The following is a 72,089-nucleotide window of genomic DNA, read 5'->3' as shown; positions in this document are numbered from 1 at the left end:
GGCTAAAACACAAATAGCTTTTAAGGCTGCTTTCCATCTTCCCAAGACCCAGTGGGAAAGAAAGGGGAGGTTCTCTAGCAAAGAGGGGAGTTAAGGGTTAGAGTTGTCCAGCTCCCCAAGCCAGGTACCTTTCCCGCTAATAGGGGAGAACTGTGATGCCATCTTACAGGCAGAGGAAACCTTGGAAAACTGGGTCCTCACAGTCTGTTTAGGGAAAACACAGTACTTCCAACCTCCCACTCCAGCGGGACAACAGCAATATCTCAGACTAGATGAGGAACCCTCTACCTCAGACCCTCCCAGGGAGACAGCATTTGGGTTCCTACAATTTCATGGGATAACTGGGTCCTGGCCCGTTGGAAAATGCCTAGACATTCCACGGGTAGGCTTATCAGGCAAAAGTCACCTGCCAGTCCTTTTAAAATGTGTAACGAAAAGCAATCTACACTTTTATATTTTAAATGTATTGTTGGGGCTTCATTTCATACTGCAATATTGTAAAATTGCTTGAGGTAACTTTAAATCCAAGGCAGTGGCTTTCAAACTCCTTTGACAGATACAAAAATATATATAAAATAATTTTTAGCATAGACCACTATATACACACATGCACAAAGCTAATATAAAAGTTTTTTGGAATATTATAGACCCTTATTAAGTACAGTACACTCTAATATTATCTATTCCATTTTGTTTCATGTCTTATAAGTGTTTGTTGCAATCACCACAATTATTTCATAGTTCACTAATGGATCAGAATCTCAGTTTGAGAAACACTATTTTAAAAGTATAGGTTCCTCCACAAAAGACCCTAAATAGCAAAAGCAATCCTAAGAAAAAAAGAACAATGCTGGAGGTATCACACTCCCTGACTTCAGCTTGTAATACAAGGCGATATAATTATTGTAATTATAACAGTAATTATAACAGTATGGTATTATTATTAACAGTATGGCAGAAAAACAGACACATAGAAAAGTGGAATAGAATTAAGGACCCAGAAACAAACCCACATAAATATGGACAGGTAATTTGTGACAAAGAAGTCAAAAACATACAATGGAGAAAAGATAGCCTCTTCAATAAATGGTGCTAGGAGAATTGGGAAGTCGCATGAAAAAGAGTGTAACTGGACTGCTATCTGTTACCATGTACCAAAATAACCCCAAATGGATCAAAGACCTAAACATAAGACCTGAAACAATAAACTGCATAGAAGAAAACATAAGTACTAAACTTACAGACCTTGCGTTCAAAGAGGATTTTATGAATTTGACTTCAAAGTCAGGGGAAGTAAAGGCGGAAATAAATGAAGGGGATTATATCGAACAAAAAAGCTTCTTCACTACAAAAGAAACTATGGTCAAAATAAAGAGACAACCAACAGAATGAGAGAAGATTTTGCAAACAATGTCTCTGATAAGGGGCTAATAACCAAAGTATATAAGGAACTCCTAAAACTCAACAACTAAAAAACAAACAACCCAATCAAAAAATTGGCAGAGGACCTGAATAGACATTTCGCCAAAGATGACATACAGATGGCCAATAGACATATGAAAAAATGTTCTACATCACTAATCATCAGAGAAATGGAAATAAAAACCACAACGAGATATCACCTCACACCAGTTAGAATAGCTATCATCAATAATAGTAATAATCATCAATATACATCAATAATAGTATCATCGAATAGTAATAAGAATTGGAGAGGCTATGGATGAAAAGGAACCCTCATACACTGTTGGTGGGAATGCAGATTGGTGCAGCCACTGTGGAGGGCAGTGTGGAGGTTCCTCAGAAAATTAAGAATAGAATTACAATAGAACCCAGCAATCCCTCTCCAGAGTATCTACCCAAAAAAATCTGAAAACATTTATCCGTAAAGATATATGTGCTCTGATGTTCATTGTAGCTTTGTTTATGGTGGCCAAGACGTGGAAAAAACTAAACTATTCTTCAATAGATGATCAGACAAAGAAAATGTGATGTATATACACAATGCAATACTATTCGGCTGTAAGAAAAGATGAAATAGTACCATTTGCGACGACATGGATGAATTTTGAGATTATAATGCTAAGTGAAATAAGTCAGACAGAAAAAGTTGAGAACCATATGATTTCACTGATATGTGGTATAATGAACTGAAAACAACAAAAGAATAAGACAAACAAATGAAGAAACAAAAACTCATAGACACAGCAATAGTTTAGTCATTACCAGAGGGTAAGGGGGGAGGGAGGTGGTAGATGAGGATAAAGGAAATCCAACATATGGTGATGGAAGGAGAACTGACTCTGGGTGGTGAAGACACAAAGTGATTTATAGATGATGTAATACAGAAATGTACACCTGAAATCTATGCAACTTTACTAACAATTGTCACCCAATAAATTTTAATTAAAAAAAGGATATATATATATGAAATACTCTAGTTTTTAGTCTGGTATCCAAATTTTGAAAAGGCGCATTACAATGCATTACCAGAAAGCAGTGACCCAATCCCTCTTCTGGGTGGATACCCAAATAAATATGAAAACATGTATCTGTAAAGATATATGTGCTCTGATGTTCGTTGCAGTTTTATTTGCGGGTGCCAAAACACGGAAACATCCAAAGTATACTTCAATAGATGTTTGGATAAAGAAGATGTGGTATATATAAACAATAGAATACTAACTAGTCTGCCTTAAGAAAAGATGAAATAGTGCCATTTGCCACAAAATGGATGGTCTTGAGATTATTATGCTAAGCGAAATAAGTCAGACAGTAACAATTGAGAACCGTATGATTTCACTTATATGTGAGATATAAAACTGAAAGCAACAAAGGAACAATACAAACAGACAAAGAAACAAAAACTCATAGACACAGACAATAGTTTAGTGGTCACCAGAGGGGGTGTAGTAAGGGGGGTAGGGGGTGGTAGATGAGGGTAAAGGGGATCAAATACATGGTGAAGGAAGGAGAACTGACTCTGGGTGATGAACACACCATGTGATATATAGATGATGTAATACAGAATTGTACACCTGAAATCTATGTAATGTTACTAACCATTGTCACCTCAATAAATTTTAGTTAAAAAAAAAAGAAAAGAAAGGAAAACAGTATTTGCTGAAGGAACCTCAGTCTCCCAGAGAGCTTTGATTCTAAGACAGGTGCAGGGAAAATACAAGATGGTCTTGATATGTGTTGCATGAGAAAGTAAGAAAATGTTAAAAAAAAAAATGATGGAGACATGTCAAAAGGACCCAGAAGCCAGTTGAGAGTGACACCCTCTGTCTAAACCTTTGACAATATGAACACCAAAATAAATATGGATTACTGACTATAATTAACAAAATAAAATAGAAAACCATGAGCCTATCTGAATATAAATGAATGAATAAATGAAAAATTTGATGAATATACAACCACCCCCACACACACGCAGAGTGACAATTAATTATGCGAACTTGTTGCAACGATGTTGCTAACCATTTTTGATATCAGAAGGATTATTCATTATGAATTTGTACCAGCTGGACAAACAGTTGACCATCTTTAGTATTTGCAAGTGCTGAAAAGACTGTATGAAAATGTTAGACGACCTGAAATTTTTGTCAACAATTCATGGCTCTTGCATCACGACAATGCACCAGATCACATGGCACTGTCTCTGAGGGAGATTTTAGCCAGTAAACAAATAACTGTATTGAAACACCCTTCCTGCTCACCTGTTTGGCCCCCAATGACTTCTTTCTTTACCCGAAGATAAAGGAAATATTGAAAGGAAGACATTTTGATGACATTCAGGACATTAAGGGTAAAACGATGAAAGCTCTGATGGCTATTCCAGAAAAAGAGTTCCACAATTGCTTTGAAGGGTGGACTAGGTGCTGGCATGAGTGCATATCTTTCTAAGGGGAGTACTTTGAAGGTGACCATAGTGATATTCAACAATGAGGTATGTAGCATTTTTCTTAGGATGAGTTCGTGAATTTAAATGTGCGACCTACTGTATGTGTGTGTGTGTGTATGTGTATTTTCTCAAAGCACCACTATACAAAGTAGTAAATAACAAAGAAAAAAAGAGAACTTTAGATTATAAAAGTCTGGCAGACAACACCTTAATCAAATGCTTACATTGAATGTCAGTAGTAATGGGGTTCATGAAAGTCATGCGTGATGAAATAAAGTCATCCTCACTTGTGTGCTAATCCTGCCAAAGTCATATAACCTAAAACTAAGCATGAGGAAACGTCAAACAAATCCATATTTAAAGACATAACTGAGTTTATTTCTGCTTTGTTTGTTCATTTATTGGGTTTAGATTTCAAATACATGTGAAATCCTATGATATTTGTCTTAAATTTTTATTATTTTATAACTTGTTTTAAATTTTAGGTGCGCAAATCCTCTCTCATTTTTCTCTTCAAAACTTTTTTGGGTCAGCTTCAGCATTTTTGTGTTTTGGATTAATGTTGGTAATGTTGATCTTAAAAAAATAGACAGCCAGGTATTTCTCCTGCAAAATGAGTTTACTCAGGAACAACAAAGAATCACAATTTGGGTCATGCAGTCTAATGGCAAACCATATTGTGGGGACAGAGCCCCAAAAAGCAGTTTCCAGGCTCTCGGCCTCACATAGAAAGGTGCTGGCTCAGGTAGTAAATGGCCATCGACTGTGATCAAATGGCCATCAGCGGTGGCTTGTTGGCCGTCAGCTGTAACCAGTGAGCCATTGGCCACTAATATAACTGCCGTGGCTAGGCTAGCAGAAAAAGGGGGGAGCTAGCAAGAAGATGGTGGCTGAGTCTGCAAGCTGCACAGTGAGGGTTGAGAATTGTGTTGCTCCTGGTTCCTGTGTCTCCAACCCAGCCGCCAGCGAGAGTATAGTGGTGTGACTCCCCTACCTATGGCTCCGTGGGTGTTCCTTTTTGGCCTCACCATGTCCTGCGTTCTTATGTGGGAAGCGGGACCAGAGACCCTGTCGGGTGCCCCACATGACACATGTGCAAGTCCAGGGAAACAAAGAACAGGAATATTCTATTATGGAAGTGAGAAGGGCTGTTGCAAACACAGTCCATTGGAGGAAATGAAAACTTCAAAATATAGTGACTTCTCATTGGCTGAGTTATGGTAGTCTCCCATTGCCTGAGCTATTACTGTACAAGGAGGAATCTTTTGTTCCACATATTGAGGTAGTAAGGTAATATCGCTTCCTGTTGGAGATTCAAGATACTTTTTTTCTGTTGGGGTCAGTACTGGTAGTGTGTTGAGTGACACACGTGTGAGAATTCTCGCTTCAAGCCTCCTGACTCCATTTTAAATGAGGTTTTCTTTATTAACATTCACAGTAATTAATTTGTCAACTTTTCTTTTTAAGATATTCAATTTTTCATGGAGTTTGCTTGGAGAATTTATGTCTTTAAAATATTGAAAAGCGTTCTAGAGCATTTTCTGTATCTCCATTTATTTTGTACCTTTCTAATATCCTTCAATTAAATTTTGTATTCTCACCAAATCTCTCTTTGTAGATGTATTACTCTGAGTTTTTTTAAAATATATTTTGTTGCTATTTTAAATGGATTTCTTTGAAATAATATATTCACTAATTGATTTTTATTACTACTATATAGGAAACTCATCAATTTTATGTTTATACTGAAGCAAGTTATTTTTCTGAAATCGTGCATTACTTCTATTTTGTTTAACACACTATTTTCTTGGATTTGTTAAATAGAATAACACTTTGAAAAAGGTTATTTCTTCCACTATTTATACCTGTGTATTTTTGGTTTTTGTCTTATTGCATTGGCATGTGTCATAGTGGCATATGCCATCTCCTTGAAGATTTTTTAATTTAAAATAGGAGAATCCTTAGTACCCCTTATCCTTAGCTTTGAATCTTAACAGCATTTCTGAAACTCAACATATGGCATATATATTCCTCTACTCTGAAACAGTTTACATAATACAAGATACATCTGTTTCTGAAGGTTTGGAAGAACTTGCCAGTAATAACTTGAATTTTCATGCATGGTTTTGAGAGAGTTTATCTGTGCTCTTTATTTTCCATGATGCATACATTTCTTATTCTTTATGACACAAATTGTATCCTTTTCTAAAAAAAAAAAATGGTTTTTGATAAATTTCAAATTTATTGTTGTAAAGTTATACCTAGTACTTAAAAAAAAAAAATATATTTGGAAATAGTTACGTCTCCCTTATAATTCCCAAACTGTTCTATGAGGAAATCCTTGAGAAGAAGTGACCACCAGTCAACCCATCGGCTAGACCCAGGCAATTGAAGAGTCCTCATCCCCTCCCTTGTGCTTTGAATGTACGTTCTGCTCACAATTCCTACAGTGGGAGCCATTGTCAAGGTCTCAGCCTTGAGAGAGCAATGTGTTCTTGAGACCATCTAGACAATAAATATGGCGGAACCCAGTTAAGGCTTCTCAATAAACTTTTACGATTCTGGCAGGTGGATATGGAGATCTTCTCATCTAGCAGCCACCCAAGACAAACCTTGCATGCAAGTTCCTTTGCTTAGTAAACTTGCCACCTACAAACCTGAAGTGGTCTGCTTCTTTCCTTGGCCTCTCCTGGCCTTTTGTGTATGGGAGCCAAGTTGCAAACCAACAATTATTTGTTTTATGTCTTTTTTTTTTTTTTCATCAAATTTGCTGAAGGTTTATCTACATTATCTAGTAGCCAGCTTGCATTCTAGGCCAGGACCATGTTCTCTGTTTCTCTCTCCCCTATTTTCTCTCCATAACCCACTCACTGTTTACCCAACTCACCTTCCTTTTTGTCTCATCCTTATTTTTTTCCTTGTTTCTATGTCGGAATATGAGACTTAATTGGACCCAATAACTCCCTAAATATGCCCCTAGCCTCACTTTAAAACATTTCTAGCAGCCTTTATGGTTAAATATATAGTAGTAGTGTGATAGTAATAAGTGTAAAATTTCCTTTGTGATTTATAGAACTTTTTTAAAAAAAAAGTTGCGAGTTTTTTTAATTGTTCCAAGTGAATCACAATAATTCAATTTTTAGTGTAATTATCCTCCAAATAGATATTTAAAACCTGCTTCTTCCGTTATTTTCTCTCTTATCTCTTCCTACTGATTATCTTCATTTGTTTCAGAGAAATGGCTTCTTGTATTTCAGGGACACTAGTTAATATTGTTCTATTGGATTTGAAGCCACAAAATAGTTTACTTAGGACTTAGGACTGGCTTTGCTAGCACTACCACAATAATTTTTTGTTCTTATTAATTCCAGATGTCTTGTTTTGTTCCAAATATTGAAATAACAACTTATTTAGGAGAAATAATAAATGTTAGATAAAATGCCATTGAAAAATCCCACCTTTAAAACACTTGTTAAACTTCATCTGAAACACCCATATCTATAGACAAATGGAGAAATCATCTTTCTTCCTCCATTATTGTTCGTTAAGTGAGAAGTCTTCAAAACATGCTGTACATTTTTCTGTTTCAACTTTTAAATCTTGTGTGATGAAGAAAAGATATGGTTTATTATTTATAAATTATTATAGTGATGTAGTATTTGAGACTCAACATTTAAAGGCTTTTAATAATGAAATGTAGTATTCACCTCCTAAAATTGTGACATTACACACATTTTAGTAAAGGGCAATTTGTGGTGTGTGTGTTTTTTAAACATTCTAAGAGCAAAGGAGACCATTTAATATGATAATGAAATGTTCTTCAAAGTAGACTTTACACACTTAAATATGTGTAGATGTTGAAATAACATTCCAGTATTATTTCAAGTTTTAAGTATCTTAGAAAAGAACTATTAATTTTACAATCTCACATAAAATAACACCTTTTGTAAAAAGCTCTTTTTCTTTTTAGGTAAAGCAATTTCTTAAAAAAAAAAATGTTTTGGGGCATTGAACCTTAAGGTTGCTTCATATGTATCAGCATATTGATTCCTTACAACATTTTAAAATTCCTTCTCACCACCATTTCATAATACAGTTCTAACATGTTCTCTACTAAATACTAAAATAAAGAAAAGGATATTTAAAAAATAAGGCCAAATGTGTTAGCCAACGGCATTCTTTTGGGAATCATAGTTAATTTATTTGCTTTTTTCTTGATTAATAATGCTTAGCTCTGTAACGGCTTTTCATGTCAAATGAGATGGTAACCTAACCTTCCTCGCAGGCTGTGCTGGTATTTTCAGTTGGAGATCATGGAGCCACACACTGGTTGCCAGAACTTTTCCGCTCTGGACTCTCTGAGGAGATCCAATGTTTCTTGCTATTCCACATGACCCTAACACCAAAAATGAAAATAATAACTAATTGGTAATTTCCATATTATTGTAAAAAGTAAGATTAGTAATCAGGAGTGAATGGATAAAGAGAAGGATTTCCTGAATAAGAATGAGAAGACAGGCAACTGATTACCAACCTAGTTCTTTCTGATATTTGGAAATGTAGTAAGTCCACAATTCTTAGAATTTTCTCTTGGTCATCATCAGAATTATACCCTCAGCTTGAGAAATTCTGAGATCTGTGTCAGATCTCCTTTGGGGAGGTAAGCAATAAACAGTACATTTGAGATAGAAATATATGGAGAGCTGTTCAAAATTTTGCTAGCAGAAGAACTGGTTATATTGACAAAATAGAAAAACTTATAAAATGTAACACAGACAACATAATTCTAGAACATTTCAGAACCACTCTAGCCACATTGTAATGGCAAATATGAAGGGTAACTTCTATTGAATCAAGTACCCAAAGGAATTATTTCCTGGTCTTGTTTCTGCATCATTTCACTCTTTTTTAAAGACTGAACAATGTTGCCTTAGCAACTGAAGAAAAATATATTTTAGATACATCTGTTGTTTATCCTGCATCATTTCAAAATACAATTTGGTTGAGCTGGCATACAAAATTATCCTTAATTTAATGAATATACACAGTTTTCCCAGACTTGCTATAAAAAGATCTACTTAAATTAGCTTTCGACACTCTAGATTGTTAGATGTGGAAAATAAATATCCACTGTTAATGGAATATATTAACATTATAACTGTCTGATTAAAATTTAGATGTTTATATAATGAAATCTGACCCACAAAGACAGCAAAACCACACTTATTTCCCACATGCAGCCAACAATATCAATAAAACATTTAAGGGAATGTATTAGGATATATTTAGTTACTTTAATTATGTAGAAGCTTCATGCCACGTAATTCAATGACCCAATTAATATAATAGCTCTGTTCTTCTTTAGGGCTAAGTAGACCTAATCATGTAAAATCAATTTAAAATTATAGGTGCACTTCACTCTAAGTGAATCTGATTATAAGAAAACTTGGTCTAATCTAATATGTTTATCTTACAGGGGAAAGAGAGAGCAGCACTGTGGTGTGCCAGGCACTATATCAGGGCCTTACCTAAATGAAATCACTGCCTCACTGTCCCTGGAGATATGAATTATGTGTATGTTACTTCCCCCTTTACAAAAAGGAAACAGAGGCCCAAAAAGATGACATAATTTTCTCAAGCTTATAAATCTATCAAATGGCATTGCTTGCTTTTTAACCCTGGGCCCTCTGCCTCACCTTCATTCTTTCCAGCAGGCTGTACTCTCTTCTTCCATCTATTTTGACAAGCTTGGTTTTTTAGGTGAATCATCTACTTCATTTAGATCAACTGTAATTTCAGATATATTTTATTCTAATACATTACACTACTATTTGTTTTCCATTTGTTTCACTTGTTTGATGTTTTCTTTCCCCTCTTGACTTCATTTTTTAAGACTTTTTACTATTCTAATCTTTTGCCTTTGTTAAGCTTGGAAGCTATATATACTTTTTACTGTTCCTTTAATTATTACTTTAGATATTGCAACATTAGTCCTTTACTTATCAAAGTTTAATATATTTTGGTACTTTTTTCCATTTCCAGAAAATGAATCTGTTTCTATTGTTTGTTATTTCTGCGGGTTCACAATCAAGATGTCTTGTCTGTTCATAGACCTAATTATTTTTCATTGCACACCAGATATTGTTTTTGAAAAATTATTTATAGAAAAACTTGAGGACTAGATTGGTACTATCCTTCTCCAAAGACGGCCTTTGTTTGCTTCTGCTTGACATCCATAGTTACTAGACCACCTGGGAGTCTCTTTAATACAATTTTAATGAGTGAGTAATTCAAAGTTGGTATGCAATTCCTGTGAGGCCCTGTAAATACCTAGTTTTTAACCCTTTAGCTCCTCACCATGCATGAGAGTTTAGAAAAAAAATCTCTTCTCTGTTTTGGACTCACATTTGTCTCCCTTGCCCCAGGAACCTACTCAGCATTTCAGCCTCCCTATTACCCTACTGACACTGAAATAATTAAAATCCAAGAGAAAACGGTCTCAAATGCCTGATTCACATCTCTGGATTTCCATTGTTTCCTAAACCTTGGCCCCCCAAATTCTGCATGCTCTTGCTAGCACTCTCCATTTTTATAAGCTTAAGTACATAATTTTTAAAAATGTTTTTTTCTAGTTATCCTCACTGGAAGAGTCTGTCTGAGTTAGCTAGTCCATGAGTACAGAAAACCTCTTTTGCAATTCAAATATGATTACAAGTTTAAAGACATACAATTTTTTTCAATTGCTTAGAACAATTAGTAAACAAATAGGTATTCCCATATAATTACAATTTAGATACCTTTTCTCTGAAATTGTATGTTTCTAATAGGATAAAAAAGAACATACCAAATAATTGGCCAACTTCAGAAAATACTATTCCAAACAGATTCTGGTTCTGAAATGTATGTGAGCATTTAAAAATATGGTTTCACAAGAAAGTTGGTTAGGGCAAAGAGTTTAAAGATGATATATATATATATCACAGCCAATTAGTGGTGTGGAGCTTGAAGTGGGAAGAAAGGACAGATTATCGAGGCTTTGGTAAGAAGTTTGGATTTCATTCTCAAGGAGCGAAAAACCTTGACAGATTTTAAGCGGCACTGACAAGATCTAACACATACTTAAAAATAAAAAAAATAAAATTATTATGTCTGCTGTATGGAGGATTCATGGCAGAGGGGGATGAAGGAGGCAAGGTTAGATGATAGAGATGAGTTAGTGAGAATCACAGAAGTCCTGGTGAGAGAGGACAGTGGTTTAGATTAGGTGGGAGTGGTTGTGGATAAGAATGAACATATTTGAGATACTTTTTATGAGGAAATATGTTAGGTCATTTTATTACTTTCATACTTCTCTTTGGAATACTTTTCCCAATTCTTGGATGGCAATATTCTTCCTACTATTTAACACCTTATAAATGTATTTCCAAATTTGAAAGGCTGAAGTAGTTAGTTAACCCTCATTCTGAATGTGCACAGCATTTTATTTATACTGTATTATAGCACTGTCTGTGCCATTTGTTTACTCTTGGTTATATTTGTGTTCTTTGCTATGGAGAAGCTGTCAAGGGCATCGTTTATAGCTTCATAGTTGCAACTGGTAGTGTTTTGCAGAATGGTCAACACAAAATAGGTGCTCAATAAATGTCATCTAAAGGAGAACTTGTTTGTGTATTTATAAGTATTTTACAATTTTTACTACTGTCCCTTTGAATAGTCTGTTGATGAGGCTTATCTTTCCTTGGAATAATGAGATATTTTAAATAAGCAATGCTTTGCAAATTTATATTTAGAAATGTGCTTGTCTTATGTTACATTTTTAGAGGAAATTAAATACTGAAATAGATATATTGTTAAATTAAAAGTGAGCATTAAAATGTATCTAATTGCAGTGATGAGGAAGCTAGACAGATTTAGTTTGGTTTTAAAATGCAGGTTCCATTCAGAGCCAGAGCTATTCTGTGGGAAAATTGAATGAAAGAATTGTAAACAACCATGGAAAACCGTGTATTTGTCTCCAAAATCAAGATAAAGGTTTTATGCCCAGTGTTTATGTTCACTCTAGAGTAACTAGAAAGACTGTTTTGTTTTTTGTTTTGTTTTTTGCAGTAGCTTAATTTAGGATATTTTTAACTCAGATTTTATTTTGTATTTTACTGAATTGTAAAATATACACATATATATATACATATATATGTATATACATATATATGTATATATAATAAGAACATACCAAATAATTAGACAACTTCAGAAAATACTATTCCAAACAGATTCTGGTTCTGAAATGTACATGAGCAGTATATATAAATGTATATGCACAGAACTTTGTAGCTTATAATAAAATGTACTCACATATTGTTATATATATCATATTATATAAAACATATTGTATATGCATATGTGAGTAGTTTTATTTGCTTCCTTTCTTCTTTTCTTCCCCTCAGTTGGATCTTACTATTTGCAGTTTTGAAAAGTACATCCTATGTTTATTTTTTTTCTAATGAAAGAGTGTAACTTCTGTTCTTTATTGAAAGTGATCAATAATGGATCCAATCAGAATTATCGATTGGGATATAAAAATTTAAACTACAAATACAGCTTTTACTCCTTATTCTAGGAAGCTATCTGTTCTGAAAGCTGATCTGCCTTGAATAATGCTTTATTGCAAGTAAGACAATCTTAGCAAGTGACCTCAGAAGCATGGCAGTGTGAAGGGTCCCCTCAATTTCTCCCCTTGAAGTTACAACAAGTTAAACAGCTATAATTTAACAAAGAATTCCCTGTGCAACACCCAAACACATCTGAGATATCTGTGCAGTGAAGCATCTGAAGGTGGGTGAGTCAGAGTGAACAGGGGAGGAGGGAAGGAAGAAGAGCAGAGACATGTGCTGTGGACACAGCCCAGAGCTCACTTCAGTCTCAGGAGAGGGGAAGATTCAGGCTGCAGTTTCACTCTCTGTGACCCAGCGTTCCTGCCTGGGTGACCAGCGTATAATATGGCTGAACCCAGCAATCAGGGCAGAGACCTTGGGGCAGAGACAGAACACAGAATGTGACAGCTGTGGTCTAACAGCTGCCATCGCACGGCAGAAAACAACACCACGGAGCCTGGATGCCTGCTCCACTATCTCAGAGCTAGCAGTGAGGTTCAGGTTACAAAGCAGAATATCTACAGCCCTGAGAACTGGAGAGACAGTTCCTGAACAGTAGATGCACACTGCTGCTAATCCTGGTAGCAGGTGAGGCAGCTGAAGGCGGCAGTAACCATTACTGGAAGGAAAACAAAGTGACAAACACACCAGTAGCCTTGATCAGCCCACTCCAGCCCCACCCTTCATGGCTGATACCCACCTGGGACAGCTCAAGCAGAGCAGCACTACATCTGGCCACAGGGGCAGCAATGGGATTTCAGGGGCTCAGAACTCCATTGCCCACCATACTCTCCCATGAAGGTGATGCCCTGAGGCCAAGGTGATTTGGTCACAGAGGAGACACTACCTTCCAGGAAATGGAAGGGATCTCCCACTGCCCAGCAGAGATCCAAAAAGCCAGCAGGAACAGTACAAGAGAAAATTAAATGCTTCAGCACCACCTATGGAAAAACAACAACAACAAAAGACCTCTTATCAACCTGCTGCAGAGTTCACATCCATACTTCTCTAGGCAGAAAAATAATCCATCAAATACTATGAACAAGCAAGGTAACAAGGAAGCTCAGAAAGAAAATGAAAAATTACCAGAAAACAAACTTAAGGACATGGAAATATGTGACTTAAATGACAGAGCATTCAAGACTGCAATTCTGAAAAAACTCAACAAGATGCAAGAGAACTCAGGCAGTTTAATGAACTCAGAAATAAAATAAATGAACAAAATGAATATTTTACCAGTGAGATTGAAATTTTAAAAAAGAATCAAATAGAAATTCTGGAGATGAAGGACTCAATAAAAGAGATGAAGAATGTAATATCCAACTTAGGAAATAAAGCCGATCAGATGGAGAAAAGAATTAGTGATGTCAAAGTCAGAAATCTGGAAATAATGCAGATAGAAGAAGAGAGAGATTTCAGAGTTAAAAGAAATGAAAGAACTCTACAAGAACTATCTGACTCTACCAGAAATTGTAATATAAAAATAATGGGTATACCAGAAGGAGAAGAAAGGAACAAGGACCCAGAGAGCCTATTCAAACAAATAGTTGGCGAGAACTTCCCAAACCAATGGAAAGAACTGAGTCTTTGAATCCAAGAAGCAAGCAGAACACCTAATCATCTCAATGCAAAATGGCCTTCTCCCAGGCACATTATATTAAAAACTGTCAAAAATTAATGACAAAGAAAGAATCCTCAAGGCAGGCAGGGAAAAGAAGATGGTGACCTATAAAGAAAAGCCCATTAGATTATCATCAGATTTTTCAGCAGAAACTCACATAAGGTAGGAGGGAGTAGAATCAAATATTCAAACTATTAAAAGAGAGAAATTACCAGCCAAGAATAATGTATCCAGCAAAGTCATCCTTTAGATATGAAGGTGTAATAAAGACCTTTCCAGATATACAGAAGCTGAGGGAATTTTCCACCACAAGGCCTGCAATACAGAAAATACTGAAGGAGGTTATTCTACCTGAAAAAAAAGACAAAAGGATACAAAACTATAAGTGACAGACAGACAGAAGCAGGAAATTGCAACCCCTATTCAGAATTGGCCACTATACACTTAAATATAACATAAATGTAAAAGGAGGTAAAAACATGAAAAGAAAATGAGAAGAAGATGATTGCTACTGTAACTCAGAAATAAAATCACAATTTGGGAACAATTTGTGACAATAAAAATGTAAAAAGAGAGGAAGAAAAGGTCTGACTTTCCAAAGGAGACTAGAGATAAGATGCATTCTGAAGAAAAAGGACTACAGTATATATGAAACTTTTTTTACATAAACTTCATGGTAATCTCATACACAAAAAATCCACAGCTGAGACACGTAACATAAAAGTAGAGAAAGAAGAAGAAAAAATCATGGAATAGCACCAAATTAAAATGACAGACAGAAAAACAAGGGCAAAGAAACAATGGACACACCAAGTGAACAGAAAACAAAAGGTAAAATGGCTATAGAAAATCTTCATATATCAATAATCACCTTATGAGTAAATGGTCTGAACTCACCAATAAGAAGACACAGAGTAGCAGATTGCATTAAAAAAAAAAAAAAAGAAAAGAAAGAAAACCTAACCATATGCTGCCTTCAAGAGACACATCTTACCTGAAAATTAGATGTAGCCATACTTATACCTGACAAAATAGACTTCAAATTAAAAAGGTAACAAGAGACAATGACGGATATTTCATAATGATAAAGGGGGCAATACATCAAGAAGACATAACACTTCTCAAAGTATATCCTCCCAATCAGAGATCACCAAAATATATAAAGCAACTCCTAACAGAACTAAAGGGAGAAACTGAAAAAAACACAATTATAGTAGGGGACCTAAGTACCCCATTGACAGTTATGGGTAAATCATCCAAACAAATTATCAATAAGGAAATATCAAAAATGACACATTAGATCAAGTGGACATAATTGGCAATTATAGACCCTTTTATCCCAGAACACCAGGTTATACATTCTTCTCTAGTACACATGGAACATTCTCAAGGATACACCATATGTTGGGAAACAAAACTAGTTTCAACAAATTTCAGAGGACTGAAATCATACCAAGCATATTCTCCGGCGACAATGCTTTGAAATTGGAAGTCAACTATTAAAAGAAAGTTGGGAAAACCACAAGAATGTGGAGATTAAATAACATGCTACTAAAGAAAAATTGGATCAAAGAAGAAAGAAAAAGCGAGATCAAAAGATACATAGAAACAAATGAGAATGAAAATACAACATATCAAAATTTGGGGGATGCTGCGAAAGCAGTAATAAGAGGGAAATTTATATCATTACTGACCTATCTCAAGAAACAAGAAAAATCCCAAATAAACAACCTAACATTACATCTTAAAGAATGAGAAAAAGAAGGTCAAATGAAATTCAAAGTCAGCAGAAAGAAGGAAATAATAAAAATTCGTGCAGACATATGAAATAGAGAACAAAAAGACAATAGAAAAAATAAATGCAACAAAAAGCTGGTTCTTTGAAAAGATTAATAAAATTGACAACCCCCTGGCTATCCTCACTAAGGAAAAAAGAGAAAAACACACATAAACAAAATAAGAAATGAAAGAGAAGTTAGGAGAGATAGAGCTGGAATACTAAGGATCATACAAGAATACTATGAAAGTCTATATGCCACCAAATTCAGTAACCTAGAAGAAATGGACAAGTTCTTAGAAATATACAACCTTCCAAACTAAGTCATGAAGATCAACAGTAAGGAAATTAAAATAATCATCCAAACCTCCCCAAAAGCAAAAGTCCAGAATCAGATAGCTTCACTAGTAAATTCCAAGAAACATCCAAAGATTATTTAAAACCTGTCATTCTCAAACTCGTCCAGGAAGCTGAAGAAGAGGAAATACTTTCTAATTCATTTTATGAGATCAATATTACCCTGATACCAAAACCTGGTAAGGATAACACACACAAAAAAAAGAAAACTACAGACCAATATCTCTGATGAATACAGATGCCAAATCCTAAACAAAATGCTAGCAAATTGAATACAACAATAAATCTAAAAGTTTATACATCACGATCAAGTAGGGCAGGGGTGCAAAAATAGTTCAACATATGCAAATTGATCAATGTGACACACCACATAAACAAAATAAATGATAAAAAACATATGGTCTAATCAATAGATGCAGAAAAAAATTAACAAGATGCAACGCCATTTATGATTAAAACACTTAATAAAATGGGTATAGGTGAAACGTACCTCAACATGATAAAGGCCACATATGACAAACCCTAAGTTAATATCAACTTAATGGTGAAAAACTGAAAGCTTTTCCTCTAAGATCAGAAAAGGACAAGAATGCCCCCTCTCACCACTGTTATTCAACATAGTATTGGAAGTCTTAGCCAGAGCAATCTGGCAAAAGAAAGAAATAAAAGGTATTCTACTGGGACTGAAGAAGTCAAATTGTCACTTTTGCAGGCCACATAATTCTTTATATAGAAAACCCTAAATACTCCACCAAGAAACTGTTAGAAACAGTAAACGAATACAGTAAATTTGCAGGCCATAAAACCAATGTATGAAAATCCATTGTGTTCCTATACATTAACAATGAAATTTCAGAAAAATAAATGAAAAATTTAATTCCTTTTGCAATGCAAGAAAAAGAATAAAACACCTAGTAATTAACTTAACAAAGGAAGTGCAAGACCTATACACTGCAAACTACAAGACCTTATTAAAAGAAATTGAAGAAGTCACAAAGAAATGGAAAGATATTCTGTGTTCATGGATTGGAAAAACCAACAGAGTTAAAATGCCCATATTATCCAAAGCATTATACAGATTTAATACAATCCCTATCAATATCCTAATTGCATTGTTTAAAGAAACAGAACAAAACATCATAAGATTTGTAGGGAATCACAAAAGACCCCAAATAGCCAAAGCAATCCCAAGAAAAAAGAACAAGTCCAGAGGTATCACACTCCCTGACTTCAATTTATACTTCCAAGTGACAATAATCAAAACAGCATGATATTGGTACAAAAACAGACACACAGACCAATAGAAGAGAATTAAGAACACAGAAATAAACCCACATATATATGGACAAATATTTTTTGACAAAGGAGCCAAAAATACAAAATGGAGACAGCCTCTTCAATAAATGGTGCTGGAAAAACTGGAAAGCCATGTGCAAAAGAATGAAACTAGAATGTGGTGTGTCACCATGTACCAGTATTAACTCAGAATGGATCAAAGACCTAAATATAAGACATGAAACAATAAAGAAGAAATTAGAGAAGAGATCAAAAGATACATAGAAACAAATGAGAATGAAAATGCATCCTACCAAAATTTTTGGGATGCAGCGAAAGCAGTTTTCAGAGGGAATTTTATATCATTACAGGCCTATCTCAAGAAACAAGAAAACTCCCAAATAAATAACCTCACGTTACACCTTAAAGAACTAGAAAAAGAAGAACAAATGAAACTCAAGGTCAGCAGAAGAAAGGAAATAACAAAAATCAGAGGAGAACTAAGTGAAATAGAGAACAAAAAGACAATAGAAAAAAATAATGTGACAAAGAGCTAGTTCTTTGAAAAGATTAACAAAATTGACAAACCCTTGGCTAGGCTCACTAAGATAAAAAGAGAGAAGACACTAATAAACAAAATTAGAAATGAAAAAGGGGAAGTTATCATGGATGCCACAGAAATACAAAGGATCATCGAAGAATACTATGAAGGACTATATGCCACAAAATTCAATAACCTAGAAGAAATGGACAAGTTCTTAGAAACATATAGCCTTCCTAGGTTGAACCATGAAGAACTGGAAAATCTAAACAGACCGATCACCAGTAACGAAATTGAATCAGTCATCCAAAACCTTCCGAGAAGCAAAAATCCAGGACCAGATGGCTTCACTAGTGAATTCTATCAAACCTTCAAAGAGGATCTAATACCAATCCTGCTCAAACTCTTCCAAAAAATTGAAGAAGAGACAGTACTCCCTAACTCATTTTATGAGGCCAACATTACCCTGATACCAAAACCTGGTAAGGACAACACAAAAAAAGAAAACTACAGACCAATATCTCTGATGAATACAGATGCAAAAATCCTAAACAAAATTCTAGCAAATCGAATGCAACAATGCATTAAAAAGATTACTCATCACGACCAAGTGGGGTTCATCCCAGGGGCACAAGGATGGTTCAACATCCACAAATCCATCAATGTGATACATCACATAAACAAAATAAAGGACAACAATCATATGATTATATCCATTGATGCAGAAAAAGCGTTTGACAAGATACAACATCCATTTATGATAAAAACGCTTAATAAAATAGGTATAGAAGGAAAATACCATAACATAATAAAGGTCATATATGACAAGCCCTCAGCTAATCTCATAATTAATGGTGAAAAGGTGAAGCCCTTTGCTCTACGTTCAGGAACACGACAGGGCTGTCCCCTATCACCTCTGCTTTTCAACATAATGTTGGGAAAAAAAAAAAGAAACAGCCTAGGAAGACTATAAATTGCATAGAAGAAAGCACTGGTGTTAACTTATGGACCTTGAGTTTAGAGAGGATTTTATGAATTTGACTGCAAAGGCAAGGGAAATAAAAGCAAAAATAAACGAATGGACTGTATCAAACTGAAAATCCTCTGCACAGGAAAATAAACCATCAACAAAACAAAGAGGCAAGCAACTGAATGGGAGGAGATATTTGCAAACGACATCTCTGATAAGGGGCTAATATTTAAAATATATAAAGAACTCAGACAACTCAATAACAAAAAAACAAACAATCCAATTAAAAAATTGGTACAGGACCTGAACAGACACTTCTCCCAAAAAGACATATAAACAGCCAACATGTATATGAAAAGATGCTCAACTTCAGTAGCTATTAGGAATATGCAAATCAAAACCACAATGAGTTAACACCTCACACCTGTTAGAATGGCTGTTATCAACAAGACAAATAATAACAAGTGTTGGACAGGCTGTGGAGAAAAAGGAACCCTCATACACTGTTGGTGGGAATGTAAATTGGTGCAGCCACTATGAAAACAGTATGGAGATTCCTCAAAAAATTAAGAATAGAATTACCATATGACCCAGCAACCCCTCTTCTGGTATCTACCGAAAATATCTGAAAACATTTATCTATAAAGATATATGTACCCTTTTGTTCATTGCAGCATTATTCACTATGGCCAAGATATGGAAACAACCAAAGTATCCCTTGATAAGTGATTGGATAAAGAAAATGTGGTACACATATACAATAGAATATTATTTGGCCATAAGAATAGATGAAATACTGCCTTTTGCAACAACATGGATGGATCTTGAGATTACCGTGGTAAGCAAAATAAGTCAGAAAAAGTCAAGAACAATATGATTTCACTCATATGTGAGATAAAAAAGCAACAAGTGAACAAGACAAACAAAAACTCATAGACACAGACAGTTAAATGGTTATCAGGGGGTAAGGGAGAAGGGAATGGTAGACGAGGGTAAAGGGGGTCAAATATATGGTGAGGGAAGGAGAACTGACTCTGGGTGGTGAAAACACAGTGCATTATATAGATGATGTATTATAGAATTGTACACTTGAAACCTGTAAAATTTTACTAACCAATGTTACCCCAATAAATTTAATTTAAAAATTATTTAAAAAGACTAGAGTACAAAGAGAAAAAGAAAATCTTCACTCATTGATTAATCTAAATCTCCAATGAGTTCACCTGCTTGCTTGCTTATTTATTTGCTGTTTTTTATTTATGTGTTTGCTTATTTGTTTTAGCAATTTTGGAGAACTATAAAGACTTTCATAAAGATTTACCCAATGACATTAAGCAAAATAAGCTGTTCCATAAATGCATCTCATGGTCATCTGGTCCTCATGCTCTTTACTTGGTTTCTGGGGTGACTTTTAGTTTATGGTGACAGAGCTTTGTTCTCCTTGAGTCTAATTCTGGTTTATTTCTGCTTCATGCAAGATCTGGATTCATTTTGCTATAGAGACTATGTAGGTACAGTCCACCAGTGAATGATATTTGGATCTGTTCTTATTCTGTGTATGTTTATTGTATGTTTATAGGACTAGGGATATCCCCAGTGACTGCCACCCACTTCTTTGTAACTGGATCAAGGAAATTTTAGTTTGGTCTAAATTGTGCTTTGAAAACACCTTCATTTGATGACTTATTATCATTTTGTGCCTTTATACTGACTTTATCATGGTTATGAAACATTTGAAAGTCAAAATCAGAATTTCTCTTCTGAAAGAGTTCACCTTCCTTGTAGTTAATAAGATGTTATGCTATTTTTATTTCAAAACATTATCACTGGTTAAAATTGTAGTCAAGGTTATAATCATTTTGTCTTTAGGTTGTTATAAAATGATCAGCCTCCTCTGCTAACACTTATTGATAATGATTTTCCCACATTCAGAGTACAGGTTTTCAAGAATCAGCTGAGATCACTACCATGAACAGACACTTGTCAGACTCTATCTGGAAACTGGATTACGATATCCAGAAGACCTTTAGTTTAGAAAGAGATGACTCCATGAAAGCAGCTTGCTAAGCCAAGTCCTGGCTATAAAGATTTAATTATGTAGGGTTGACTGACCTATATAAGGGAAATTTAATTATAGTTAATGTTATATTTTCTTTTTTGGGGGAATCTTATAAAATTTTAATATACACATCCACCAGATTGGTAAAAAATTAAAGTCTAATACTATTGTGTTTGGAAGTGGAACTACTGAATACTTACATACTGTTGGCAGTATTAAAAATTGGACAACTACTTTGGAAAACAATTTGGCCTTATCATGTAAGTTGATGGAGCATTTACCCTACAACTCAGCAAGTCTATTTTTAGGTATATACCCTAAGGAAACTCTCATAATGTGTAATATACAAGGATATGTGCAGTAGAACTGATCATAACAGCAAAATTGGAAATCCACCAAATGGCTCTCAATTGTGAATAGAGAATTAACTTGTGGTATGTTTATACAGTGTAAAGCTATATAGCAGTGAAAATGAGTTAACTAGTTACATTAACGTTGTTAAATCTCAGAAATATAATATTTAGGGAAAAAACAAACTGCAAAAAAATATATACAGTATTACTCCATTTGCATAAAGTTAAGGATCATGCAAAACTATATCATTACAAATCCATAATTTCAAGGTAAACCTATAAAGAGAGCAAGAGAATAAAAAATACAAAATTCAGGATAGAGGTTAGGGAAGGAATGGAAAAAAACATACTGAGAGCTTCAACTACAGGTTTTCTCGTGTTATTGCTATTTGTCACAATTTACATATGTTATAAACTTTATACCTATTCAATATATAATAACAAAAGAACTAAAAAATTAAAGTGAATATACCAACTGTAGGAAATACTCTTTCTATCTTACTGAGAAAACTAATTTTTAAATAACTCTTATCAAGGAGTAGATCCACTTTGAGTCACTAAATTTTAAAAATATTTTTATTAAAATATAGCTAACATACAATATTACATTAGTTTCAGGTGTTATAGTTTCATAGTTATTAAACATTTATATATCTAAAGTAGTGATCACCATGATAAGTTCAGCAACTACCTGACACCGTACCACACTGTCACAATATTTTTGACTGTATTTCCCATGTTGTACATTACATCCCATGACTTATTTGTTTTATACCTGGAAATTTGCACTTCTTATTCCCCTTCACCTTCATCCCCTATTTTAATTTTTCAATTACCGTTGACATTCAGTATTATTTTATATTAATTTCAGGTGTGCAGCATAGTGGTTAGACGTTTATATAATTTAATAAGTGATCCCCCTGACTAATCTATTATTCACCTGGCACTACACAGTTATTATCATGTTACTGACTGTATTCCCTATGCTTTACTTTACATCCCGATGACTATTTTGTAACTATCAATTTTCACTTAATGCCTTCATCCTGCCGCCAATCCCCCATCTATCACCCCAATAAATCTAGTACCCATATGGCACCATACATAGTTATTAAAATATTACAACTAACTATATTACTTATGCTATAACCTACATCCCCATGACTACTTTGTAACAATCAATTTATACTTCTTAATCCTTTCCCCTTTCTCACTCACCCCCAACCACCTTCCCATCTGGCAAGCATCACAATGTTCTCTGTATCTATGACTCTGCTTTTGTTTTGTTTCTTTGTTTGTTGTTTTCTTTAGATTCCACATATAAGTGAAATCACATTGCATCTGTTTTTCACTGTCTGACATACTCCACTCAGCACAACACCCTCCAGGTCCATCTATGCCTCCATAGATGTCAAGAACACATTCCCTTCCCTGGCAGAACAATATTTCATTGTATATATGTACCATCTTCTCTTTATTCATGTCCATTGATGGACATGCAGATTGCCTCCACATCTTGGCCATTGTAAACAATGTTTCAATGAACATATGGATGCAAACATCCCCTTGAACTAGCGTTTTGTGTCTCTTTGTTTGGATAAATACCCAGAAGTGGGATTACTGTGGTTTTTTCCTCTTGTTATAACCTTTCTTTTAAAGTCTATTTTGTCTTGTATAAGTATTGCTACTCCAGATTTTTTATGTTTCCATTTTCATGTAAAAGCTTTTTCTCATCCCTGTATTTTCAGTCTGTGTGTGTCTTTGGATCTGAAATGAGTTCCTTGTAGGAAAGAAATGTAAGGGTCTTGTTTTCTTATACATTCAGCCATCAATCTTTTGATTGGAGCACTTAATTATTGGTAGATATGTAGTTATTGCCATTTTATTTATATATATTGCCATTTTATTTATTTATATATATGTTTATATATATAGCCATTTTATTTATTTATATATATACATATATTTTATTTATATATATAATATATATATATATATAAATATATATATATAATATATATATATATATATATATGTTTTTTTGTTTGTTTATTTTTTTCATCTTAAGTAATTCCCTCGAAGATTCCTTGTATTACTGGTTTGGTGGTGATGAATTTCTTTCACTTTTTCTTGTCTGGAAGCTCTTTATCTGTCCTTCAATTCTAAAAGATAGCTTTCGTGGGTAGAGTAAACTTGGTTATAGGTCCTTGATTTTCATCACTTTGACTATTTCCTGCCAATCCATTCTGGCATGCAGAGTTTCTGTGGAGATTTCAGCTGACAGTCTTATGGGAGCTCCCTTGTAGGTAACTGCTTTTCTCTTGCTACTTGTTTTTTATTATTAGTTTCAGGTGCACAAGACAAAGTAATACTTAGACGTTTATCATTTATATCCCTCACACTGTGTGAATCTCCCTCCCTCCATTCACTATCCCTCTGACATCGCACAGAGCCATTACATTTCCACTGTCTCTATTCTTAGTGCTATACTCCGCTTCTTGTAAGTATATGCATATATATATATATATATATATATATATATATATATATATATATATATATATACACATATACATGTCTCTTGATTGGAGCATTTAATCCATTTACATTTAAAGTGATTATTGATAGGTACATAGTTATTGCCATTTTTAAATTTGTAGTTAGATTGTTTTAATCTTTCTTCTATTTACAGAAGTCCTTTTAGTATTTCTTGCAATGCTGGCTTGGTGGTAATAAATTCCTTTAGCTTATTCTTTTCTGGGAAGCTCTTTATCTCTCCATCAACTTTAAATGATAGCCTTGCTGGATAAAACAATCTAGGTTGTAGGCCTTTGTTTTCCATCACTTTCAGTATCTCCTGCCACTCCGTCCTGGACTTCAATATTTCTTTAGAAAAGTCATTTGATAGTCTTATGGGAGTTCCTTTGTATGCAACCCTCTGTCTTTCTCTTGCTGCTGTTAGGATTCTCTCTTTGTCTTTAACCTTTGCCATTTTAACTATAATGTGTCCTGGTGTGGACCTGTTTGGGTTTATCCTGGTTGGAACTCTCTGCACTTCCTGGGCTTGTATGCTGGTTTCCTTCATCAGGTTAGGGAAGTTTTCGGACATTATTACTTCAAATATATTCTCGATCCCTTGCTTCCTTTCTTCACCTTCTGGTATTTCTATGATGTACATGTTGTTGCGCTTGATGTTATCCCAGAGGTCTCTTAAACCATCTTCATTATTTTTTATTCTTTTTTCTTTCTGTTGTTCTGTTTGGGTGAGCTCTGCTAACTTGTCTTCTAAGTCGCTGATTCGATCCTCTGCTTCATCTAACCTGCTGTTAATTACTTCAAGTGAGTTCTTTATTTCAGTAATTGTGTTCTTTAGTTCTAACTGGTTGTTCATTATGATTTCTCTATACTTCTTTATGTTGTCTCTAAGCTCCTTAAACATTCTTATCATCAGTGTTCTGAACTCTGTCTCTGATAGTTTGGTTACCTCTGTTTCATTTGGTTCCGTTTCTGGAGGCTTCTTCTGTTCTTTTATTTGGGACATGTTTCTTTGTTTCCCCATTCTGGCTGACTCTCTGTGTTTCCTTCGATGTATTAGGTAGATCCCCTAGAGTTCTTAGTTCTTGCTGGATTATCTTATGTAGTATGTGTCCTTTATATTTGACTTGCACTACTTCATTCTTCTCCTCTGCGTGTGCTCCAAAGGTGACTCTTGTGTTGTGTATATTGTCCTGTTAAAGAAGATCTTTAACTGCTTTTCGCTTGTGAGTAGGTGGGGTTAACTCCTAGGTTGTGAGACTGGGCTCTGCCCACCACAGGGTGTTCTGTTGCGTGAGGGTTGACCAGTTAAATGTGGTTTGGCCTCTATGGGCTCTTGTGCCTATAGAGAATTCCCTCTGGGTGTGTCACTTGTGGGTCAAACCCGGTAGTACTCTGGTTTGGTCTGGAGTTGGCCTTTGGGTGTGTTGAATCTTGTGCTTTTTAAGCTGGGCCTTGGTAGGGCAATCACAAAGCAAATCACCAAGCAGAACTACAACAACAACAGCAAAGAAAAAATCAAATATATTCACATGTAAAAACAACCGACAACTCACACTCAACACAGGCAAAGATATCAACGATATAAAGACAAAACAAAACAAAACAAACAAAAAAAACAGGGCCAGTCTTGGCTTAAGCCCACCAAGTAATCTCCAGGTTGTCCTATGCTGTACCAAAGAGTCCTCTGTGTATTGTGCAGGTAGAGCCGGTCACCTGGTGCTCAGAGTGACGTTGGGACTGCAGATTTAGATGCGTGGGGCTGAGGGGTCTGGATGGTAGTTTCTACAAAGTCAGTGCAGTTTCTGCCCTTGCCTGCACATATGCGCACTGAGAGTAGCACCACCAGCCCTGTGTCCAGTTCTCCTGAGTCTTAGGGCACTTCGTGTGTGTGTGTGTGTGTGTGTGTGTGTGTGTGTGTGTGTCTGTGTGTGTGTTTTTGTGTCAGGTGGGAGATTTCTGAGCTGCTGAAAGCCCAGAACTGCATTTGCCAGTTACTGCTGATCCCTGGGAGTACCTCTGCTGTTGTAATTGCCCTGCCCTAGGCAGGCCAGAAAGGGTGGGGACTGGGGATGGATGGGGTCTTCTCTCTCCCAGCCCAGCCGTGTCACACTCTTCCCACAGGCCAGAAAAGGTGGTGGCTGGGGGTGGAGGAGTCTCTTCTCTCCTAGCCCAGCAAAAATCACACTCTTCCCAGCCTCTTCCCTGGGTCAGAGCTGCACGCCAGTCTTCCCAGAGCCTGAGCACTAAGGCTCCTCTGTAATCTGACACTACTCCTCAGTTCAGGGGCCAGTTTAAGTCTCTGGAAGGGTGGGGGTAGGGGCCCAGGTATGGAATTTGTGTCCTTTGTCTGGCCTAGGGCCCAACTGGAGGTCTCAGCTGAGGTTATTGCCTCAAATGCTGGATATGCTGCCCCCTCAGTGGGAGAGATCAGCTGTGGGACACAGGGAAAGAGCCCACCTCCTGGCTTTTGTGTTCTCTGTTCAGTCCTGGGATCCCTTGCATCTCTGCAGCTGCGATGGGACCGCGTTTCCACAGCTGCAGATGCGGGCCGTATCTCCACAGCCAAAGGTGCGGGCCGCGTCTCCACTCCGCTCCCTTCCCTCTTCCCCTGCTTGCCCAATTTGCCCACCTTCAAGTAAACCTTGCACGAGTCTCTTAGCTGTTCTGCGTGATGAGCAGAGAGTTCTTTGATGGGTTATAGATGTCCCGTTCGTGATAAGATCCGGAGAAGAACTCAAAAAGTGTGCCCTGCTGCCGCCATTTCTATGACGTCACTCGCTCTCTTGCTACTTTTAAGATTCTGTCTTTGTCTTTAACCTTTGGTATTTTAATTATGATTGTGTCTTTGTTTGGGCCTCTTTGTGTTCATCATGTTTGGGACTCTGTAGTTCCAGGACTTGAATATTCATTTCCTTCACCAGGTTAAGGAAGTTTTCCATCATTATTTCTTCAAATAGGTTTTCAATTCCTTACTCCTTCTCTTATCTTTCTGGTACCCCTATAATGTGCATGTTGGTACATTTGATGTTGTCCCAGAGGCCCCTTAAACTATCCTTATTAATTTTTTTTTCTTTTAGCTATTCTGATTGGGTATTTTTTGCTACCTTATCTTCCAAACCATTGATTTGATCCTATGCTTCAAGTAATTGACTGTTGATTCCTTCTAATGTATTATGCTTTTCAGTTATTGTATTCTTTATTTCTGACTGGTTCTTTTTTGTGTTTTCTATTACCATTTTTATGTTTCCCGTTTCTTTGTTGACATTCTCCTTGAGATCATTGAGCATCCTTATAACTAGTGTTTTGAACTCTGAATCTGGTAGATTGCTTTTCTCCATTTTGTTTAGTTCTCTCTCTCATTCTCTCTCTCTCTCTTTCTTTCTTTCTTTCTTTTTTTTTTTTTTTTTTTTTGAGCTTTCTTCTATTCTTTTATTTGGGACAAATTTCTTTTCTCCCCATTTTGGCTGTCTCCCTGTATTTGTTTCTATGTATTAAGTAGGACTGCTATAACTGCCTGTCTTACAAAGTGGCCTTATGTAGTAGGTGCCCTGTGGGGCCCAGTGGCATGGACTCCCTGATCATCAGTGCTGGATGCTCCAGGTGTGTCCCTTGTGTGTATTGTGTGTGCCCTGCTATTGTAGTTCAACTTTGGTTGCTGTTGGCATGTCAGTGGGAAGGACTGACCCTCGGATTGATTGGTTGTGAGACTGCTGTGACTATAGCAGAGGAGCTGTTGTGCAGAAGCTGACCCTGTGGAGCAGGATTTGCTTTAACAGGGCTCTTGTGCTTGCCTAGCCTTCTCTTTGGGTGTGTCATCCTTGGAGGTGGCCCAGTGCTGCTCCATCTTGGTCAGAAACTTACCACTAGGCAGGTCAGTCCTGGGCCCTCCAGGGAGGGGTCCCACTGCAGGCTAAGTTCAGCTGCAGTTGTTCCCTGCCTGGAACCACCTGGCATGAGCCACAAATCAATCCACAGGTGGCGACCACCTGCACTGGTCTTGGAGGTGTCTCAAGAGACCAAGCTCAAGCCTAGTGTCGTGCAGGGCGTCTGGCGGGGTCTCTGGTCCCACTCCCCACACAAAAGCGCAGGGTATGGCTAGGCCAAAAAGGAACACCCACGGAGCCATAAGTAGGGGAGTCATATCTTTATACTTTCGCTGGTGGCTGGGTTGAAGACACAGGAACCAGGAGCAACACAATTCTCAATCCTCACTGTGCCGCTTGCAGACTCAGCCACCATCTTCTTGCTAGCTCCCCCTTTTTCTTTTTGCTACTAGCCTAGCCACGGCAGTTATATTCATGGCTAATGGCTCACTGGTTACAGCTGACGGCCAACTAGCCACAGCTGCTGGCCATTTGATCACAGTGGATGGCCATTTACTACCTGAGCCAGCACCTTTCTATGTGAGGCCGAGAGCCTGGAAACTGCTTTTTGGGGCTCTGTCCCCACACCTAGGCTAGCTGCTGCTAGTGCCAAACTTGGGCTGCTTAGCAATAGATATGTAACATGCCAAAGGCAGATGCTCCTTGTTTGGGTTTTGTTAACGTTTGAGAGATTTTAGGGAAGTCTGCAACATGAGCTAAGACAGGTTGTTTGTATTGAAAAGACACTGTAGGTGTCTTGGGTGGTGCCTAAAGTAGGGTGGGGCAGAGTCTCAGGGAATCACCAGGGTGGGGTGGATGACCTGTTTAGCCAAGTTGATGGAGACTCAGATATGGTGGCCACCTGTGTCTGCACTCTGGGAGTGGGGAGGGCTCAACAAAGAAACAATGACTTCTTAATATATTTTATAATCTAATGGTCATCATCAGAACTTAAAAATGGTTAATATATAGTAATAGTAAGTAGTGACTGTATATTGATTAGCTTTGTCTTCAAAACTAATTAGAGAAATAGTCAAACATTATAAAAATATTTTTCATGGTAATATAGTTCTTTGCATATTTCAATAAAATCTATTCTTTTTTCCACCAGAATTTAATTGGATAAACCAAAATTTGTAACCAGGACCATTCCAGAATTGTTACATTTAAAAGGAAATTCATTACAGAAAGTAGATTAGAATTTACCAGGGGAAAGTAGAATGGGGAGTTATTGCTTACTGGATAAAATTTTTGTTTTGCGTGATGAAAAGCTTTTGGAACTAGGTAGTGCTAATGGTTGTACAAAATTGTGAATGTATTAAAGGCACTGAATTGTACTTTTAAAAATGGTTAAATGGCAATTTTTTTTGTAAATTATATTTTACAACAATAAAAAATTTAGAAACATATCACTAAATTAAGAGTAATAAGGTTATTATGAGGAACAGGACTTTGTTCCACTTTTGGAAACAATGCCTCACAGTCCTTCCAAGCAACTGGTCTGATATTTACCGTCAAATGACAAAAATGATACAATTTAGTAATGACTTTGATGTCCTTTATTCAAGAGTAAACAATCCATTGATTGTGGGAGTGCCGTGCCTTACATGCAGTGGAGCACACTTCCGTAGGGATTTTGGGCAGGAGCGACTTTTATAGAATACCAGAAGCAGCAATGCAGAAATAAGGCATGACTGACTAGGAGATGGGGGATTTACTGGTAAGGCTAGCAGGTCCTGTTTTCTAGGGTAAGGTGAGCTAGCTAAAGCTGAGTTCCAGGATTGTGCTTGATGTATGTCAGATTTCCTAGACAGTGAGGTATATTCTGTAAATGCAGGCTGACCTCTTGTGATGTGTTCCAGACCACTGAGGCAGCCTCCATTTTGTGGGTCCCAATATACCAGCTTCCTTTATCACTACTATAGTATTTATGGGCTCCTAAGCCTTAGAGGTGGAAAACTGTTGAACCTGGGAACTCTCAGAGAAAGAGATACACACCTACAGGCAGTGCCTGGCAAAGAAAAATCGGATAGTATTTCTGACACTAGAGAAGGAACAACACATATGACTAGAGTCTTTAGAAAGGTTGCAAACAGAAGTTTACTCTCTAACCAAAATATGTTATTATTTTGTTTTGTTAAACATACAATAAAATATACAGGGGTGTGCCAAAAAATGTACTTTTTAAGAGCTGTTATCTATGTATTACTTTTCGAAGTTGAATTGAATTATAGTGGCAATGTGTAGTATGTAATTGACTCAAAAGATGGCATTAATCAAATGAATGCTAGTGTCACCAAGAGACAGGCAGGACAGTTAAAGAAAATGGCACACATCAAAACTACAACTAAATTATAGAACAACTATCATTGAGACCTAAAGACTAGCTGAACAGAAGTTTTATAACTAAGGACATGCAAAAGAAGCCACATCGAGACTGTTTCAAAAACATGGGGAACGAAAAACCCAGAGTCAGTAGCAAATTCCTGTGAGAACAACCTGGAGGCCACTCACTGGGAAGATAGACCTGAATAATAATTCATCAAAGACAAAGGTTCAGGTCCCAATGGTGCTGATTGCTGGTCCCAAGTGGCTACTGGATGTGACTTGGTAAGGAGTTGAAGACAACAAAAACAACTGCATTGTGTACAGCAAAGTTTTGCCTTGGAATGGAAGAAGAGAAAACAGCAGAAGAGTTGGCTATAACTAATGTTTGAGGTATATTTTCAAACATTTAACAAGGAAACGTCGCATTTTGTTAGGATTCTCTACTTAGCAAATGATAGGAATTTCTGGAATGCTGTTATGAAGTCCGTTGTCTTGATATTTCTGACTCAGTGAGTATGTGGGACTATGAAACATTCTTTCTTACTGTGTGAAATCTGCCTTTTAGTTAATTTCTGTTTCTATCTGTTATTAATGAGTGAATTAGAGTTATTCTAAAAGTATAATGTAAACCTACCTTTGAATAACTTAGACTAAAAGTAAACATTTTACTCTGTGTAAAATAATCCTGTACAATCAAGCTAAAATGAAAAAAAAAAAAAGAAGAATCATAGGCCAAAACACTGTAAGATAAATCTGCTAGCAAAAAGGTGGCAATATGTACTATGCCATCTTCAAATGTTATCATCAAATGTTATCATTAGATACTATGTCTAAACAGCAGAGAAGTGGTGGTTAAGATGTACATTATTTAATGCTACAAAATACATGTCTGCAAGTTCATTCTTCAGGAATGTGTGAATATTGTCTTAAGATGTAGTTTTCAGTGATTGTAAAATTACTATTATGAAGAGCTATGTCAACGAGGAACTGCAGTCATTTTTTTTAAATGAAGTTTTGTTTTGTTTTTTGTTTGTTTTTTTTTTTTTTTGAGCCAGAGGAAGTTTTGTTAATGAATAAACAGAAATTAACAGTCAGACATTCCAGATTAATTTACTTTCTTTCCACATCTTTTCTAGACTTTAGTTGATTTAACTCTTGATCATTCATTTTATAATCAGCAGTCTGGGATAAAATGTAACATAATTAAAACATCTTGGATTGGGTGACATTTCTCAAATAAATTCCAAACAGAACTGGTTATCAAATCACAACTGTAGTATGAATAAATCTGTACAATGTTGTTCATTATTTGAAAAAAAAAAGAAAATGGCAGAAGCATGGTTGTCGTTTGAGGAGCACAAGACCCTTTTGAAGTGGTATTTGAAATTTGAGAATGTTGTGGAAGTATGACAGTGGAGGGGTGAGTATGCAAGAGAACCTCCAACTGGCCTAACAATTGCATGCATTCGTGATAAGTTTGAGATGTGTGGTACTGTCTGTTATGTGCACAAGGGAAAATCCGGGAGGCCTTTCACGGCAACAAATCTTGCTGCTTCTGCTGTGGTGTTGGAACAGTTTACAGCTCACCACAGAAGTCTACCAAACAGTGTTCACCATAATCAGAAGTGTCTGGACGCTGATGATAACCACTTTGAGCACCTCTTGTAATTGCAGAAGTCAAACGTGACTTGTATTCATCTTTTATTATCGGTATATATTGAATATTACAATTTTAATACAGTTTTTTCTTTTCTTAAAATGTGTAAACATTTTTTGGCACCCTCTGTATTAAGCATCACTTCTTGTTGCATTCAAAAAAAGGTAAATCAGAACATTAAATTAATTATACTGAATCAGAAAGTTATGGAACAGATGCACTTGGTCAAACATAGGCCTTTGATGCAGGATTCTGACCACAGGGAAATTAAGAAAAAGAAAAGTGAAAGTGAGATTTCACAATTAGTTTACCCTCTGATTTGGAGTATCTATCAGGTTACTGAAAGATTTGAATTTCTAAAATGTATTACAAGAGATAATCCATGACCCACAGGGCAATCCTAAACCTTTGACAGTGGAAGAAATAAGCTGAATTACTGTTATTTTGTTATCAAAGGCAGGAAGATTGGTTCTTCATCAAAAGAAATCCAAACACTTTTCAATCAGAATTTTGTCCATTTTTGCATATTTTCAGTAATAAACATAATCTTCAAATATTATATAGTGGCCATTCTAAATATAGGATCTCTTGCATAATGCCTTTTTATTGCAAATAAAACAAAACAATACAAATAAACCGTTCTTTACAGTGAACAAATTACTACCTTTTTTACTCTAGAAAATGCTTCAAATCTGTAGAAACCTGGTTTACTTCATACCTGTGAAAGTAAATTGGTAATGCATACTTTATAAACACCTAATTCACCCTTTTTGGATTTCCATAAAACCTGCAAAAATGTAACTTTGTTCCAGAATTTTTATTTTTTATTTTTTTAATTTTTTTGTAGCTGGCATCATTGTATTTGTCTTTCTTTCTTTCTTTTTTTTTTGGATTTAAATTAACTGGGGTGGCAAGTTTTATATGAGGTGAGAGTTTGGCTTTAGTCTTATTCATGACTTTGATCTTGCATTCTTCCTTTTAAAACAGTATAGTTCATTTGGAATCTGCATCAAGATTTATATAAATAATTTTTCTTTGATTTCAATTTCAGATTTTCTTTTCTTTTTTTGTGACATAAGGTAGGGGTTTTAATTTAATGCAACTTTTATTTCTTTTTCTATCAAAGAAGCAATTCAGTCTTTGTTGTTCTGTTTTTCGGGTGGGAGCCAACATTTTCTGTTAAGAAAGAGTCAGCATTTTTAATCAATTTACTTTTATACACATATAGCTTAAAACTGGAAAAAATCATACTGAGAATAGGAAAAATTTGAGTTGTTACAATTTTTATCAGATAGTTTACCTACCTTGTATTGAATTTGATTTTTTAAGTTGAAATGCTGAATATAAAATGATTCAGATAGTATGAAACTTAGCAGATTAAAAAGACATGGAATTGAAAATATGCCAAATCATAAGAATTAATATCTATTTGTTTCAATTCTCTTTTGCTAAAGTATTCTTTTCATAATCTCCTAATCACAATATTATTCTGCAATAATCTCATTTTTAGCAGATGCCATTTTTAAAGCTGTCTTGGAAATGATTTATACTTGAGAGTTCTTACCAATTTAAATCCATGGTCAACTCTCACACTGGAAGAGGCAATTTAGAGGTAAATGACTTTACACTGACCTTGGGCTACTTTAGGCTTCCATTGGGGTTTAACTCCACCCACAAGGACCTCACTTGCTGGGCTCTGTCTTTAAAGCTGAAGGTAAAACTGACACACTTCTGGTTCCCCCAGTTTACTTCTGCATAATACATATTTTGTTGTTATCACTCTTAGAAATTTTGTTAAACAAAAACCTTCGAGAGCGAAATTTGTCATAAAAGAAAGAATTTATTGAACCATTTGCTAGCCAGAGAAAGGATTGACATTCTTTCAAGTTTTCTTTATTTATTTAACAAAACTTATTTGGTACTTATCATGTAGTAGATGTAGGAAAGGAAAAACAATTTTTCTTCTACCCTCTAAGCCTTGGTTGAAACACAGATGGAATAAAAGACAGATTAACAAGACAAAAACAAACAGAAGTGTAATAACACATATACCCCAGGTATACACAGGAGATACTCAGGAAAACTGAATAAAACTCTCTGAAATGGCCCAAGTCACCATCTTAAATACCATCTCCAGCTAAAGACAGAAGAATGATATTGAGAATGATATTGGGGCGCGGTGACAGTTAAGGGAATATATCCAGAAAAACACAGTAAATAAGTGTAAGGTTTTATGCTGATTTAAGTCTGAGCCCTCCCTATTGATAAAGAGTTTCTTGTGATTCAGAACATCCTTTTCTTCTTGGTACAGAAAAGTGGACACAAATGGAGATTTCCTCTATAAATGGAAATATACCTTATAAACGGCTAACTTCTACTGTTTTCAGAGCTTCTCATGTGTCTGTTGTTTATTAAAAATAATCAGCTTAAAAGTAATCCTTATACCAAAGAGATGTATTTTGATGTGGCATAGCTACCCTTCACAGGGGTTTTAAAACATGATAACTAATTAATTATTTATGTAAACATTGTAATGTGTTGAGGTAGGTTTCTTTATTAGTCCTATTTCACATACTGAAGCACAGAGAGATTAATCCACTTGCCCAAGAAGCAGAGCCAAAATCAATTCCAGAGTATGGCTGAACAGTGAATGTACTTCTTCCCACTGTAGCATGCTGTCCTCTGTGGGTCCAAATGAATTTCAATTTCTTAAGAAATTGGGCTTCTGTGGAGGTTGAAGAAATATTAATTCCTAATCATCCATCTCATGAATACATTTAAAAGTATTTTCTTAATTATTAAACTCATGTAGTACAGCATAGTGTTGGTTCAGTGCTACACAGAGCATTCTACCCATTTTACCACTTTGACTCTCAAATCCTATTCAATATAGCTGTTTGGGTTTGGATGATATTTTATGAACCTTCATTGCTGGGTTCTGAACATCACTTGTCACTTGATACCATTGGTCCAGTGATCTTATACTCATGGAAGATTATGCGCAAACCTCAGGCCTAACAAAGCTAGTTTAACTTAGTTTAATTAGAGGCTGGTCTAGTTACCCGAGTTTAGGTCCACATCCTAGATAACAGCTCTCTTCCGCTCCTCACATAAAAGAGAAATGATCACTCTGGAGACCTGACAGACCAGACCACAGAATGGTTTCCACGAGGAGGTTAGAAGGGGGCACCTCAAATCAAGTTTTTATAAGTTAGTGCAGTATCAGGAAGCAAATAACAAATCAAGACCAACAAACAGAATAACAAGACAAAAATTTAAGTTGGAAAAAATGGGAGGGGGGAGAAATGTGGGAAACAGGAAACTTTAACAAAAAGAAATAAAATATTGCTTGTCTAAAATGTTTCCAAAATAGCTACTTTAGTAAAGGATGTCAGAATGAAGGTCAATGATATAAAAAGATATTAGTTTATATGAGAGAATGGACAACAGGGAGACTTCTCTGGGAGAGTTTGTGTTATTGTTATTGTTTACTAAATTATAGGTGTTGGGGGAAATATAGAAAACTAAACAAAAATTATCCACAATTCCACTGCTCCAAATAACTTCCAAAATTTTTTTACTTTTGTTCCCAAGTTCTTTCATACATTTTACAAAATATTTTTCCTTGAGTGTAAAATGCCTTTGATTATAAGAGATATATTAATTTAATAATACATTTTCAGAAAAAAAAAATGACCACTTTAAATGAAAAGATGTATTGGATGAGGATATGTAGTAGTCGTGGTCTTAATACATATATGAATCCTGTCCTGTTCAATTAACATTTATAGAATAACATTTTTTCATGATACTACAAACTCACAGTGGGCTGTATTTTAACAGCTGTTCATAATTCCACCTTTTGGATTTACTGTATTTATTTAACCTTCTACATTGTCAGCATACTGTTTGATTCCATTTATAAATAACTCTTCAATGGATATATTTCTACATGAATCATTTTTCTGTTTCTGATTATTCTCTCAAAATGAATTCATGGAAGTAGACTAATTAGGTTGAACAGAGAAAATATTAGTGAAATTGGTATCCGTTGCCAAATAGCTTTCCAGAAGAATTTGTAACAGAGTTTTATAACAATGTCTAATGGGAGATTTTCTTTTAAATGTCAATTTGTTTCTCAAATTGTGCAGGGACCTTGCTAGTGAGACATGATGTGATGAAGATGCTGAAACTTCCTTTCGTAGCAGAAAGTGAGTATACTCAGAAGAGCTAAATCCTAGTTTTACCTCTTCTCTTTGATCTTGAACATTATTTAACATTTTTTCAACCTGTAATATGGAAATAATATTTTTTTCTGCTTAGTTTAGTACAGAGTACTGTACTAATCAAATATTTGAAGGGTTTTTGGAAAATGGAAAGTACTATAATTATTTATTCAGGATAGTGACAGTAATCCAAACCTTGGGAATTGGGGACTTTGACATTAGATCATCAGATACGTTTGGTTTATTTTGCATTGTGTCAGGAGAAAGTAGATCTACATTGCATGAGAACTTTGGGCTTATTCCATTTTCTTACGTAATGCAGAATTTGTTTACTTTTATTTCTCATTTTGCGCTATTTTAGCAATACCACCATATGGCAACTGGCTTAGTTTTGTACTGGGAAATCAAACCATGTAATAATTGTGGGAAATGGATGATGAGGTTATCCAACTGCCAGGAATGTAAAAAAAATTTTTGAAAAAAAAAGAATTATAGCCATTATTTGTGAAAGCCAATGATAAGAAAGAAAAGATGAGAAGGAAGGGTCCAAGTGGTGGTGGGGTTGAGAATCGGGAGGATGAAAACAAGTGAGTACCCAGGTGACATGTAAGGGGCAGCCAGAATACAATAGGGAAAAGAGACTTCTTGCTGAAGAAGGGGACAGAACGTTAAGTTGCAAAGAAGTTTTACTGTTTGAAGTCCGCAGACGAAGCAAGGAAATGTGGTAGAGAGCATCTGGAGATTTTAATAGAAGACCCAACACAACAGAAATAATAGAGATAGTGTAGATGGAGCCTATGCAGACAAGCTAAATCAATAGAATAGACACAGAAGCTGAATTGGGACAAATATGCAAATATATGATTTTGGGAAGGGGCACATATCATAAAAGTCAAAAGACTGGATACTTAATCGCTGAACTTTGAGAGAAAAACAGGAGATAGCTTTAATGTCAGAAAACTAAGGCAAGAAAATGGCTGACTGTAAAGAAGAAAATTTATTTTCTGTATGAGACAGGATCAGGGGATTTTTAAGTTACTGCTAAGGAAAGAGATTACTAGAAGCTAGCCAGAGTTTTCATTAATGCATTCTGTGCATAGTCAAAAGCTATACACCATTGAGGATGTAAGATATATGTCATGGAGGTGGAATCAGGAGGAGAGGAACAGATTTATGAGTGCATAGGTCACCCTGTGGGAGTTTATAGTGACATATTTCAGAAAGAACAGGAAACAGTGAGAGGAAGTGTCTCTCTGTGTTTAATTACGACCTACCAGGAAAACTTGGTCCAGGGAGACAAAGGAGGAGAGAGTGACCGTGTAAATTTAGCATCATAATCCTGAATGGGGACAGCTCAATGGGTCCTGGGTATTAGGCAAAGCAGCTTAAAAAATTCGTTATGAGTGGTGGGTCCTGTACAAAGAAGTAAAAGAGAAACATTTAATCAAAGGCAAGTAAAAAAGCCTGGCGGGAACCTCTGAGAGGTGTGACAGTCATTAAGCTATTGTCTATCAGTTCCAAACCCCTTCTCTACACTCAACTTGTGGTGCTGGGGCTGAGGCTGCAGAGGACATTTTTGCTTTGCCAGCTGCTCCCTGCTGGGCTCTGGCAATGGGACTCAGAAGGACATGCGAGGCTGGAGGAAGGAGAAGGGAGGTTCTCCCTCTGTGGGCTTGTCTCTATTTCCTGTTACCATGGGCATCATGCCAGCAGTGTTTTTCAGCCCAGCAGAGGCAGCTCCTTCCAGGAACAGTGTCTGAATCCAGTTTGCAGTTTTCTCCTTCCTTGCAGAACGGGCCTCAACGCACCCCTTCAGAGATGCCAACACCTGTCTGCCAGCACTCCCTTTGCAGAAGTCCGAGTCTCACTTTCATTGATCTCACTTTCACTCCAAGCCTCTAGGCTGTAATAATGCCCACCTTTACGTTTGTTTCCCTACCCCAGGTGTGGACACTGTCACCAGAGCTATTACTCTTCCACTGTACCTCTGTGTGTGCTCTTTTCACGCTCTCCTAGCTAGCTTTCCACTGAGTTAATTCTTAAGCATCTAATGAGTTAATTTTGGCAAAAGAGATACAGCGGTTCATTATTAAAGGTTCTTTGTAATGTAAGGTTATTAAATATATTAGGGACTCTTAGCTCCACTGATTACAATAAATGCTGCAGACTTAACATGCCAGAAACAGACCCTTTCAACAAGTCATTTTACTTAAAAAAGAACTTTAAATTGAAAAGACAACTTTAAAATGAAAAGACAGCATAAGGAAATTGAACCTAAATGAATGAGGAAATAATAGAAACTCAAGATACTTTAAGTAAAAATAAGACAGGCAAAGAAAGAACATCATGAATATTGAATATTATGTCAGGACGAAGTAAGTATTGACATGAATTTAATAAAAACTAGCAAGTCAAACATCTTTGGTCACCTTTCCCCCAAATAACAATATATGCACAATTTGTAACCACACAGACCAAAAGTGAAAAAAACAACAGAATAAAGCAATGTCATAGATATTACATAAATTATCCATCAAGTTAATATGAGGAACTCTTTGCTGATGTCCTTGTGAAGAAAACAGAATGAGATGAAATGAATACTTGTATAGTCAGGTGGGTATGTGCTGGTTAAACGACCATGGCCAAAGTTATTGATTAAAGGATCAATGGCAGTAAGCTGTGAAGCCTCCGGCATTGTTCCACAGGCCTGCCCTTGGTTTTGTCCTATTTCACATTTCATTTTAAGTCAATGATGTCAATTCCTTTCTGCCAAATACCGCTGGAAGCAGGCAGCATACCTGTAATTGAAAAAGTTGGGTTTATTACTTGTTGCAGTTTTGGCAGAATGCTTACTATGGGGAATTCTATCACAGGATTTGGGTTTTGGCTGAGTAATTGGGTGTGGGGGGGTGGGATTCTGCGAAAGTGGGGTTTTGCTCTGGATTGAATTTTGTCAGGAAGCAGGGATAATCCTATGATTGGAACCTCAATTAACTTTATCTATAGAGAGAGCAGACTAGAACTAGGATAAAGCCATAATTGGTTACTCATATTTACCAAGAGAGGAGGAAGTTTGGTATTTTGTGATTGCAAAATCAGTGGATTCTTTGTTCCATACTCTCCCAGTGACCGTGTCTGGTGTTGCTGTTCTGTGAGATAGTTTATATTCATTACGAAGACATGCCTCAATTCTAAGCATCAGACCAGGATGTCAGGGGCACTTTCCTCTTTCTGAATCATTTATTTAGGTGAGTACATGGAAGGCAACTGAATCGTATTTATAGACAACAACAAGTAGAACAAAGATACTCAATCACAATTAAAAATGAAAAGAAAAAAAGACAATGTGAACTCAAGAGATAAGACATATGTTAGAGATCATACAATATGACTCGTATGTTATAGATGAGGAGACAAAAGCCTAGAGAAATTAAGGACATAGTCAAATGTAAGAGCAAACACAAATTAGAAATTAGAGACTTAATTTTCTTAGAGTGTTTACTTAAAAAAAGAACTTGTATGTTCTTTCTGTTTATAAAATACATGTGAATATTTTTAAAAGCTAAATAAGCCTCTTGCCAGCCTTATGACCCAGGATTCTTTCTCAAGGACATGGGAGTCATCTCTTTGAAATGAAATGAAGGACGATGTAACCCTATTTCCCAGTTTCGGTGGGTGGGTAGGAGCCTAACTTATACAGCACGTGCCTCACACCAAGTTACAAAACTACTTCCTGTCATACCTATGTGAGAAGTTTGTTATTCCTCTGGATAAACTCAATTACCTAACATAGGTGCTCATATCAATTACCTGGTGAACTTAGGATGAACTGCACTAGACAAGGGTGCTATCAAGTCCTCTTTCTTGAAGACGAGTTCAGGTTCATTTTAAAATAATTTCTTATTTTTCAATTACAAGTAATATAAAATATATTAGCTTCAAGTGTACAATACACATATAGCGATTAGTCATTTATATAGCTTATGAAGTGATCACTCCAATAATTCTAGTACCCATCTGACACCAGACATAGTTATTACAATATTATTCACTATATTCCCTATGCTGTACTTTATATCCCCCAACTACTGTGTAACCACCAATTTGTATTTAATCCCTTCTACCTCTTCACTCATCTCCGCAACCCCCTTCCAATCTGGCAACTATCAAAATATTCTCTGTATCTATGAGTTTGTTTCTGTTTTGTTTGTTTATTTTGGGTTTTAGATTCCACATATAAGTGAAATCACATGGTATTTGTCTTTGTCTGTCTGACTTATTTTATTCAGAATAATATCTTTTAGGTCCATCAATGTTGTTGCAGATGACAAAAATTCATTCTTTTTTATGGTTGAGTAATATTCCATTACACACTCACTCACTCACACACACACACACACACACACACACTACTTCTTCTTTATCCATTCATTTATTTATGGACACTTAGGTTTCTTCCATATCTTTGCTATTTTAAATAACACTGCAATCAACATATAGATGCATATGTCTTTTTGAACTAGTGTTTTGGGTTTCTTTGGATAAATATCCAAAAATGGAATTACTGGGTCCTTCCTTATCACTTATTGTAGCCTTTGTTATAAAGTCTATTTTGTCTAATATAAGTATTGCTACCCCAGCTTTTTATTTTGTTTCCATTTTCATGAAATATATTTTTTTAAACCAGCATATAAACTTGAAATGTATTTTCCTTGGATTTTTTTTCTCTCTTTCTAATTTTTCAATTACAGTTGACATTCAACATTATTTTATATTAATTTCAGGTGTACAACATAGTAGTTGGACATGTATATAATTTAAAAAGTGATCCCCATGACTAGTTTAGTATCCACCTGGTACAATACAATGGTTATTATCGTGTTATGGACTGTATTCCCTATGCATTACTTTACATCTCCATGAATATTTTGGAACTACCAATCTGTACTTAATCCCTTTATCTTTTTCACCCTGCCCCCAAATCCCCTCCCATCTATCACCCTGATAAATCTAGTACCAATCTGACACCATACATACAATATTACAATATTGTTGACTATATTCCTTATACTATACATTATATTCCCATGACTACTTCATAACAATCAATTTGTACTTCTTAATCCCTTTTCCTTTTTCATCCACCCCTCTAACCCCATTCCCAGCTGGCAACCATCACAATGTTTTATATATTTATGAGTTTGTTTTTGTATCTTTGCTTTGTTCTTTAGATTCTACATATAAGTGAAATCATATTGCACCTGTCTTTCTCAGTCTGATGTATTCCACTCAACACAATACCTCCCAAGTCCATCCATGCCACTGCTGATGGCAAGACCCATTTCCTTCCATGGCCAAGAATTATTCCATTGTATATATGTACCACAGTACTCCACTGTATATATGTCTATCAAGAAGAGTTCCTCTTTATCCAGTCATCCATCAAAGGACATCGAGTCTGCCTCCACACCTAGGCAGACTATGTTGCAATGAACATACGGATGCACACATCCTCTTGAGGTAGCGTTTTGCATTTTTTCAGATAAATACCCAGAAGAGGAATTACTGGGTCCTTCTTTGTCTCCTGATATAGCCTATGTTTTAAAGTCTATTTTGTATGGTGTAAGTATTGTTACTCCAGCTTTTATTGTTGTTGTTTCTATTTTCATGAAATATCTTTTTCCTTCCCTACTTCAGTCTGGTGTGTCTTTTGATCTGAAGTGAGTCTCTTGAAGGCAGCATATGAAAGGGTCTTGTTTTCTTATTCATTTAGCCACTCTATGTCTTTTGATTGGAGAATTTAATTTATTGAGACTTAAAGTAAGTGTTGATAGATATGAAGTTATTGACATTTTATTATCCATATTTTTAATCTTTTTTTCCATCTTTTTTTTAAGTTTATTGGGGTGGCAATTGTTAGTAAAGTTACATAGATTTCAGGTGCACAATTCAGTGATACATCATCTATATATCACATTGTGTGTTCACCACATAGAGTCAGTTCTCTTTCTATTTCCATATATGGGATCCCCTTTAACCTCATTTACCACCCCCCACCCCCTTACCTTCTGTTAACCACTAAACTATTGTCTGTGTCTATGAGTTTTTGTTTCTTCATTTGTTTGTCTTGTTCCTTTGTTGTTTTCAGTTTTATATACCACATATCAGTGAAATCATATGGTTCTCGACATTTTCTGTCTGACTTATTTCACTCAGCATAATAATCTCAAGATCCATCCATGTTGTCGCAAATGGTACTGTTTCATCTTTTCTTATGGCAGAATAGTATTCCATTGTGTGTATATACCACAACTTCTTTATCCAATCATCTATTGAATGATTGTGGTTGTTTCCATGTCTTGGACACCATAAATAAACCTGCAATGAACATTGGAGCACATATATTTTTATGAATAAATGGTTTCAGATTTTTTAGGAGTGGGATTGCTGGGTCATACGGTAATTCTATTTGTAATTGTTTGAGGAACCTCCACACTACCTTCCATAGCAGCTGCACCAGTCTGCATTCCCACCAACAGTGTATGAGGGTTCCCTTTTCTCCACAGCCTCTGCAACACTTGTTACTATTTGTCTTGTTGATGATAGCCATTCAAACTGGTGTAAGGTGATATCTTATTGTGGCTTTTATTTGCATTTCTCTGATGATTAGTGATGGTGAACATTTTTTCATATATCTATTGGTCATTTGAATGTCTTCTTTGGAGAAATGTATATTCAGGTCCTCTGCCCATTTTTTAATTGGATCTTTTGGTTTTTTGTTGTTGTTGATATGTATGAGTTCCTTATATTTTTGGATATTAGCCACTTATCAGAGGCATTGTTTGCAAAAATCTTCTCCCATTCGGTTGGTGCCTCTTTATTTTGTCAATGATTTCTTTTGCTGTGCAGAAGCTTTTTAATTTGATATAGTCCCATTAATTTACTTTAGCTTTTACTTTCCTTGCCTTTGGAGTCAAATTCATAAAATACTCTTTGAACCCAAGGTCCATAAGTTTAGTGCCTATGTTTTCTTCTATGCTTTTTATTGTTTCAGGTCTTATGTTTAGTTCTTTGATCCATTTTGAGTTAATTTTGGTACATGGTGACAGATAGCAGTCTAGTTTCATTCTTTTGCACGTGGCTTTCCAATTCTCCCAGCACCATTCATTGAAGAGGCTGTCTTTTCTCCATTGCATGTTTTTATCTTCGTTGTTAAAAATGCTCTGTCCATATTTATGTGGGTTTATTTCTGGGTTCTCAATTCTATTCCACTGGTCTGTGTGTCTGTTTTTCTACAAATACCAAACTGTTTTGGTTATTGTTGCCCTGTAGTACAAACTGAAGTCAGGGAGTGTGATACCTCCAGCATTGTTCTTTTTCTTAAGATTGCTTTGGCTATTCAGGGTCTTTTGTGGTTCCATAAAAATCTGATGATTTTTTTGTTCTATTTCTTTAAAAAATGCCATTGAGATTTTGATGGAGATTGCATTAAATCCGTACATTGCTTTGGGTAATACGGCCATTTTAACTATATTGATTCTTCCAATCCATGAGTCTGGAATATCTTTCCATTTCTTTTGTCTTCAATTTCTTTTAAAAATGTCTTATAGTTTTCGGCACATAGGTCTTTTACATCCTTGGTTAAGTTCATTCCTAGGTATTTTATTCTTTGTGTTGCAATTGCAAGAGGAATTGTTTATATATATATATATATATATATATATATATATATATATATATATATATGGGAAATATATATATGGGAAATATATATATATATATGTGTGTGTGTGTGTGTGTGTAATTTCTTTTTCTGAGATTTCATTGTCAGTATAAAAGAATGTAATGCACTTTTGCACATTGATTTTGTAGCTGGCAACTTTACTGTATTCATTTATTGTTTCTAATAGCTTTTTGGTGGGGTCTTTAGCGTTTTCTATATAATTATGATAGTAGCTGAGGGTTTCTCATATATGGCCTTTATTAAGTTGAGGTATTTTCCTTCTATAACTATTTTATTAAGTGTTTTAATCATAAATGAATGTTGTATCTTGTCAAACGCTTTTTCTGCATCTATTGAGATAATCATATGATTTTTGCCTTTATTTTGTTTATGTGATGTATCACATAGGTGGATTTGTGTATGTTGAACCATCCTTGTGACCCTGGGATGAACGCCACTTGGTCGTGATGTACAATCTTTTTAATGCATCGTTATATTCAATTTGCTAGAATTTTGGTTAGGATTTTGCATTGGTATTCATCAGAGATATTGATCTGTAATTTTTTTTGTGTGTGTTATCCTTACCAGGTTTTGGTATCAGGGTAATGTTGGCCTCATAAAATGAGTTAGGGAGTATTGTCTCTTCTTCAATTTTTTGGAAGATTTTGAGTAGGACAGGTATTAGATCCTCTTTGAATGTTTGGTATGATTCACTAGTGAAGCCATCTGATCCCGGAGTTTTGCTTTTGGGAAGGTTTCAGATGACTGGTTCAATTTCCCTACTGGTGATCGGTCTATTTAGATTTTCTAATTCTTTGTGATTCAGCCTAGGAAGGCTATATGTTTCTAAAAACATGTCCATTTCTTCCAGGTTGTTGAATTTGGTGGCATATAATCATAGTATTCTTGGACGGTCCTTTGTATTTCTGTGGCATCCGTGGTAACCTCCCCCCTTTCATTTCTGATTTTGTTTCTTTGTGTCTTTTCTCTTTTTGTCTTAGTGAGTCTAGGCAAGGGTTTGTCAATTTTATTAATCTTTTCAAAGAACCAGCTCTTTGTCTCATAATTTTTTTCTATTGTTTTTTTGTTCTTTATTTCATTTAGTTTTGCTCTGATTTTTATTATTTACTTCCTTCTGCCGTCTTTGGGTTTCATTTGTTCTTTTTTTAGTTTTTTAAGGTGTAATGTGAGGCTATTTATCTGGGATTTTTCTTGTTTCTTGAGATAGGCCTGTAATGATATAAATCTCCCTCTTAAAACTGCTTTCACTGCATCCCAAAAATTTTGGTAAGATGTATTTTCATTGTCATTTGTTTCTATGTATCTTTTGATCTCTCCTCTTATTTCTTCTTTGACCCAGTCGTTCTTTAAAAGTGTGTTGTTTAATCTCCACATATTTGTGGTTTTTCCTGCTTTCTTTTTGCAGTTGATATCCAGTTTCAAAGCCTTGTGATAAAAAAATATGCTTGGAAAGATTTCAATCTTCTTAAATTAGCTGAGGCTAGTTTTATGTCCCAATATATGGTCTATCCTTGAGAATGTTCCATGTGCACTACAGAAGAATGTGTAGTCTGATGTTCTAGCATGAAGTGGTCTATAAATGTGAATTATGTCCATTTCATCTAATGTGTCATTTGCGGCTGCTATTTCATTATTTATTTTCTGTTTGTATGATCTATCCATAGCTGTCAATGATGTATTTAGGTCCCCTAGTATAATTGTGTTTTGGTCAATTTCTCCCTTTAGCTTGTTAGTGGGTGCTTAGTATATTTTGGTGCTCCCTAATTGGGGGCATAAATATTGATGACTGTAATGTCTTCTTTTTGTATAGTCCCCTTTATCATTATGAAATGCCCATCTTTGTCTCTTGTTACCTTTTTTATCCTGAAGTCTGTTTCATCTGATATCAATATGACTACACCTGCTTTTCTCTGGATAACATTTTGCTTGGAGTGTCAGTTTCCACCTTTTCATTTTGAGTCTATATTTGTCCTTGTAGCTAAGATGTGTCTCTTGGAGGCAGCATATGGTTGGGTTTAGTTTTTTGATCCAATCTGCTACTCTGTGCCTTTTTATTGGTGAGTTCAGTTCATTTACATATAAGGTGATTATTGATATATGAGCATTTTCTACCATTCTATCTCTGATTTTCTGGAAGGACTGTGTCTCCATTGTTTCTGTGTTTTTTTGTTGCTGTCTATTATTTCAGTGTGCTGGTATCCTATGATTTACTCCTCTATTTCTTCTTTTTTTATGTTATATATTTCAGTTCTGTTATTTATTTATTTATTTATTGCATCATTACCATTAAGTTTATGTAAGAGAAAGTTTCATATTTAGAGTATTCCATTTTTTTCAGCATGCTTACTTCCTCCTTTCCCTCGTGCATGTTCAGACCTTTACTCTCCCCTCTTTTATGTTTTTGTTCTCACAAATTATCCCTCTTTATGAGTTGATATCCCCCTTTTTGAGTTGATTTCTGGGTTGCAGTAGCATGTTGCCTTTTTCCTCTTTTTCCAAGTGTTTTTTTTTTTCCCTTATCTTTACCGTGGATGTTATATTTAGGTGGACAGTGTTTAATTGGTGTGTGGGTTGCCGTTTCTTCCTTCTGTTTGTAGTACTACTAATGGTTTTGTATTCTTTTGCTTTTTTGTTTTAGGTCAAATAGCCTCCTTCACTATTTCTTGTAGTGCAGGTTATGTGTTAGAAAATTCCCTCAGCTTCTCTATGTCTGGGAAGGTCTTTATTCTTCCTTCATATCTAAAGAATATCTTTGCTGGATATATTATTCTTGGCTCATAATTTCTCTCTTTCAATAGTTTGAATATTTGATTCCACTCCTTCCTGGCTTGCAGAGTTTCTGCTGAGAAATATGATGAAAATTTAATGGGCTTTCCTTTGTAGGTTACCGTCTTCTTTTTCTTGGCTGCCTTAAGGATTCTTTCTTTGTCGTCAATTTTTGACAGCTTCAATACAATATGCCTTGGAGAAGGCCTGTTGGGATTGAGGTAATCAGGTGTTCTATTTGCTTCTTGGATTCGAGGATCCAGTTCTTTCCACAAGTTTGGGAAGTTCTCGTCGACTATTTGTTTGAATATACTCTCTGTCCCCTTCTCCTTTCCTTCTCTTTCTGGTATCCCCATTATTCTTATATTGCTGTTTATGATGGAGTCAGAAAGTTCTCGTAGAGTTCTTTCATTTCTTTTCACTCTCAAGTCTCTCTCTTCTTCCATCTGTGTCTATTCCAGTTTTCTTCTTTGATGTCACTGATTCCTTCCTCCATCTGGTCAACTCTACTACCTAAGCTGGCTATTTCATTCTTCATTTCTTTTATTGAGTTCTTAATCTCCAGAAATTGCATTTGGGTCTGTTTTAAAATTTCAATCTCTTTGGTAAAATGTTCATTTTGTTCTTTGATTTTGTTTCTGAGTTCATTAAACGGTCTGTCTGTGTTTTCTTGCATTTCATTGAGTTTTTTCAGAACTGCAATCTTGAATTCTTTGTCATTTAAGTCACATGTCTTTAAGTTTATTTCTGGAGATGTTTCATTTTCCTTCTGAGATGTCTTGTTGCTTTGGTTATTCATGGCAATTAATGAATTATTATTTCTCTTCCTAGGCATCTACAGGAGTGGGTTCTGCAACAGGTTGATAGGAGGAGGTCTTTCTTTTGTTTTCCAGTAGGTGTTGGTAGAATGTTTTATTTTCTCTCTGACTGCAGCCTTTTATTGTGTCTCACACTGTCATGTTGTATTTTCTGTTCCAGCATTTCACACAATGAGGGGATTCCCTGGTAGGTGGGGTTTCCCTCAGTGAACAGGTCTCCTAGGTCACAGGGCGCCACCTCCATGGGGGGATCTGGAGACCTTCTGAAGTTCCGAAGCTCTTCCTGCACAAGTTTCAGAGCCTGTGTGTTTCAGTGGCTCTGTTTACTCCTCTAGGGATCCACCCAGATAGGTGGGAACAGGGGCAGGGTGGATTTTGAGAGGTGGCGCAGAGCAATGGCAGCAACCACCAGCACAGCCAATCCTACACCCAAGGCTCCCTCCCCTTTGCCAGAACTAGTTGGGCTCTGAGTCCATGGCTGCGTGCCACAGTTCTCAGAACTGCAAATATTCTGTTCTTTTGATCTGACACTGCTACTGTTCTGCTTCTGTCACTGGGAGGGTAGGGATGGGGCAAGATCTGTGAGAGGGAGGAGAGGTTGGCTAAGCTCTGTGCCTAAGCTTTCCATCCTCTGGTTGGCAGTGAGTGCTTAAACTGCTGTTTTTACCCTTCTTCCCTCAGTCTTTGTTTTGAGGTCTCTGCCATGAGCAGTGGGTTCAGCCGTATTATGTGCTGATGCCTCAGGTGGGATTGTGGGCAATAAGGAGAGATCTAGCAGTCTGAATTCTTCCCTCTCCCGCAGCTGCGGTAGCTCCAGAATGCAGGAAGCTCGGAGCTCTGAGCTCAGTCTGTGCTCTGCGGCCCAAGCTGTGGCCTGTGTCTCCGCACTTCCTCCTTCTCTTCGTCCCCACTCACCCAAGTTTTCTACCTTTAGAATTCAGGGGTGTCAAAACTGTGGCCCACGGGCCAACTGCGGTCCACAATCCATTGTTAATTGGCCTGCAGCAAATTCCAAAAATATATTTAGTTTACTTAAATAAACCTGGTGAGGCAACACGTACTTCACCTCGAGTGAGTGGCCCGGCTGTTTGTGTATTTTACCGCATATGGCCCTTGGTGAAAAATGTTGAAAAAAGTTTGGACACCCCTGCTTTAGATGATTTCAGTTGTGCATCTCTTAGTCTTGCCTGTCTGCTGCACAGAGAGTCCTTTGTGGAATTATAATTGTTCAATTTGTTGTAAATTCCAGGGGAAATTTCAAGAGGCTCACCTTATGCTGCCATTTTTATGATGTAATCCCTTTTTTTTTTCCATCTTAAAGAAGTCCCTTTAATATAATACTTACAAAACCTGTTTGGTGGTGATGAACTCCTATGGCTTTTTTTCATGTCTGTGAAGCTTTTTATCTGTCCTTCAATTCTTAATGATATTTTTACTGTGTAGAGTAATCTTGGTTATAGGTCCTTGCTTTTTCATAACTTTGAATATTTTGTGTTAATCCCTTCTGGCCTGAAAAGTTTCTGTTGAGAAATCAGCTGACAGGTTTATGGAAGCTCCCTTGTAGGTAACTAGCTGCTTTTCTCTTGCTGCTTTTAAGATTATCTGTCTTTAACCTTTGGAATTTTAGTTAGAATGTGTCTTGTTGTTAGTCTCTTAGGTGCATCACATTTGGGACTTTCTGTGCTTCCTGGGTTTGTAGGTCTATTTCCTTCAATGTTTAGGGATATTTTCTGTCATTATTTCTTCAAATAGGTTTTCAATTCCTTGCTCTTTCTCTTCTCCTTCTGGTACTCCTATCATGAGAATGTTAGAACACGTGATGTTGTCCCAGGGACCCCTTAAAGCCTCCTCATATTTTTGGATTATTTTTTTTCTTTTTGCTGTTTTGCTTGTGTGTTTTCTGCCTCTTTATCTTCTAAATCACTAATTTAACCCTCTACTTCATCTAATTTACTGTTGATTCCCTCTAATATATTCTTTATTTCAGTTATTGTATTCGTTATTTCTGACTCGTTCTTTTTTATATTTTCTTTGTTGAAGTTCTCATTGATATAATTGAGCATCCTTATAAAGAGTGTTTTGACCTCTGCATCTGGTAGGTTGTGTGTCTCCATTTTTTTAGTTCTTTTTTCTGTTCTTTCATTTAGAATATGTGTCTTTGTTTCCCAATTTTGGTTGCCTTCCTGTGTTTGGCTCTATATATTAGGTAAAACTGCTATGTCTCCCGGTCTTAATAGAGTGGCCTTATATAACAGTGAACAGGCCACCTGGGTCACAGGGCATCACCTCCATGTAGGGATGTAGAGAGCTTCTGAAGTTTCAAAGCTCTTCCTGCACCAGTTTCAGAGCCTGTGTGGCCCAGTGGTGCAGTCTCCCTGGTCACCTGAGCCGGGTGCTCCAGGTGTGTCCCTTGTGTGGTTTCTATGTGCCTTCTTGTTGTAGTTGAAGTTTGGTTGCTCTTTGCATATCAGTGGGAGGGATTGACCCTGAGGCTAATTCATTGTGAGGATTATCTGTGATTACAGTAGAGGAACTGTTTCTCAGGAGCTAACCCTAGGAGCAGGATTCACTTTAGTGGGGCTCTTGTGTCTGCCAACTATGCCCTTTGGGTGTGTCATTTGTGCAGGTGGTTGGGTGGCACTCTGATGTGGTCTGAAACTGGTCACTAGGTGTGTTGGTTCTGGGGCCTCTTGGGGGGAGGGGGCTCTGTTGCAGGCCAAAGTAAGCCAGTGTCTGTGCCCTGTCTAGGGCCAGTTGGTATGGGTTACAAAGTGATCTGCAGATAATTGCCACTGCACTGGGCTTGGAGGTGCCTGGGAGAGGCTAAGCTGTGAATTGACGCCAGCTGCCTCTAGTGCCAGGCTTGGGGCTGCTTAACAAGAGTTACAGGCTTGCTAAGGCCAGATGCTGTTTGTTTGGGGTTTAACTCCATGCACAGGCCCTTTAGGAGGAGCCCCTGGGACTCTAGCAGCTCTCTGTCTCCTTCAGCCACAATTACTGCTGGTTTTCATAGTCAGATATTGTGTGTACTCCTCTTCCCAGCACTGGTGCTCTGCACTGTGTAGCCTGTTGTCGGCTAAGACCCCTCACTCCTCAGGAGAGACCTCTGCATCTGAGATAACTCTCCTGATTTTTTAACTGCCACACCTGGGTGTTGGACCAGCCCATTCTACTTCTCCAACCCTCCTACCAGTCTCAAGATGGCTTCTTCTGTATAGCCTTAGTTATAGGACTTTCTGTTCAGATAGGCTTCAAGTGATTCTCAATGGTGGCTTTTCTGCAGTTTTGTTGTAATTTTCAGGTGGTCATGGGAGAAGGCAACCACAGCCATTACTTACTCTGCCATCTTGATCAGGAGCTGGTTCCAGTTTATTTTGAGAACATGTTTATAATGGGTTGTATCTGCTTGGGTACAGAAAACAGTGAGAGTTTTTTTGTGTCTTCACATTGTCTTTAGCAAATTGCCTGTGGTGCGCATCACATTCTGGTTTAACACTTATTCATTAATGAAATTCTTTTCTTTTTAAGCTGCCTTTGTGGAGAAATTTCCTGGGTTGACAGGAAATTTCGTTTTCAGATGTGTGTAGTCACCATTTTGAAAGTATATAGAAAATGGACTGAAACTAGGAATATAAATAAGCATAGGTGTAAAACACTGTTTTGGCTTCCAAAGAGATCATGACTTTCTTAATTTCAAATGCATTTAATTGTGTCAAATGGATTCAAAGTTCTGAGAAATACTTCTAGTACTTATTTTTCTCATAACTGGATACTCGTAACTTTTGATCACCTTCTTCCAATTTCCCTCTTGTCACCTCTGCCTGTGGTAACCACAAGTCACAAGTCTGATCTTTTTCATTGAGTTTTTTTGTTGTTGTTTGTTTGTTTTAGTTTAGTTTTGTTTTAGATTCCACATAGTATAAGTGAGATCGTACAGTATTTGTCTTTCTCATTATGACTTGTTTTACTTAGAATAATGCTTTCAAGTTTCATCCATGTTGCTGTAAATGGTAGGATTTCCCAATTTTTTTATGGCTAGATGATAGATAGATAGATAGATAGATAGATAGATATATAGATAGACAGACAGACAGACAGATAGATAGATAGATAGATAGATAGATAGATAGATAGATATACAACTTCTTTATCCATTAATCCATCAGTGAGCACTTAGGCTGTTTCCATGTTTTGGCTATTGTAAATAATGCTGCTTTGAACATGGAGGTACAGATATCTTCTTGAATTAGTGCTTTTTTTTCTTTTGGATATATTCTTAGAAGTGGAATTGCTGCATCATATGGTAGTTCTGTTATTAATTTTTTTGTGGATCTTCCATATTGTTTTCCATAGTGGCTGTACCAATTTATAATCTTGCCAACAGTGCACAAAGGTAATGTAAAAAATGATGACTATAGTTAACACTGCTATAGGAGATATAGGAAAGTTGTTGAGAGTAAATTTTAAGAGGTATTATTACAAGGAGAAAATTTAATTTCTTTTCTTCTTTTTTTTAAATCGAATCTATATGAGATGACACATATTAGCTGAACGTATTTTGGTAATCATTTCACAATATATGTAAACCATGCCATCATGCTATATGGCTTAAATTTACACAGTGACATATTTCATTATTTCTCAATAAAATTGGAAAAAAATGATCTGAGATAAGAGATAAGAGCAGTGCCTTATTCTCATCTGAGTAGTTGTTAGTAAAAAAGTTCCAGAAGGAGGGCAAAGTTTAGTAGGGGTGTTTCACCACAATTCATGACCTCCTCACAATCTTTCTCCCTGAGATGGCATCTAAATTCCATAATGTTCATAAAATTCTATAGTATTAGCCATATAGGTTGATGTGTGGGGAGTGATTTAGGGGAGAATTCTGGCTGCTGGCACCAATATCAGTGCTACACTGTCATTTGTTCAGGTGACATCTTGGGTCATTGTTGTTGTACAGTGGGTCATTGTTGTTGACATCTGCAGGAATGTTCATATCCTCAAATGCTCTCTAGTCAGATGATCACTGATACTTCCACTGAGAACCCCACCTTTATTATCACAAGAGACAAAACCCTCATGGTAAGTGGCTTTCTCTTTGCACTAATTCTTGAGAAATTCTTGGAAATACAGAAATAGTTATACCTTGCAGTTCAGTTGGGGAAGATCACAGGGTATAAGTAAAATTTGGGAAGAATACAATGGGCAATATTTCACAATATCATTACATCACAACTTTTCTCATCTTCCTTGGACAATTCATAGAAATATTTTGAGAAAAAAATATAAAGAGAAGATAATACATATAATTCATGTGGCCAAGTGTTGCCTAATTGTCATGAAAAATTATCATAAAAGGCTGATAATTTAGAGGATAGTAGAGGGAGAGTAAAGCAGACATGAAAATGACTAAAGTATAAAATCTTATAGTTAACCAATCAATTTTGACAATTATTTTGAAACCAATGTCAGTCATATGTTTTTTGATTTAATTTGAAAAAAGTGAAGTCACTAACCTACTTAATGGCATTTGATCTTTACATTTACAAGGTGAAAAAAAATCTCTCACAAAAATGTGTTCTCTGAATTCTGCAACATGTTTGAAGCCTCACTTAGTCTATACGTTGTTTCCATTGTATTCTGTAAGAGGATTTTCCAAATTAGAAATATACATTTAATTACCAAGAGAAACATTTTATGTATATGGAAAATTTAGAGGCAAAATTTTTGTTTGTTCTGCTAAACATTATAAAACATTAAAGAAATCTATATGCCCTTTAAAAAAAAAATTTGTATGAGATTGGCCTATAAAGCTTAAAATGGCCAATTTAGGAAAGCACAAATGGACTTTTCTAAATATATAGCCGTGTTGTTATATTGCAAAAGAATGAGGGTAGTCCCCAAGGGTGGAGTTTACATTTTATATGAAAATTCTGAGGTATAAATGACTGTGCATTCAGAAAAGAAAAAAAAAATGAAAACGAAAAGGAAAAGAAAAAATACCATGGACTAAAATGGTAAAGGAGAACTGGAAATGTTGAACTTTGTGGGTTATGTGGGAGAAACAAATGAGAATGAAAAAGAAATGAATGGCTTTTTCCAGTCTCTAATAGTACACATGTGTGTGGGTGTTGGGAAAGGAAGAGAATGAGTTCCCTTTAGGACATAGTTTGCAATGCTTGGGGGATGGCCAGGTAAATGTCTACTGACCTGGAATTTATGAAGGAAGGTTTAGCTAGAGAAAACAATTCAAAGATAATTGTTTAGATATTTCTAAGTCAAAATGAGACGTGAGATTAAAAAACCAACCAACCAACAAACAAAAAAAAAACAGAAAGACCAACAACCGAACTACCTCCAAAATATGCACTAGCTTTCCAAGCTAAGTTTAAGTAAGAGGAAAACAAAGAATCAAAAACTTAAAATATGTAAATCGTTTGAAACTAGATAAATTCCACAGGTAATTCCCACCAACATCATTACTCTGCGGACTGTGGCAGACCAAGCTGTGAATGGGATCACTCTCTTGGGGTTTTATCTCCAACTTTGTGGCGAAAATCTCTCCCTCCATGCCTTGTGCCTTCAAACTGCACACAGCCTTCCCTCTTTCATGCCTTCAAAGACCTTCCTTCAAAGACCACCCAGGATTTCAGGGCTTTCCTGTTAGCCCCTCTACTCTGCTTTTCTCCATGGAAACTTTCTTTACTTGTCTTCTACTTCTCTTCTTATTTTTGTCCTAAGCATCAGCTAAATGATCTTATACATGATTCACTCAATATTAATGAACACTACTGTGATTATATCACTATTTTCTCTTTGTCCCCATATACATTTTTATTCTAAAGGCATTATAGCAATTTTAATCACTATAGATGAGAAAATTGGTTCAGGCAAATATAACTTTTGTGCTCAAGCTGTATAAAAAAAATGCACTCTGATTATTTATTGTAGGGGCAGTTAAAATATTAGGTTTGATTTATTATAAAAGTTACAGCATTTTAGAAAATTTTACAAATATCAGAAGAATAGGAAAAAAAACCAAGTCACCTAGGCATAGCAACTGGTAGCATATTTATGTGTATTTACTTATAGTGTCACCACCACCAACCTTATCATCCAACCATTTTTCTCCTCAAAATTGAGTACCTACTACATGCCAGCACACAGGTTAGGTGCCTTATGTGGAGTAACTAACTTAATTCTCAGTACAACTTATGCTATTTATATTATTTTGTCCATTTTGGGGAAGAGGAATTGAGATTTAGAGAAGTTAAGGAGCTTACCCAAATGAACTCAACCAGGAATAGAAGAAGCCAGATAGAAATCTGGGAAACCTGAATCTAATCCTGAGCTGTACTCTTGAGATTATGCTACATTAAATCCTGTATTGGTTAAGGTCTTGAAAGGGCTACCATAAGGAACAGATTCATCTCTTAGCAACTTTTGTGTTGTTTGTCTTCTAGTCAGACTTTTTAACTTGTATTTTTTGAATGCTAATTATGGTGTGGTGGGTTTACTAAGACACTTTGGACCACAATTACTTCATAATTAGAATAACCCTTCTATACGTCCTTCATTTGGAGAAGGTTTATTTTTGTTACTTATACTTTTGTTCTTTGCCAGGCACTAGGCAACAGTGTAATTAGTAATTATAGCTAATTACACACTACGTTTAGAAAGAATGTGTGCCCTGAATTTAGTTACAATGTCCTGGTTTGCATAGTAAGGTCCACAATATTTTCTAGGCACAACATACTCCAAAGAGGAAATTTGAAAATTTTAGACACTGCCATACAAATCAGACATGCTGTGGGACTTGCATTGATGTTCTTCACAGTTAAATTAATATAATAATAGTGATTTTTCTCAAATTTATTAAATCCAGATAGCCTTTTTCATGTTTTCTGGGGTTAAATAACCAGATTTAACAAATAAAAATATAAAATACCAAGTTATATTTGAATTTAGGGTCAACAACATTTTCTTTTTAAATATAAGTTTATTGCAAATAGTACTTGGAATATATATATATATATATATATATATATATATATATATATATATATATATTTGTACTTGGAATATATATATATATATATATATAATTTATTCAAATTCAAATTTAACTGGGCACCCAGTAGTTTACCTGCCAGACCTATTTGATTAATCTCTTTTGTCTCAAACAAATACTTGTGCAGTCATTCAAGTGATTACAGAGCCTTCCTTTGGAGAAAAGTAATTTTCTTCGCCCAATGTGCATTTTGTAACTTCTCAGTGCAGTGCCGGGCAGACCTCCATCTTGCCCCAAATCATCAGGTGGTTTCCTAATGACTCACATTAAATGACCATCTGTTATGTGACATATGTGATTCTCTTTTTCCAACAACACAGATGCACTGATTAAAGAGCTCAGTCATGTGAATAGACAATACTTAAAAAGAGACTTTAAGAGTCATGCTCCATTCTTCTGAGAGATTCTGAAGTGTCCTCCTATATCAGGGCATGGGAGCTGTAGGAGGTGGGATTGGAGACTCTTTAAGTGCACGTATTTTTATGCACTGTATTTTAATGGTGTCTTATGTGTCTGCCCTCATTTGTCTTTAATATTTTACTCATTATCTTACTTTATGCTATGCTGGTCTTCATACAAGTTTATAAGATGCCTTAAATCATGCCTGGTCTTTTGATATGGCATAATGTAAAGTATACTGTACCAGTAGGTAGTAGCTAAACTCTAAAGATTGCTGTCCAAAGCATGTATTTTATATGTATTCTTCTGCAAAGTCTTCTCCCCTTTAATCTAGGCTGGCCTTGACTTTTGCTTTTTGGCCAATAGAATGCTGTGGAAGTGACGCTCTGTGAAATCCAATCCAAGGTTAGATGATAAGCCTTGAAGGTTCTGCTCTTGGAACATTTGTTTTGGTATGTTCCCTCTTGGAATCCAGCCTCCATGATGTAAGATGCTCAAGCCACAAGGAGATGCCACAGATAAGTGTTTGCATCGACAGTCCCGCTTAGTTGCGAACAGAGAGCCAACAGTGGCTTTTGCCTCAGCCAAACTGGACATCTCCCAGCAAGACTCCTGATTCTTTGAGGTCTGACCATCATCTAATTGAAACTACATAAGCGACTCTAACTAAGAACATCAGAATTAAATATGGTTAATCCATAGCACTGAGATAATTTGTTTTAGATTTGGGGATTGTTAGTTATTCAATAATAGGTAAGTGAAACACACCACAAGGAAGCAGACACACAGACTCAGATGTGGGACCTTCTGCAGGACAACTGACTAGTTTCTTTAACAGATCAATAGTAGAAAAGAAAGAAAAAAAGGAAAAAAGGAAGAAATGTACTCTATCTTAGACTTAAAGTGATGTCAGAGACATAACATTCAAATATCATGTGTCGATCTTGTTTAGATCCCAATTCAAACAAAACAGCTATCAAAATATTTTAAGGCAATTTGGGAAATTTTAATACATTCATATGAGTTATTGTAATTCTGTTAGGGGTTAAGGTGACATAAGATAAAGGCTCATTTTTTATAGTTGAATATGAAACTATATGGGAATGATATGATATATCTGCAATGAATTAAAATACTTAAAATAATTCAGCAATGAGGAAGATAAAAAGAGAAAAAGTTATGTCAAGCAAGAAAGAAAATCTTGGTAATTGTTCACTCTGGTGAAGATTATGAGGAAGTCCATTGTAATAATTTCTCTATTGGATATGTATTTGAAAATTTTCATAATTAAAAATAAGTAAATACTTATGAGTAAATACTTTCTAGAGCAATGCAAATAAAAACTATGTAAATTATTCATTTATGTATGTAAACATGAAAATTGTACACATCCATATAAATATACAAACAGACAAAATTATTCAGAACATAAGAATGATACATCATTTTGTGAGATGATAGGTGATTGACATATCAAATAATACTTATTTTTAATAAAATATAAACAATATTATAAAAAATAAGGTATATAAAATATTTTATAACCAATCTTATTTCCTTTCTGAATACATTCAGAATGAAATTTAAGATTTAAGCAAAACCTTTCATTTTTTTCTTGATGTTATTCCCTACCCTACCACATCCTTTTATCTCTACTTATGCTGTCATGTGAATGAGTATATTTTATTGAATTAAGGGGTTTTTGAAAGTCACCAGAGTTTAGAGGACATACATAAAGTACCTAATATTTCCATATTAGATTCCAAAATTATCTTGTCTTTGATCACAGTTTTGCAAAGCAGGACAATTACTGGTTTTGTCTATGTATACAAATTCTAAATAGTTTATTACTCAGTAGTTACTACTAGTTAAGCTTTGGTGGCTCTGGTTCTTGAATAAATTTAGAATAATACCTTATATATAAAAATCTGGTTAATATTTCTTCTTTCAAAGATTCACTAAAAATGAAGAAAAGGGTCACTATATTAAAATTCCAAATTTGTCCCAAAGTACAAATTTTAAAGTGACTTTTAGACCTTATTGGAGCTTTTCATTTCAAATTAATATTATAGCAAATTGATAAGTAATAACATATATTTTTTTCTAACAAGATGTCCTTTTTATAAACCTGAATGGAACCTGAGAACCCCAAATTAAATTTATGTTAAGTCACAGAATTAAGAGCTAAAGTTAGACTTTAAAAAGTCAGTGATAAATGGACTCAGTTTTATGTAGGCAGCTTTGTAAGAATCTTCAGAATTCTTGTAGTATCCTTGCTGTGAGCTAAAAGGGATGCTAAAAACTCAATCCTTTCATAAGGCCCTTTAACAAATGACTCTTCTGAATATGCAAAATGTTAAATTAATTATTAAGTTGTATTTTTAAAGCCTTACAGACCCTAACATTATCTCAGGTTGTTTGAAAAAGGCCTTGATTCCTGAGTTGTTTTTAACAGCAAGGTAATTTGGTCAAGCAAGAGGGAGCCTGACCTGCTGTGACAGCAAGAGAATGAAGGTAACTCATTGACTTATAGCAGATTAGCTATTAAATGTCATATTGACATTTAACATTGACATTGACAGTATGACTGGAGCGATTTTCTTTTTCTTTGCTATTCTCTGGAAAAAATAGAAATTCCAAACATAAAAAATGTTATTTACTGTCACATCCAGCACGACAAGAGCAGTGGGAAGTGAGAAGGGCGGCACAAGGTTAAGAAAGACAGTAGACAAGAGGAGAGTGCAAGAGGGGCCAAAGGACTCAAGCCTCAAGGACTGAGCCCCGAATCGGGCCAACACATGGCTTTTATTAGTAATCATACAAGGAAGTAAAGTTTGAATTTTCCATGGTCCACGAGTCACATGCCTGACTGGCTGTTCTTCCCGAAAGTCCCCACTGTGCTCCAACACTTACTGTGCCTTCACACACACGCACAACCCCAGGGGATGGAGTCACTGTACTGAAACCATCAGATAAGAGAGCCTGACCGATATTATTCATTGGTTCCCAGCTTTCCGGGACACTCCCGCAAGGAAGCTTCCCTGACAGTATTCCATCAGGTCTCAGCTTTCCGAGACACTTCCTTGTGATGTCCTGGGGAAGGCGCGGGGAACAGACGGTTTGGCAGCTGTAAGGCAACAATTTACTTCCCCAAACATCTATTGAAAAGGTGTTTTAAATGATTGTTTGGGACAGAGTCAAAAGGAACACGCTACAATTTGTAACATGAATTAAGAGTTGATCATACATACGCTTTGCAAAGATATAAAAATAACAGTCATAGGAAATGAATGTTTCCTGCCAAGTACAGTACGTTATGATATAAAGTAATCTCTCATAAAAAAGTAATCAATTAAAAAATAAAACTGAAAATGCTTTTTTCTGCATTATATAAACATTCACTATTAGGATCTTTTATGTGTCGGGATTCCACGTGTTCCATGCTTTTATCTTTGCTGAAAGCTAGACTGGCAACAGAGCAGTGTCAGTCCAGGGTTCCCGGTGTGGGGCTGCCCCTCTGGTGCTCTGGCTCCTACGTGGCAAGCCTGGGGGCATCTTGTCAAGTGGGCAACTTTGTCTCTTGGAACTCCATTCCCTTCTTTTTTAGTGCTCCCTACCCAAATGGAGCGGTTGCCTTCTGTTTGCATAAGAATCTCATACATTGTAGATCAAAACTCAGCCTGGTTATTGATCCTGAGGGTGGAATAATAGCTATTATAATAGCAAGGAGTGTTTCCATTTTAGTAACCTCTGGAGTCTAAAGCAGGCTTCTCAGATTTCTGGGCACCTAAGAAAATCTTGATGAAATTGTGAAAAGCATTGCAGGTATCTGGACCACATTCCCAGAAATTCTATTTCAGCTCTGTGGAGCAGGGTCGTGTTTAAAACCTATGTTTTAAACAAGCTCCCAGAGTTATTGTTTCTTTTTTCTCCCTTCTGTTACAATATTTTAAAATATAGATTTCCTGAGATATAATTCATACGCTGTACAATTTACTCACTTAAAATGTACAATTCAATTGCTTTTAGTATTCACAGAGTTGTATAACCATCACCACAGTCAATTTTAGAACATTTTCATCACCCCCCAAAAAAAAACGCTGCACCCTTTAGGAATGACTCTCCATTCTTCTGCACCCCAGAGTTTCACAAACACAAATTTAATTTCTTGCTCCATAGTTTTACCTATTCTAGTCATTTCATAAAATAAAATTATACAATATGTGATGTTTTGTGATCGGCTTCTTTCACTTAGTGTAGTGTTTTCAAAGTTCATCCATGTTGTAGCAATTATCAGTTTTTCTTCTTCTTCTTCTTCTTTTTTTTTTTGCCAAAAAAATATTCCATTGTATGGATATAACTTATTTAATTTATCCATTCATCAGGTGGTGGACATTTGAATTGTTTCTACTTTTCGACTATTATGATAATACTGCTATGATTACCTGTACAAGTTTTTGTTTGAATGCATATTTTGATTTCTCTTGGATATAAATCGATAAATGTTATTGCTGGGTCATATGGTACCTCTATGTTTAACATATTGAATAACTGCTGAACTGTTTTTCCAAAGCAACTGTACCATTTATATTCTCATCAGCATGTATAATTTTTGTATATGATATATAGTGTGGGTTGAATTTCATCCTTTTGTATGTGAATATTCAGTTGTCCCAGCACTTGTTAAAAAGATCATTCTTTACCCACTGAAATGTCTTGACACCCTTGTTGAAAGTCAATTGCCCGCAAGTGTAAGAATCTCTTTTGTGACATTCATTCTATTCCATTAATCTTTTTCTATTTTTGTGCTAGCACTACACTCTTGGTTACTGTAGATCAGTGCTAAGTTTTGAAATTAAAAAATGTGTGTCCTCTAACTGTAATTTTTTCTAGACTGTTTTGGTTATTTTGCATTCTTTGAAATTTCATTTAAATTTCAGGATCAATTTGTTAATTTCTGCAAAGAAGCTAGCTGGAATTTTGATAGAAATTGCTATGTATCTGTAGATCGATATGGGGAATATTGCCATCTTAACAATATCGAGTCTTGAGATTGATACACGTACAATGTCTTTCCATTTACTTAGATATTCTCTAATGACTATTAATAATGTTTTGTAGTTTTCAGTGTCTAATTCTTATACTTCTATTGTTAAATTTATATATATATATATATATATATATATATATATATATATATATATATATATGTTTTGATGCTTTTAAACAGAAGTTTTTTTCTTAATATAATTTCTGGAATGTTCATTGTTAGTGTATGGACAAAATTGATTTTTGTTTATTAATCTAGTGTTCTGCCACTTTGTTGAGCTCATTTATTACTTCCAACAGATTTTTAGTAGATTAGTTAGAATTTTCTGTTACAAGATCATTTTATCTCTTTCTTTGCAATCTACATGCCTTTTTTCCCCCGTTGCCTATTTACCTGGATCCCTGAGTAATTCTGATGCAAGTGGTTGAAGAATTAGACTTGATGAAAGAAAATTAAAAAGAAAAGTTCAGACAGCGTTTGAAGTATTGTCAAATGAAGACCGGATTGAGACCTCAGGAACCCATTCTTAAATCCCACAGGAAGGGTAGGTGTCTATTCCATTACCCATAAAGATAGCCCCTGAGAGAGATGACTGGGGTCTCTGTAAACATTGTAGCCAATTTTGATGCTCTTTGGAGAATTTTTAAAAAGTGCTATTTTAATTACATTCCCTAAGAGGAACAACTTATATTTATACAACAAATATATAATTTTAAATGTTTACTCTACCTTACAGTCAATATATTGGAAAAAGGGAAATGTTTGATTTTTTGAGTTCCAAGTTCATTACTTACTAGTTCTGTAATCTGGAGAGAATCACTTAATCTTACTGATTTTCATTTTGTTGATTGTACAATAAGAAAACTAATGACAGCATGATGTCCCTGAGATTTTATATATATATACGTTCTTCAGCAATGTCTAGCATTTTACAGATATTAACGTATGTGTTTCTAATTACATAATGAATGAATAATTTCTGTATCATAGTGTTGTTCATATTTGGAATCACCTTTAGACTAAAACGTTATATAAAATATAGGTATCTTTTGTTCTTTCTACCCAACATTTAAAATCCTTTGAATTGAAGACATTTAAAAATGGGGATATAGTCATCATTTTAAATATAATTCAAAAGAAGCTAGAATTTTACTTATTGTATTAATCATTTTCATTCAGGAAGGAATGATCTCTATTTTATAGGTCTCTTTAATCTCATCTCATAAAACCAATGTTATTTTACAATGAATCCTTACCACTAAGTTGCTCATAACAACCAGTGTTTACAGTGGTAAATTTAACACAGACATGTGGATTCTTTGATTGTAAAATATCTTTCCCACTTACTTTTTCAGCATTAGTTTAAATATGCACATTAAAAGTGAACTAGATCATGTACTCCCTAACCAACTCTAAACACAATTGAAACCAATAAAATCAAACAGAACAGCCTTTTCCGTTTTTTGTTCTGAAGAAACTATTTTTATTATCTATAACACATTACAAATGTGTACAAGAGAATCTAGAGTTATTAGATTCATTTTAAGAAACTTAATGTCTTTTTGAGCATAGAAGGCTGTGATTTTTAGTTTTTAGCTAAGGGTGTTATAACTCAGGAAAGCATTGGGTGCCCAGCTTTTTTTTTTTCTTTCAAAGAATAGATTTGATTAGTATCCCAGAGAGTGATATGCAAAGATGAATATAAGACTTCAACTGTTCTTCTTCTCCTTCTTTAAAAAAAAAATCTTCATTTAGGCTGTGCTGCAAGGAATTAATGAAATGGGTCAGCTCATCCTGAACTTGACTAGAAATTGAACTTGTGTATTTGTTTAGCAATTTAAGAGAGAAAGTGGGAAATTCTTGTGTTCCATTCTTACATTCAGCGCCAGGAGAGACAGAGTGGGAGGCAGGAAGAGATTTCCTAACCATAGTTTGCTGTGAATGGCTGGCAAGGGCCACCACCTCTGCTCTTGTTCCATCCACCCCAGCAATCTGCTTTCCAGGCTCCTTTGTCAATGAACTCACACAGGTAGGTGCAATCAGTGGGAATGCTGGTGAGAGAGAGACAGGGGCAGAAAGGAGACAGGACTCAGATTTCTCCTCTGGCGGAGACGGGAAAAAGTTTGTTGGGGTCTGAAGCTTACACAATTTTTTGAGCCCTCTTGAAGAAAGAGAATATACAATTGCTTATAGAATATATATTTAAAAGTGAATATTTATTTAGAATGAGAAAAGAAATAACTGTAAATTAATATGTCTTCGAAAGCTGGCACATGAATATCTCAAACTTCAAAAAACTGAGATAAATATCAATCATTTTCGTTAACTTACTGATATACCTCCATAATATATTTTTTATAATTTTGACTGCATACTCTTTAATCCCTTCTTCATATAACAATGATTTTGTTATATTTTATCTAAACAGAGTATTAGATTGTTCAGTCTTTCCTCTAGCGTGGCTGATCAAAACTTGTTCTTTCACAAAACATGATTTCATGTTCAGACATTCCAGCTATTTGTAGTACTGCTACAGATTTATGTCTTGAAAACACAGAAATACTAATTCTATCTACTTTACACAATTTCTAGAAAGAATGTATTACACATTTATAATTGTATGTACTATATAATGCACATATTCCTGTAAAAAAGGAGGACTTCTGCTTTTTTTTTAGGTTATAACAACCTGTTTATCTTCTTAGAATTTTCTATGACTGACAATTGGGAGAATTTTCCACAAAGTAGCTTTCGTCTCCACATATTGCAAATGGAATTTATCTCCCACCTTCCACATACTTGGTGCTGAGCCTCCTAGGATACTTTCATATTGCAGTAAATACCCATCCTGTCAGGACACTATATTAATCTACACAGTAGGAAGCAGAGAGCTTTCTAGGGGCGAACCATACACCAGGATGGCTGGTGAGAACTTAATGATACATGAAAGTGACTGCAAGGCACATACTGAATCTCACTGAGACCTCACTAATTGTATCTCCAATTGTACTTTCCCTCAGTTGGATCCAAATTCAGGTGGCCACTCCCATGTCACCTGACATGAGAGAAATGTGATGATGGGAAAATTAGGATAGCAACAGACCATAATCTTAACCAACCACAGTTAATATGTCCTATTCAATTTCTTACTCTCAACAATTTCACAACTCAGGACCATGTAAACACACTGCTAAAGTCCCTCCCATGGGCCCTGAAACTGAAGTTTCAGTGTCTTCACAGCAATTTCATCTCGGTTCTTTGCTTATGCTGGTGTCTCTGGCAGTGTCTGTGCCACTGCCTGGTTCCAACTCCAGGATGGACAACATAACCTCTGTAGTTCGCACTCCCTCAATGTAGCCTCTGCCATGGTTCCAGCTCTCTGTAGTTCCTTACTCTGGGTTCCCTCTCCAACTGCAGATTGGTTACCCAGTGATTCCAACATCTTCGTAACTAGTCACTTATGTTCATTTCCCTCTATTGAGCCTAGCTGCTGTGGCCTTTGCTTTCCAGACTGGATGCAGACCTATTGCAAGGACACTTACAAAACCATTTAACCAAAGAAGGAAGAAATGAACAGTAGTCTACAAGAAAAGTATGACCAGGCAACTCACCTCAGTTGGGACTGAGAATTGAGACATAAAGCATGAGGAAACTGTAATAAGCAGTTGGAGTCCATTTTTTGATGTTTGACTGCCTACATCTTTTAAGCCTCAGTCTTCCTTCTGTTCCACATCTGAGTGAGCTAATAAGTAGGCTCCATGTTCTCTCTTTTGCTGCAGGTGGCAAGTCCAAACCGTGCCTGGGAGCCCTCGGGCCGGCTCCACCCTCAATCCCTATAAAAGCCCTAAGCCAGTCTTATTTCTAGCTCTCTTAAGCCATTTTTGGAGCTGCTTGAGAGCCATCATAATGCTTTCTCTGGAAATAGCTCTTCATACCCTCCTGGTGAATGTGTGGTCTCATCAGTCTCCATATCCAACCAAATTTTGGGTGGCGGGGGCATCTTGTATCTGTGGGTTATCACAACAGAGAAAAAGGTATTTCAATATCTGAATCTGAATTCTGTTTTTTACATTTTAATGTGATATTTACTATTATGTTAGTTTCAGATGTTCAATATAATAATTTGATATTTGTAAATTTCAAAATTCTTGATGTCTATAGGGACATTTGTTTTATTTAGATTTTGATTCTGTGCAAAACCAGTTATATGCTTATTAAAGTTTGTTACCACCATGTGAAATTACCTAGCGGTGCTTTCCTAGTTCAACTTAAGAAACCACAAATAAATCCATTGCTAAGCTGCTTCTCAGAAAGTTCAACAGAGACTTTTTTATAGTTGCCAACTGGAAAAGATTTTTGTATTTAAAAACTAAAATAGTTTCTCAGGAATTTGAGAATAATATGATGCCAAAAGATTCTTCTCATTCTTGTTATTTTCAGAAAATTCTTGGGAAAAGCCGTAGGATATCACTGTTTCCATGCCAGCTGCTTGGGCCTCGATGGTCAAAATTTTGAATGTCTTATTACATTTTCAGTGAAACCCTTTAGACATTTCAAATAGAGTACAGAGGTATTTGCCACTTTATTTTTACTATCCCCTGATTGTGTCAGGAGAACATATATTTTTTTCCTCTTTTGGAAAGTGGAGCTTCATCTATGGATAAGGAGATGAATATATTAATATATACCTTGGGAAAGAGTATTATGATGCTTTAGAAAATATTTTAGAGTGTATTTGTGTGAGCAATGGTATATTAGAGCTGTGCTTGGCAAATAGATAAGAAATATATCATTGTTGAGTGAATGCAGGAGATAACAACAGATGTGTATCCCTGAAAATGTTCTCTGTCTTAGAGAAATGTTATTTCTTCTCAGATCTATCATTTCTTTGTTGCCATTAGTAGACCATCTGACATCCACTTTATTTTGTAAGCCATCTCGTAAAGTGTGGAGGAGGCTTTCTTTATTCTTGAAGATCTTGAAATTAACCAAAGTTTTTTCTTATCTTCCCATCCTTGTTGATTAATAATGTGAGCAGTATTTTAGGAACCAAGAACCCAGAAGGTGATGAGCATGATAAAAATACAGAAACATCTTTGTTTTTAAATTTGCAAATGAGACAGTTAATTCAACTGACACCAGGTTAGAGCTCAGTAAGTAAAGGGATCATTAACTATTGTTAAACGTCCATTGTTATTGAAGGTTGTTATTCTTCTCCTCAAAAACACTGTCTTTTACCAAATCTTATGCTGTTGTTGCTAAGATACACCATTATTGTATGTGCTAAGAAAGAAAAACAATGGTGCCGATTAAACTATGGCACAATGATTTCTCATCACATACAATTTTTCTACACATTTTTGTCTTTTGTATATTCAGAAACACTTGTAATACTACATTTCATTAAAGAGTGCTCAATTTTGGTCTCTCAGATTTTCTTCTCAGCTGGTGGCCCTCTTTCTAAAAGTTTTGATGTTGGTAGTTTCTTAATCATTAAAGATGGTGAGAAAATAAAGCTTTTCGACATCAACAAAGAAGTTATTGTAAATGGCAATTAAACTCAATGCATGAAATTAAGTTGAATAAAAATATGACCAAATTTGCACATGCACAGTAATGACAATTATGTAGCAATTCTCCAAACACAATTGTGAGAGGCCGTCAAAAGACACACTATGATCCCAGATATATTAAAATGTTCAAAAATTTGCATCTCAGGATTATTGAAATACATAAAGTTGCTGCACATAGCTAGCAGCTTATGTGCCCAGCACTCTACTTGGGACATGTGATCTGCCTATGAGAAAAGGCAGGAGAGTCGGACTGCCTCAGCTGCTGCAAATCACTCTACATTTCATTTCGTAGACATGAGATATATCTTTTCTTCTTTTTCATCTTCTTCTCCTTCTCCTCCTCCTTTTTTTTTTTCTTTTTTTTTTCTGGAGAATGTGATTGACATGCTTTTACTCTCTTGTGCAGTAGTATGTAAGACGGCTTTAGCAAATGGATGCTAATATTTTCTTACCTCTCTTTCATGGGTAATTTAATAGAAGATTAACATGTTCAATCAACCTTTGTAAGTAGTCCTTTCATAACTTCAGTGTTGGTGGCTGCATTAAAACCCATTTTTCTCTCACTAGACACAGATTTTGTGTTTTATTCTTTCTAAACCATCATTGAACACTTCATTTTCCCCTTTTTTTCTTCTCTTCTGGAGACGGGACAGAGGCCAAACATTTACAATATAAAGCTTTTACTTCTCTTGGCAAGAAAAAAGATATAACCTTGAGGACAATCATAAAGGTCTTGTATATATTTTTTTCCTAATAATAAAAATGATGAAAAATAATGACTATCTCGACAGGTTTGTAATTCTAATTAACTTTTAATTAAATTAATAACATGTAAAAAGATTGATACTATGTTGAATATAAAATGACTTTTATTTTGCTCACTGTTTAGCATGGTACTTTTAATGTTTTTAAATGGGGAAAATTAATATCACAAATAATAACTTCATACCTGAATTTTATTCTAACTAATAATATAGAATGCTTCAAAAATAAGTAGATTAGAATGCATACAATATTGCAATAAGAATTTGAAAAGGAAGGGGTTCTGAATCATGATAACTAAATGACTTAAAAAAATTTTTGAAAGTCTGTGAATTATCGAAGAATAAATAAATGCTGACTAACCTATAGTCACCACTTATTTTCCTCAAGACAACAAGTATAGGGGATTCTTTCATAACATAATACACGTGAACCTGAAAACCCAAGCAATTTGTAAATCTTCCACTAAAGATAATAGAGCATGTTAGAAAAAGGGGAGGGGGCAAATCTTTGAAAATCTATGCCACTGTGTGAAAAGAGCACTACCAAAAATTGATTAAAATGGTATTTTTGGAAATAATTTGTACAGTCCACACAGGAAGCTAAAGATTGCCTTTGGGGAATCTTTGTCTACATAAAATCAATGGAGGGGAAATATTGACATAGGGACACTGAGCCCGTGCAAATGCAGAGAGCTGAGCCAGTGCGGCTGCTGGTAGGGTGGACACAGGAAAAGTTCAGCCTTTCTTAGCCCACAGTCATATTGGGGGTGCACCTCTCAGGAGAGGGGACAGTGGGCACAGTGAGTCAGTTTCAGTTTCCTTAAACACAGTTGAAAGAGCTCTTTCCTTTTCTCTTCAAAATTAAATTCTATCACTGCCATTGTGTTTTCCCTTACCTGGAAAAAATTCCTTTGCGTTATTATAATTTTCACATGATATTAAATGATTCCTCTATTTGCCAATTGTTTATGAGCTAATTGATATTATAGAAACTCACCGAATAGTGAGTAGTACAGATTTGATGTATTTGGGAGGCAAATGAGCGAAGTAGTCCACTCATGCAAGAAAGTTTCAATACAGATGAGGAGATATAGAGATATTTTGATAGATGTTATAATTTTTAAAAAATTTTTGATGGATAAAATGACACTTCAGTTAAAAGAAGAAAATACTAATTGAAAACCTGCGTAAGGGATATAATTATAAGATATTAATCACCTTCATCTAAAGTGTATTGATCTTTAAATGATCGGTGAATTCTGACTCAGTTATTTTTAGAATTGTTATTCCCACAAAGGAAGCCCTATGACCAACCTAAATGCAAATTCCCAAGCTGAAAAGCAAATAGAGGGAGACAGAGAAAAAGAGAGAAGAAATCTGATTCGGTATTTCCACATCAAACACAGTGCCTGATAGAGATAGTCCTGCATGACTGAGAATGGGTGGGCCATCAGGCTGCCTGTGGGCTTCATTCCTTGAGACTGGCTTAGTCTCCATTGAGGAAGCTTCCCATTGCTCATTGTTGAGGATAAGCAAGCCTTTTTCTTTTAGCATTATATATATATATATATAATATATATATTATAATATTATATATAATATTATATACATTATGTATAACATATAAGTATATAATATTATATAACTACATATATATTATATATAGTATTATATAATATATAAGTATATAATATATATAATATACAATATATAATATATATTATATATAACATATATTGCATATGTTATATATAATATATATACTATATATAATATTACATATAATATATAAGTGTATATGTGTGTGTATATATATGTATGTGTGTGTATATATATATGTGTGTGTGTGTGTGTGTGTGTGTGTGTGTATATATATATATATATATATATAAAAGCTAAAATCTACTTTAAGTCCTAATTCAAATGGGTAAGTTTCCACAGTGAGTAGAAATTCAGTAGCTGCTGCTAGAATCTGTGTAGAGGAGCAGAAATGGTTTCATGGTCCCCTCAACAGTGTGCCATGCAGGCAGAGACGTACTTTTCTATGTAAAACTGGACTAAGGGATTTTCTCATAGGCTGTCTGATGAACCTTAGATTCGTTTAATGTAACTTCTCGTTTTACAGAGGACAATACTGAGAGCTAGAGAAGTGAAACACTTTAAGATATTTTGTGTAACACTGAAAAACTGATATACTTTTGTAAGTAAAAGATACAGAAACATTACCTTTTTTATCTTGGGTGGGTCCTGACGTTTTCTTAATAACTATTGATACATGATACATATACTCCTCTATGTTGCTGAATTGTTACAATTGTGTTTTGTTTAAAATTTTGTAAAATTCCTTGTTCCAAATCTTCCAGACACCATAAAACACTTTACATTTAAGAATATATGGAGATGCTGGGCTTCTAGGAGTAAGAATCAAAGAATCTCTAAAGTCGTTTTTCTCATCCAGGTTACGGTAGAACTACCTGATTTAAAACACCTATGCCAGAGCCCCACCCCAAAGACGGGTTTACTACATCTGGAGTGGAGCCAGAGCACTGGTCCTCTCTGAAAGTTCCCCAGGTCATGCTCCTATGCCACCCTGTGCGGAAGTAGAGCTCTAAAGGACAATTCTCAGGCGTAGTGGACCCCTCGAAAGTTCCAAGACCTTTCCAGAGGTCCATGAGGTAAAACATATTTTCATAATAATACTGAGATGTGATTTGCCCTGCTCACTGTATGGACTGCTATTTGTCCTGCCAGAGCAAAAGACAACGGTGTGACACTGCTGGCGCCTCAGCAAGCATCCGGACTATGGCAGCGAAGTGTTCCAGTAGGTACTGTGTTCTTACTGTCACACATTTTTCATAAAAAAAAAAAGCTAGTTTCACTTAGGAATGTCCTTGATGAAATAAAAGTAATTTTAAATTTTATTAAACCTCAAACCTTGAGTGTATGTTTTTCTAATATTGTGTATGACAAAGTGGGAAGTACACATAAATTTCTTTCACTGAATAAGGAAATATGGTAGTGGTTTTTAAGTAAAGCACATGTGTGATTGCTGGAGTTGGGAGCTGAGCTGGCTAGCCACTTAACTGATTTTTTTTTTTTTCATGAAACATCACTTTTACTTGAAAGACTGACAAACTATACTTATTCAGACTTGCGTATTGACAGACTTCGTTTTTCTTTCTTTATTTTAATGAATCAGTTGAGCCTGTCACTTTGAAGAAAACAACCCACTATATCTGTTTCCAGTGGGAAAATTGAGCTTTCAAGTGAAAATTAGGACTTTTGAAAATGTATGACTGCCACTATGGGTTTAACACCTTCCCCATACTGACATTTCTGCTTAGATTGGTGGTGATATTAACAAGTGTGGTTTTCAAAAAATATTACATAATGAAATGTGTAAACATTTGAAAAGTCTGGGTATCCCAGTGAAGCAACATTTTCTAAGTGAACAATGCATATGTTACAAAAGCAGACAATGGTAAAAAGATCTATTCAGATGCATGATAGATCAGTAGATTTTAATGTAACAGAATGTGCAGTTTCCTTGACATGATTGCAGATTCCACACTGCAGGCAACTTTAAGAAATGACTATTTGCCAACTGTTGGTATACTATCAAAAAATAATATCCACAATTACCTGGAAAGGCTATCAAAATATTTTTCCTTTTTCCAACTTCAAATCTTTTGAGACAGATTTTTGTAACATACTTTAACCAAAACTATTGTAGCAAAAGTTTGAACACAGAATCAAGCTGTCTCCTATTAAATCAGAGTTTAAAGATATTTCCAAAGCTTTAAAACAATGCCACTCTCATTTTCCCCCTTAAAACATGTATTTTATTTACCATAATAAAGCAACAAATACTGTACATATCAGAGACTAGATGATAATTGTTGCAAAATCTAAAGATTCAAAGAAAGTTCGGGGAATCATTGAGCTGATCAGAACAACATTTACTTTTATTTTTTCAGTTTTATATAATTTACATATAACATAGTATAAGTTTAAGATGTATAACATAATGATTTGTACAAGTACATATTGTGGTATGATTACCATAGTAAATTTAGTTAACATATCCGTCACCTCACAGTTACAATTTTTCTTTTGTTTTGAGAACTTTTAACATCTTCTCTGTTAGGCAGTCAAATATACAATACAGTATTATTAAATATAGTCACCATCCTGTACATTAGAGGTCTGGGGCTTATTTATCTTCTAACTAGAAGTTTTTGTACCTTTTGACCACCTTCACCCATTTCCCTACTCCCCCTGGCCCACCTCCATTCTGGTTTCTGTTTCTATGAGTTCAGCTAATTTTCAGTTCCACACACAAGTGAGATTGTATGTTGTTTGTCTTTCTCTGTCTGACTTATTTCACTTAGTGCAAATGCCCTCAAGGTCCATTCAGATGGACATTGCCATCGCTAAAGGCAGAATTTTCTTATTTTTATTCCAATGTGTGTGTGTGTGTGTGTGTGTGTGTGTGTGTGTGTGTGTGTGTGTGTGTGTGTTCACTACTCATTCACCTGTTGATGGACACTTGTTTCTATGCCTTGGCTAGTAAATAATGCTGCAATGAACACAGGGGTGCAGCTATCTCTTCAAGATAGTGATTTTATTTTCTTTGACTATATACCCAGAAGTAGAATTATTGAATCATAAGGATATCATATTTATAATTTTTTGAGGAATCTCCATGCTGTTTCCCACAGTGGCTGCACCAATTTACATTCCCACTAACAGTGCACAAGGATTCCCTTTTCTCTACA

This window comes from Rhinolophus ferrumequinum, chromosome 2, assembly GCF_004115265.2.
Source record: "Rhinolophus ferrumequinum isolate MPI-CBG mRhiFer1 chromosome 2, mRhiFer1_v1.p, whole genome shotgun sequence".
NCBI classification, from domain to species: domain Eukaryota; kingdom Metazoa; phylum Chordata; class Mammalia; order Chiroptera; family Rhinolophidae; genus Rhinolophus; species Rhinolophus ferrumequinum.
This window is presented reverse-complemented; position numbering follows the sequence as displayed.